We start from the raw sequence: 71,465 nt of genomic DNA, 5'->3' as shown, positions 1-71,465 counted from the left end.
AAAAATATTTCAACATTCTGCATTTAGTTTTCATTTAGTGCAAGTAGTAACTGGTTTAGTGAATTTAAGAACTGTTGTGCTTTTCACAGTGTTAGTGAAGATTCGAGCATTGAAAAGACAATGTGAAGACAAATTTTCTTGTATGTTTTTAACGTTGATAAAGGAGGGAGGGGAAGAAAAAGAGGTTGATAAAGATGGTTGTATGCCAAATCTGAGTTTTTTCTTTTTTTTGAGACAGAGTCTCGCTCTGTCACCCATGCTGGAGTGCAGTAGTGCAATCTCAGCTCACTGCAACCTCTCCCTCCTGGGTTCAATGCATTCTCCTGCCTCAGCCTCCCGAGTAGCTGGGACTACACGTGCCCGCCACCACGCCCAGCTAATTTTTGTATTTTTTAGTAGAGATGGGGTTTCACCATGTTGGTCAGGCTGGTCTCGAACTCCTGACCTTGTGATCTGCCCGCCTTGGCATCCCAAAGTGCTGGGATTACAGGCATGAGCCACCATGCCCGGCCACTGATATTTTATTTAGATGAAACATACTGGTTTATTTTGGAAGCCAACGACCTCACGGATTTACATCTTAAGAGAGGAATCATAAACTGTAGGGCTTAAAGCTGCCAAAGATTGACTGTATGCCAGATGCAAAGGATACTGGAGCTTTAACTCTATTAAGTCTATTAGAATTGTTATTGCTTTTATTGATGCTTTCCTTACAGAATTGTACAGGTTTTAGGGTATAGCCATAATCTTATTTTCCCAGAAGGCCTCTTAGATTCAGTGCATACTATTACAGAATATGAGGCTTTTCCTCAGTGTATATTAGCTGAAATATCTGTACTAAGGTGTTTTGAAGCAACTGTCCAGTTATCTCCTGTATGCATTCTTGGCTCAGAACTATTGACTTTTCACAGTTCCTTAATCACTATTTAATACATTTTAGGATTCTGTAATCCTGTGAACTACCCTCATTGTAGGTTTCTCATAGTCTAAGTAAAATTAGTACTCTAAAAGTTATCTGTTTTATAATATTGCTTATATCTTTACAGCAGACTGGAAATTAATAGGGTGTGTGTGGATGTGTGTTGGAGGGTAGTGGATTTTGGGCGAAGGGGCTTTCATTCTGCTACAGCTCTGCTGATTTGGAGGTGTAATGGGATGTTTTTGGCTAAGGAAATGTTACGTATGCTGTAGTGTGGGCTTTATGAAAGTAGGCCCAGAGATAGTAGCAGCTGAAGTTCCTAGATCACTTCTCTGACTTTTGTACCTCAGTTTTGGTTTGGAAAGCCTGAAAACTTTTGATAGGAACACTTGGCCATGTTATAGTTGTTAAGTTGGGTGGACACACAGGTTTTACCTGGAATAATACTATTTCCCAGCCAGTTGTTCAGACCATTTGAAGAGCCATTGCAAGGAAATGGCTGAGAAGTTGGTATCTTCCTTTGTCATGATTGCATTATTTACCTATAAATTCTCTATAATTTCAGTATTGTTACACTAGAGGCTGATCAACACTAACTCACCTGACTTTGTATAGCTTTTAGGCTCTTCAAAATAGTACATGGTATATCTAAACTATAAAAGTGAGGTGAGAATTTGCATATATGTAAATATGAAAGTTACTACTAAAGGTTTCATTAGACACATAGTACACATAGCTCTGCTGTGGTTTAAAACTGACTTTTTCGTTTAAGGCAATCTGGACTGTATTAGTGAGAAATAAATTGTTTTTCTTGGTTTTATTCTCTAAAGGATCCAGCATTCGGAGGCAAACATGAAGCTCCATCCTCTCCAATTTCAGGGCAACCATGTGGAGATGATCAAAATGCTTCACCTTCAAAACTTTAAAGGAAGAATTAATACAGAGTATGGATCGTGTAGATTGAGAAATTTCAAAAGTAAAACAGCAGATCCTTAAACTGAAAAAGAAACAAGTAAAAGTCTTCGTCTAATATATTCTAAGAATGTATGTTTTTCTCCCTACAGAAGATATTTTTGAGTTTTCCATATTTTGAAACTTTACATAAAAGGAATCATGCCTTATATATTCTGACTTGCTGTTTTTTGCTACTATTGTGGTTTTCTTACATTCATTCATTTTCCTTGCTGCACTGTCTGATTATATGATTGTAGAGAGTGAAATTTGTTTGTCCATTCTATTTTTGATTTTTTTTTATAATCCGTACAATGGTGCTGGTTTTTGGTTCACATGTAGAGATTTTCCAGGTCATGTGCCCAGGAATGGCAGTGCTTGGCCCAAGATTATGCACAGTGAACTATTTAATAGATGATACCAAATTTGCTAAGAAGTAACACCATTTTACATTCCCACTGGCAGCTTATGTGGGTACTGGTTTGTGCACATTCTTGCCTTTACTTGATACCATTTTTTCAGTTGGATATGAGATAGTCTTCTGTGGTTTGGAAGGAGGCTGAGCTTATTTTCATTTGTCCATGGGTTATTTGGGTTCCTTATGTGCATGTTCAAGTCTTTTGTCTATAGTCTCCTATTTCATCATTGAAACTTTTAGGATTTCCTGAAGTCCCTTGTCAGATATGTGTATAGAAGATTTGCCTAGTTTGTGGCCTGTCACTTCACTTTTAGCCCAGTATCCACTCTAAGTGTACACGAAGTGCATTTTTTTTTTTCCGGATTTGGAGTCTCACTCTTTCACCCAGGCTGGAGTACAGTGGTGTGATCTTGGCTCACTGCAACCTCTGCCTCCCAGGTTCAAGCGATTCTCCTGCAACAGCCTCCCAAGTAGCTGGGACTGTAGGCGCTTTAAGTGCTTTTAATGTATTCATAAAGTTGTACAGCTATCACCACTTTCTAACTCTAGAATACTTTTATCATTTCAAAAAGAAACTCCATACTTACTAGCAGTTACTCCCCATTTCCCCCTTTCCCCAGCCCCTGGCAACCACTAGTCTATTCTCTGTCTCTATGGACTAGCATATGCCAAATATCAGAAAAAACAGAATCATATGTGACCTTTTGTGTTTGGCTTCATTTCTTTAGCATGTTGTTCTGATTCATCCATGTTGTATCTTGTGTCAGCACTTCATTGCTTTATATGCCTGAATCCCATTGCATGAGTGTACTATGTTTTGCTTATCCATTTATTTAGTTGATGGATATTTGAGTTGTTTTCATTTTTTGACTATGATTAATAATGTACTGTGATGAGATTCATGTACTTGTTTTTGTGTGGACGTATTTTTACAATTTTCTTTATATATCTAGGTGTGGGCATATGGTAAATCTATGTTTAAATTTTTGAAAAACTTCAAAACTGTTTTCCAAAGTCTCTGTACCATTTTATATTCTTACCAGCAGCGTATGGAGGTTCCATTTTTTTCCTACCTCCTTGCCAACATCTGTTATTTTCCTTTTTTAAAAAAATATAGCCATCCTTTTTGATGTGAAGTGGTATCTAGTTGTAGTTTTCATTTGCATATCCTTAATGACTAATGATGCTGAGCATCTTTTCATGTGCTGATTGGCTATTTGTACATCTTTTTATTGAAATATTCAGTTAGATTGTTTGCTCATTTAATTGGGTTGTCTTTTTGTTATTCTAAGAATTCTTTATATATTCTGGACATTAGTTCCTCATCAAATGTATGACTTAATAGATATTTTCTCTCATTCTGTGGGTTCTTTTCACTTTCCTGATAGTATCCTTTGATGTTCAAAAGTTTTGAATTTTGTTAAAGTCCAGTTGTTTTTTCCTTTTGTCCCTCTTGCATTTGGTGTTTTATCTAAGACCCACTGCCTAATTCATGGTCACAGATTTATAACTATGTTTTCTTCCACAAATTTTATAGTTTTACCCCTTATATTTGGGTCTTTGATCCTGACAGTGTTTTTCTGGTGAACAGAATTTGTTTAGGTTTTATATGAAAACCCACTGGGGCTATTAAGGTAGTTTTACTATATTATCTTTAGAAGTTTTATGGTTTTGCTTCTCATCTTATTCTTAATCCACTGGAAACTACATGTTGTATAGTCAGTGCTCATTTATATTGACTCACATATTTGTCTTCTTACGTGCTCACCATTTCTGCTCGCAACTCAAGTCTTCCATCTAGGGGAACACCCTTCTACTGAAGAACATCTCTTAGAATTTCCTTTAGTGAAGGTCTCTTAGTTAGCAAACTCAGTATTTGTTTGGTTTTTATGACTTAAATATTGTCTTATATTTGGCCTGTTTATTAAAACATATATTAATTTCGTATGTGATTATTTTTTCTTGGTACATTGTCTTCTTGCTTCTCTTGGTCTAAATCCACATTCTTTCATGGATAATGTGAATTTTCTCTCTGGTTGTTTTCAAGATATTCTTTTCTTCAGAGTTCCATTATTTTTATGATGATACATTTAGGTGGTTTTTTTTTTTTCCTTTTAAATCTGTCCAACTTGAGCTTCTTGAATATGAAGGGTGGAGTTTTTCATGACTTTGGGAAAATTCCAAGCCATTATCTTTTTTACAAAACCTTTCTAACGGTTTATTGTTCTACTGCTGAAATCCTGTTAGAAGATATCTTATCACTCATGTCTTTCATGTCTCTTGTTTCTTTTTTTTTACTTCTTTGGGCTTCATTCTGAGCAATTTCTTCAGCCTGTCTTCCAGTTTACATTTTCCTTTTCAATTATATGTAATCTGCTGTCAAATCTGTCTTCAATTTCAACAAGTATGTTTTTATTTCTGGAATTTGTTTGGCTCCTTCTCAAATCTGCCTGGTCGTTTTTAAAATGTTTTTTTGCTTTCATTGAGTTGTATTAAATTTTTATTATATGCCCAACAATTCTAATTAAGTCTTTATTGGTTTGATTTTGCTGAGTCTCTTTTCTTTTGTCTTTATTTTCTTTACTTGTACAATGGTAATAATCTAGTAATAACACCAACTAAATCACATGATTGTTGTATGAATTGAGATAATGAATATATTGCATAATATGTGGTACGTAGTAAATGTACATGCAATCCATCATAATAATTAGAAATAATGAAATATAATGTATGATTATTATGAAATGTACCAGAGCCACAAATTTTATTGAGTGATGTAAAAGACAGCTAGAGAATACAAAGAAATATGCCATAGCTGGATGGAAACAGTAATAATAATGTTGTGTGTTCATCTTGGACTAAATCATGTCTCATACAATTTCAATAAAATTCCAATTAAATTTATTTTTAAAACATGACAAATACATTGTAAAGTTAATGTAAAAGAACAAACAGGGCCAGGGTCAGTGGCTCAACCCATAATCCCAGCACTTTGGGAGGCTGAGGCGGGCATATCATGAGGTCAGGAGATTGAGACCATCCTGGCTAACATGGTGAAACCCCATCTCTACTATAATACAAAAAATTAGCCCGGCGTGGTTGCAGGTGCCTGTAGTCCCAGCTACTCAGGAGTCTGAAGCAGGAGAATGGCGTGAACCCAGGAGGAGGAGCTTGTGGTGAGTGGAGATCACGCCACTGCACTCCAGCTTGGGTGACAGAGCGAGATTCCATCTCAAAAATAAAATAAAATAAAATATAAAAAGAGAAAGAATTTGTGTCTTGTTTCCTCATTAATGTTGGTTGAAAGCATGTTTGCATTTGTCTTTTACTTGTGTTTTATTAACATCGATTGGCATATTAACAGTCCCTCTGAGCTTACCTTCTCTTAAAAAAATGTAAGAAAAAGGGCCTGAGGGAAGGACTATGAGGCAGAGGGGCTGGTGTGAGCACATGCTGGGCAGGAGGAAAGAGGTAATGACCAGGACCAGGGAAATCCCCAAACCCAGCAAGTCAGGGAGCCAAATGAAAGCCTTTCATCCTGTATTGGCCACCTAACCCCATCGACACTCCAAGTGAACATTCTTTTTAGAGATACTCATTGTCCTATTTTTTTTCTGTAATCTTGTAAAGGAACCTGATTTCTCCCATTAGCCTTTCACAGGACAAAAATTTCACATTAGAATGCTATTCTTTAGAAGGCATCTTCTTAGATTAGGCTGCAAGGCGATTGAGGCAGTTACTGTCAGTCACTTATACCCCACAGGGATATTAATTCACCAGAGCTTTGGTGGGGGAGTAGAGGAACTCATTACAAGCAGGTCTGGATGCTGCACAGAGTGTAAAGGGGACAGAAGTTCCAGGACACCTAGGCCTGAAGATAGCGCCAATGCTGGCAGGTACCGTTATTATCCCCATTTTACAGAGGAGGAAACAGACACAGGCAGGTAATGTGATCAAGACCATGTTGCCCCGCAGTACAGGAGCCAGGATCTAAACCCAGGCAGCCTGCCTTGCCATCAGATCTCTCACCCATAACCTCATGCTCCCGTTAAACAGGATTGCCCTGTGGCTAGGGGCAGAGCCTCTGGGTTCACATTCCAGCTTCTCTAACATTTCCAGCTGTGTGACCTTGGGCAAGTTACTTGTCTGTGCTCAGTGTCCTCTGCATAGTGGGTATAGCAATACCTGCCGCATGGTGTCCCTTAAGTGAGTTAATAGCTGTAACATGCTTATAATGGTGCCATGCGCATCGTCACCATCCAGTACATATGAGCCATCATGCCTGAATCCCAGATGGACACATATCGTTGAAGGGTCTAAAATCTAGGATCCTGAAATGCCTGGCAGTGGGATCCTGAAATCCTCTGGCAGCATTCTAACGTCTTTTGACTGCAGAATTGTACCCTGCTTCCCAGGGCTAGAAGGTGTCGGATAGCCTGCTCACCCAGTTCAGCCCCAAAGTAGGCAAAGAAAGTTTTGTCAAAGGCTTGTCTGGGGCCCAGCCCCTGTAACCTCCTCCATCCCTCCTTTGCATGCTCCCTCACCCAGATTCACACATGCACTCCAGGTCTTCTGGGCCCCGAGGGAAGGAGAGAGGGTGGGGAGTGGGTTCACTGGTCCACCGAAGCATGCTGCCTCCAGCCCTGCTGAACTGGTGGGTCCAGGGAATGGGCCTGGAGCTGAAGGGGTCTTGCTCTCCCTTTAACTTTAAGCCTTCATTTGCAGTGACCTAAGAGCTTCACTTCTTCCTGTGAGCCTGTCTGTATGTTTATGCTGGATGGTACGGGCCCCTTTGGGCAGGGGTGCACAGGCCAGGGTGTGGCTGGCAGCCATGGCAGGTGAGGAGACCTTGGCAGATGAGAAGACCTTCTGCTTCAGCTTCAATATATGGGTCCTTTCCTGGCTCTCAGTACATTCCTCCTGAGCCATGATGGGCCCCAGTTCAATGAAACCTTCTGCAGCAGCATCATGGTGTCCAGGGGTTTAATCTGTAGCATGTGCCAGTGCTACCCCAAGGTATATGGTGGTGGGGCTGAGTGGAGCCAGAAGGGCTGGATCTTATTCCTTTCTTCTGTGTATGAGCCCCATCCTTCAGTCATCTTCTTGTTCTTTTCATTTTGACTCCCTGTTTTATTTTGTCTTCTCTTCTGAACATCCATCCATTCATTTATCCATTCATCCATCTATTCATCCCTCCATTCATCCCAGCATTAATCTATCAATCCTTGCATTCATCCATTTATTTATCCAACCACCCATCCATCTATCTGTCCATCATTTAGCATAAGGATTGATCAGAAGCCTCCTGGTTCTGGAGCCACGGACCAGACACCATGGGGAGACTTGATGAAAAACAACATATGATTTGTGTGCTTGAAACAAAAGTTAATAAGTGCTTACCACCTGCCTGGCAGTCCTGCATTCAGGGTGCAGTTCTCCCCTCATCCTGAGCTTTTTGGTACCTTCTGTAGTTTCATTTTGTAGTAGAGAATGCTGAGCCTCACAAAGTGTGGTCACTCAGCTGCATAGTGGAGTTTGGATTGGAGCTCAGATGTGTGTGACTTAGACATCACCCTCTGCCTTGAGTCCTCCACTCCAGGGTCCCAGAGCTGCTGAGCATTCTGGGGTTGGTCAGCTCTAACCTTGGTGGCATGCATTCAGCAACTCTCCATATTTTGGAGTCTTAATGTATTCTTAGCCTTAGTGATGGCAAGGACCCAGCTTTGGGAGACCTGGGTTCTAGTTCCAGTTCTGTCCCAAACTTTCTGTATGATCTTTGTCTTTCTGAGTCCAGTATTTGCATTTGCATAATAGGACACAAGCACCAATTTTCATAGCCTCATAGGGGTATTACAGAGGTCAGAGAAGAGAAGAGACATATGAATATTTGTAGACTATAGAGTGTTTTGTTTAGGTGAAAGGCTGTCAGATCCTGACAACACTCTGGAATGAAGATGTCAGAAGTTGTAAGCCTTCAATGCCCAGAGAGGTGGAGTGACTCTTCCAAGGTCACATAGCTAGCCAGAGACAGACCTAGGGGAAAAAAGAAGAGAAACATGGATTCTAACTTGGGCTCTGTCTCTAACTGCCTGGGAGACTGCTCAAGCCCCTTCCGTCTCTGGGCCTCAGTTTCCTTGTTTTTACAATATGTGAGACAGGATGAGGGGATGGATGGCGAGGATATCTGGGGGCCCTGCTAGAACTCACCTCTAGGGCCCAGGCTTGGGAATTCCCAGAACCCCCATATTGTCCTGTACGTCTGAGTGGCTGTGCTCAAGGGCTCAGGGAGGGGGGACTCTTGCGGCCCTGGACTCCCTAGCCCTTCCCCTTCTGTGGGCCCACCCTAGGCTGTCAGCGTGTTAGGTGCTGGAATGGTCTGAGCTGGTTTGTAGTCATTTCTGAGGCAGTTTATGGTCGCCTCACCTCTGTCCGTGCCATGTCCTGAGCAGAGGCCCCGGGGAGAAGAAGTCCCGGGGGCCAGAGCCACCCGTGTCACCACTAGTCATGGTAGTCCTCTTCCCCATGAGGAGGGTGCACCCTGAGAGATGGCATTGGGTGGAATGGAGCATCTGTCCTGACCTCCCCGTTAAGCAGAGGTGGCTCTGGGGCTCTGGGCAGGGATACTGGAGTGGCAGTGGGAAGCGAAGTGGGGGAGGAAATATTGCTGGGTACTAATGAGTCACAGTTGATAGACTCATGTCTTCATGTGCTGTGGAGGCAGTGTGGTGAGGTGCAGATGGCATATGTTTTGGTGATCTACAGGCTTACATTCAAATAGCTGTTACCTCATGTTCCACGTCTGTGACCTTGGCAGGGGGAGCTCCTCAACCCCGTACTTTGCACAGCTGAGTGGGAGAAACCAGAGGGGTCTTGTGTTGTCAGGGACCTGGCATCATGCCTGGCTCAGAGCACTTTCAAAATCTTCATTCTCAAGACTGGCATTTGTAGCTCTGGGGGATACACACAGAGGTCTCTGTTCGTACGGGCAGGTACATGTGGATAGGTGTGGGTCTGTTTGTGTGTATGGGAGTGCATGTTTCAGGGACACAGGCTATCAAAACCAGCACAAGTTGACACTAATAAGGGAAGGGAGGAAAGCGCATGGTAAACCAGGAAGACACACTAGAGATGAGGCTTCCTGCACCCCTCTTGGTGCCTGTGCCATTGTAGCCTTCAGTGCTCATGCTTATCATACCCTCCGGGTCCTCCCCTGGATCTCAGTGCCTGGCCTGTGGAAAGCTTCAGTAAATGGGGAAACATAAATATAAGGCAATATAACTAGCTAATTAGGGTAATTAAGTGAGGAGTAGCCATTTCCAACATATATTAAGCTGTCCCTGATTTTTAGGGACTGGAGGTCTAGTGAGGGAGACAATTTGCAGCATGATGGGGAGGAAGTAGGATTCACAGAGAAGGTGAACTGGGCTTTGTAGGTGAAGTAGAAATTCAGCAGGCAGAGAAGATGTAGGAAGACGCTCCAGGCAGAAGAGCAAAGGGATCAAAGCCATGTGGTGAAAGAACAAGGCAAGTGGGTCAGCAATGCTACTAGAGGGGGAGGGGAACAAGTCAAGGTAGAAATGGAGGGGCCTCAGCTCCTCAGTGCATGGGGTGTTATGCTAAGGAATTTGGATCTTACCCTTTAGTCAATGGGACAAGGGAGGGACATGACCAGGTTTGCAGTTTGAGAAAATTATCAGGATGGTATCTGGAAAGAGGAAGTTCTGGGGCAATGAGACCAATGGGAGGCTTCTCTGTTCAGGTGAGAGATGGTGATCATCTGGATTAGGGAGAATTTGAACCCAAGGCTGTAGAAACTGAGAAGACAGTTCCAGTTTACCATATGTGGAGTACCTGCTGTGGCTGGCAGGGCACCAGCACTTCTACTCAGGTTATTTCATTAAAATTCTAAAGTAGACCTGGTCAGCTCTGGAAGCCACCTGGGCCTCAGGCATGAGAGAGGAGAAGGAATTGGGGCAAATCTAGTGGGTGGGTGCAGTTGGAGATGCTGAGCCTATTTGCAAAGATGGGACAGGAAAGTGGGGAGCAGAGAAAGGATTGGCAGGGAGAGTGAGGCCTTTCCCTGCCTGGCTGCAGCCTTTACCCATAAGCCTCCCGTTCCTCATTCCTGCCAGATCTGCTGGACCAAGGACCAGGACCCTGGTTGGTGTTGAATGTTCTGTCTCCTCTGTGGGCTTCCCTCCCTCTGCTTCTTCCTTCTGAGGATTGCTCAATGTTCTGCCTAAACACGAATCTGACTGCATACTCTCCTGCTGATAAATCTTCAAGGATGCCTCTGATTCTGGGCAAAGCCTGAGCTTCTTAGTTTTGTGTTCTGGGGGTCTCCATTGTTTGATATCCCCTCCTCAGTTTCCACTCTGCCTGTTCCTCCTCATCAAAGTATCTGTATTTTAATATGCTACCTCCTCTCCTTTTCCTCCAAGATTTTCATAATTGTGCTTGTGATGATGATGATGATGGTGATGATGGTGATGGTGAAGGTGGTGATAATGACAGTGATATTTATGTTGAGGATGATGGTGAGAATAGTGATGGTGATAATGTTGGTAATGGTGAGGAAGGTGATGTTGAAGGTGGTGACCATGATAGTGATAGTTATGCTGAGGATGATGATGATGATGATGATGATGATGATGGTGAGAATGGTGAAGGTGAGCATGGTGATGGTGATGATAAGGATGGTGATGGTAAGGTGATAAGGATGGTGATGGTAAGGTGATAATGATGGTGATGGTGAGGATGATGATGGTGAAGGTGGTGATAATGATAGTGATAGTTATGCGAGGATGATGGTGATAACGGTGAGAATGGTGAAGGTGAGCATGGTGATGGTGATGGTAATGGTGGTGATGAAGTGATAATGATGGTGATGGTAAGGATGGTGATGATGAGGTGATAATGATGGTGATGGTCAGGATGGTGATGGTGAAAATAGTGGTGGTGATAATGATGATGATGGTGATGGTGAGGATGGTGATGGTGAAGGTCGTGATGATACTGTGATAGTTATGGTGAGGATGCTGCTGCTGATGCTGGTGAGAATGGTGAGGGTGAGACTGGTGATGATAATGAGGATGGTGATGGTGCACCCCTTGATTTGGCAATTCGACATCTAAGAATTGTTCATTTATTCTCCGATTTTTTCTGGTTTTTTGGGTTAAGACTTCCCTATGTTGCCCAGGCTGGCCACGAACTACTGGCCACGAGTGATCCTCCCACTTTGGCCTCCTGAGTAGCTGTGATTACAGGCATGAACCACGGTGCCTAGATTTACCCTAGGAATTTATCCTGAGGAAATAATCAGACAAGTGTGCCAAGTGGTATTTAGAGAAGGGTATTTATTGTTGCACTGATGATAGTAGGTAAGATGTGGGAAGAATGTAAATGACCAGCAATAAGAGATTGGCTAAATAATTGTGCTACAGCTAGACAAGGGGCTGGCTTATGGCCATTCAGAACACAGACTTTCCTGATTGAGTCAAATCTCCCGTCACTGCTCTCACACACCACACATCTCCGTCCTTTTCAGCACAAATTACAATCGTAATTTTACATTTCTTTGTGAACCTCTTTGATGATTTTCTGTATCTCTCATTAGATGCTAAGCTCCATGGAGGCAAGGAGTATGCTGTGTTCATTATTGTGTCCTGCATGCCAAGTTAAGTTCCTGGAACACAGTACACTCTCAAGAATTTCTTGTTAAATGAATGACTGAATCTATATTTCTTAGTATGGAAAGATGTTTCAAATATGCAATTAAGAGAAAGAGCAGATTATAAAGCAGCATGCATGCTGTAGTACACACTGCAAATTCCCTCCTTTCTTGATCTTCTTTGGGGGACCACATGCGCACTCTCAGCCAATGAATTATGATTGATCCAAAGTCAATCATGACAATGCTATTCTCTACTGCTAGGGATGGTCATAAGATCAGGTTCTGGCCAATCGAAACACAGATTTCCAGACCTAAAGAGGAATCCTCTGGGGGTCACCTCTGAAGTTCTTGCTTTTCTAATAAGAATACAGAAGTGACTGCTTTTTCTGGTCTTGTAAACTCATGTAGTGGTTGGAGCTGCAGTAGCCGTCTTACAGCCATGAGCTAAATTCCAATAGACTCACAAAGATGCTGGGCCTTACATTGTTGAACCAGTGAACCATAGCCAGGAACCATAGATACTCTAACTATGTAAGAAAAATGAACCTGTCTTTGTTTAAGTGACTGAACTTTCAGATTAATGCACTCCCAACAGATACAAAGCATGATCCCATCTGTACCTCTATGTGCAAATATGAATAGAAAAATAATTAAAGTGATTATCTCTGTGTAGTAGGATTCTCCTTCATATTTTTTATTTTATAAAGTTTTCCCAAAGGGCATGTAAATAATAATCAGACAAATATTTCTGTACATTCAGAAAATAATCAATGGTACTAAATTTATTTTTAAAAAATAAAAAAAAAATATTGGGGCCCCAGAAGGTAGTTCACTACCATATGGTAAGTTAATTAGCCATGACCGAGATGAACACTTGTGGGTATCCTGGAGGACAGGTTCTGCAGCAGTGAGAGGTCCCCTCCAGAAGAGTATGTGGTTCCAAACTCCTGAGGGAGGTGGGGCAGACCCCAAGGAAGTAGATGAGAACCTGAGTGAGGCTCTGTGGGGAGAGACGATGTTCCTCAGCCCTCACAAGGACATGTCAGTTTCAAACGAAATTAAGCCCCAGCCTTGGCTGGGCAGCCTGCCAGGCAGGTTCTCAGCAGCATGGGGTGATAACAGGAGGAGGGGAAGCCTGGCAAGCTGGGGCAACTCTGGGGTCTTCAGCTGTGGCTATCTCTGGCAGCAACTGTGTTGGCTGTAAACACAGATTTCCAGGAAGCAGAGCGTTGCCATCTCTCCCATCACAAACCTGGACCATTAGGGATGTTTCCATAGCAGCATCCATGCCAGTGAGGCATCTGGACATGATCTGTGATCCCTTCTCCCACTTTTCCTTTTCTCTTAGAATGGGACAGAGCAGCCTGGAGCAGCTAGTGTCCTGTAGTGACTCCAGTTTGCTGCTCTCTTCCTCATCTTCTTCCTCCTGTCCTCTGTCTCCTCTGCATCCTTCACCTTCTACATCAGGAAGCTCAAGTCAGTGGGCTGAGCCTGGGCTTCTCATCTAAATCATGGAGTGCCAGTCAATGCCTCCCTTCCTCTTCCCAGGGAGCAACTTCAATCTTCCCTGCCTGCAGTGGGGAGCTAGACCCTGCTCCTTATTCCCTGTGGGACCATCTGCAGCCTGTTTCCTCACCCCTGTAATGGGACTGCAGTCCTCCCTGCCCACCTGGCAGTGCCAATTCCAGGCCGGGAGCCCTCCTGGGAAAATCACCAGTGTGGGTGATACGGTGGGTGTTTGTGTGTGTGGAGGGGTGGGGCTGCCACCTGGCCATTTACAGACCCCATCCTTCCTCTCTCCCCGTGCTTGTCGCATGTCAGGAATCCCTCTCCTTTGTGCCATGAAACATAAGGCATTTTCAGATCCATCATCTCACTGAGCCTTGCATCTCCTTGGTGAAGTTGGAGTTATTGTCACCATTTTACTGATGAGTAAAATGAGGCTCAGAAAGGGGAAAGTCGTTGTCAGGGTTCCGCTGTGGACTTATAGCGGAGCTGGGATTACGATGCATGTTCTGGATTCCTGGCGGGGTCCTGGCCCATCTGCAGCTAAGGCCTGTCTTTCTGCTCCCATGAGGTCCCTTTTCCATTCCTTTCCTCCCCATGACAGCCACTGTCACCACCACTCAGGGTGTGTGCTCACTGTCACACCACACCTCGCTGACCCCTGCGTCTGGGCTGGAACCCACCATGTCCATCAGACAGATTTTCCTCAATGGTTGTTGGGCTCCAAATCCACTCTCCCCAGACTGACACAAATTGCACTACAGGGGGCCAGAACTGTAGGCATTTCTGATCTAGAGAGAGAGAGATGGTCCCATAGAAATGTCAACATCACTTGGTGAAGAGGAGAGTGGAAACACAGGAGAAAGTTCAGGGAGTGATGTCAGGAGGAGGTGGCCCTTGAGTTGGGTTTTGAGGGATGTGTAAGAGTTACCAGGCAAGGAATGCTGGGAAGGACATTCCAGGAGGAAAGAGCAGCATTCTCCAAGGCTCAGACAGGTCTGGTGGCTACAAGGTAGAGCTGGGTGATCTGGACCCCTTGAGACACTGCTCCCTTTTCAGGAGGAAATCTGCAGTTCCCATACCTTGGGATGTCTCAGAGTCCCCCAGAGATCTTGGGAAATTCCTGGGTCCAGTTCCCAGGCATTCTAGTCCAGGCAGAGGAATCCGCACTTCTCACAGGCAGGGGCTGTGACCTCACCCCACAGTTCTGATGCAGTTGCTCCCTGGATTACTCTTGGAGAAATACAAGCAGGACTGAGAGGCTTTGACCCAAGCACTGTGCAGGGGGTGGGATGGGGATAGATGTGGAATGGGCCAGAGGAATAGTGGTTGGAGCTATACCCTCCTGGACAACCTTGTCAAAATTGTGGCTCTCCCATCCCCCTTTCCCACTGACACATTCTATCCTCTTTCACTTTTCCTTTATTTTATTTCATTTTATTTTATTTTTTGTAGATTCAGGGTCTCACTATGTTATCCAGACTGGTCTCAAATTCCTGACCTCAACCATCCTCACATCTCGGCCTCCCAAAGCATTAGGATTACAGGCATGAAGCACCATGCTCTCATCACCAACTCACATGCTGAACATTTGACTAGTTTATTTATTACCTGTTTCACTCTACTAGCATGAGGGCTACATGAGGAGAGGGACTTTGTCTATATCATTCACTGCTGTAGCCAAGTGTCTACAATGTGTAAGGTCATGGAAGCTTTTTCTGTTTTGGTTTGTAATTTTAATTTTGGGAAGCAGAAGATATCTGAGTGGACACAGTGGCTGACAGGAAAAGGGAGAACAGTCTTGGTGTGCACAAGAGTGACAGGGAGACCTAGACAGAGAGATGTCAGAGGACAGTTCCTGGAAGAGGCTGATGGAAAGGTGGGGCAACTGGGGAGGGTCTCTCTGGACATGAATTCCTTTGAAGCTGGTAGGGAGGGAGGAAGTGCATGGGTGGAGAGGAATGTCTGAAGAAGACCTCCTTGGCTTCCATATTCTTCATGAAGTGACAGGTGAGGGGCTTCCTGGGAAGAGAGGGCAGGAGGGGAGCAAATGTAGGCTGGTGATGGTGGGCCTGCAGCAGTGCCCCAGGATGAAGGGGTGAATGCATTACTGAGGCTGGACCCTGGTCGTGACCCTTGCCTTGGCCTCAAGACTCATTAAAAACCAGCCTCCTCCAGTGAGCTTAGATCATGCCACTGCCCTCCAGCCTGGAGACAGAGTGAGACTCCGTCTCAAAAACAAAAACAAAAAAAGAGCCTCCAGTCCCAATGTGCCCAGCTGGACCATGCGCTTCTTCCTGGATGTGCCACCAACACAATTGGAACACAAATCCTGAGTCACTGCCTCTAGAAAGCCTGCCTGGATTCAGTGCCCATCAGACTGGGCTCCTGCAGCACCTGGTCTGCCACTACTATGTGACTTGCCTCTGCCTGCCTCTTATCACAGGTGCCTGTGTTTTTACCTGCCTCAGTGAGGGCTGTTGAGGACCGGGCCAGGCTGATCCATCTTAGCGGCTACAGCAGGTGCCAGCAATGGCTGGGCTGTGTCAGGGCTGGGCAATAGGCAGCCCAGGTTCTCACGCAGGGCACTGGGTGCCCTTTGTGGGCTCAACTGGGCATGACCACTGCTTCTGAGTGGCCAGAAGAGTCCTGGGAGAGGCCTGGTTATCTTGGGCTGACCCTCGCTCCCCAGTTCCTTCCTCCCTCCCTCCCTTGCTGAAACCCTTTTGCATGTCCTCAAAATCCTGCTCCAGCACCAGCAGCCCCCTGGTTTTCAGCAGCCTCAGGGAACTCTTCCTTTTCTTCCTTGCTGTGAGTAAGAGACCCGATCCCCTGAAGACACTGCTGCCTTGCTGTCCTCTGCTCCAACCCTTCCCTGAGCCTGAGCAGGATAGGTCCTCGTTGCTTCTCATTGCCTCCCTCTTTCAGCTCATCATCCTTCTCTCCCATAAAAATACATTCATATGCCACAAAATGATGTTTCCGTCAACCCAGACCGCATGTGCAGTAGTGGACCCATGAAACTATAATGGAGCCGAAAGACACCTACTCCCTAGCCCAGTGACATAACAATTGTAACATTATGGCACAGTTACTTTAAAAATATATTTATTAAAAAAGATTTATAATTCTGTAGAAAAAGAAATATATATCTCATAGTGTAGCCTAAGTGTCCAGTGCTTATAAAATCTGCAGTAGTTCACAGTCATGCCCTACGACTTCACCTTCACTCACCATTCACTGACTCACCCAGAGAAGCTTCCAGCCCTGCACGTTCCATTCATGGTAAGTGTCCTAGACCAGTGCACCATGTCTAGGTACCATACTATATTTTTATATAGTGCAATACTATGTTTTTACTGTACTTTTCATGATATGTTTGGATGCACAAGTACTGACCATTGTGCTACAACTGCCAACAGTATTCACCGCAGTAACCTGTGCCCAGGTGTGCAGCCTGAGTGCAGTAGGCTGTGCCATAGAGCCTAGGTGTACAGTAGGTAAAATATTGAGGTGTGTGTAAGCACACTCTGTGACGTTCACCCAAAGAAAAATTACCCAAGGACACGGTGACACACGAAGGGAATCAGTATTGAAGCTCTTGCCCTCAGATTGCACCCAGGACAACATCCCTATGCAATGAAGACTTATCTCCCAGTTCATGGGCACTTTCTCCTACAGAGGTGATGCCAACATGCACATAGAGAGTCCTCTTCATGCTCTGGCTCTTGGTCCCTCCACCCCTAGAGACCTTGTCTCCACCCTCCCTGAGTCACCCACTCCTACCTTTATATTCTTGTCCTTGTCACTGCAGAAACTGTAGCTACTCCAGACCCTCAATTTCAAACACCCTTTTTTTGACCACCACTTTCCTTTTTCCCGCTGCCTCCCAACTCCAACACACTTCAATGACTCCAAATTTTCACTTTTGTGTCTCACTCACTTTCTTGCAAATTTCCGCTCCTCCCAGCTGAGACTATATGGTACAGCCTGTCATCCACCCTCTCTAACACTCTCCACTCTCTTGCCCTACAATTGATTGTACTCCCAGGGCAAAACTGCACTCTGCTGAAAACCAGCCACCCGCTCCCTCTGCTCCTGCACTCAGGTGGCTGAGTACAGCAGAGAGAAACACACATGCATTTTGCTCTCATTTAATCATTAAGCCCAAACCTCCAGGGGGCCCTGGATGATGTCCTACAAACTCACTCATTTCCTGAGTCCATAAGTCTGCCAGACTTCTCTATTTGTTATCTTAATAAAAATATATATAATCTAAGCATGTTATGAATACCAACTGATTTAATTATCATAAAACTCTATGAATCTGTTCTATAATAATCACCATTTCACAGCTGAGGAGATGCTGGCACAGGAAGAGATGAAGTGACTTGCCCTGGAGCCCAGGCACCCAGCTCTGGAAATGCTGCCCTGTCCCCAAGCAACAGTATCGTGCCTTCTCCTTCCTCCTTAAACCTCTAAAACCTTCCCCAGCCTTCCTTACACCTGCTGCCTTGCTTCCTATTTCAATTTGAAAATAGATGCAATAAAGAGAGAACCTTCCCTGGATCCCACCCCCACATCTCCCCAGCTGCTTGCCTCTGTGCTTCCTTCTCCACCTCCACTTGATTGTAGCTGGAGTGTCTGCACTCATGTTAGGGGAGACTTTTCTCCATCATATCCACAGCTCAACCCTCAGGGTCTTTCCTGAGTATCCGCTTTGCACACTGCCCGATTCCGCAATGCAGCTCTCCCACCCATCTCACACCCTGCATGCTTACTTATTCATCATCTGTTCTGCTCTACTACATGAGGGCTACACAGGGGCAGGGATTCTGGGTAACTTATTCACTGCAGATTCCAGCATCTGGAGCAATACCTGGCCCCTAGAAGGCGTTGGTATTCAATGAAGTCAGTCATTTTATATGTCAGGCTCTGGCCTGCTGCTGGGGACACTAGGGTGATTCAGACAGGTCCCTGCTTATACCAAGTTTACAGTCCCATAGGGGAGACAAACACATTACCTGACACATTTGCAGGCAGCCATTTATATTTTTCATCTTACAAAGCAGTCCTTATTGTACTTGAGAGGAAATGCACTCAAGCTGTGAGCTGTAGCCCCATCTCCCCTACTTCAGGACAGAAAGCCCCCGGCTCCAGCCCTTACATTCCTGGGCCTCCAGGGCTCCTTGGACTTTAGGAAACAGCTTGTAAGGGAGTCCAAGTCCACTTTGACTCAGAGCTCTGGGATGTCAACAAGGTGCTTCCCCTCTCTGGTCCTCAATGTCTTTGTCTATTCCAAGAGATAATGGTGCCAGCTCAGCAAGCTCCACAGGGCTGGGGCAAATGGAACAGGGATGGTGACAATGCTTTGTGGACAGAGGAAGAATTCTGAGTGGCTACCGGAAAGGCACCATGTTTATTTGACAATTTCAAACATGGCAGAACTGCAGAACACAGACATCAAGACTCCCCTGTAATTCCATTTGGAGTCTAAAGCTTAGATGTTGTTTTGTTTAAGCAGTGGCAAACATTATGTATAGATATAGATGTGGGATCATAAAATGTGTCTAAATGTTATTGATGTGGGATGACTTTGCCTATCAATATACAAGCATTTATTTTGTTTTAATAGCTGTGAAATATCCCACTGTGTGAAGAGACTAAAATCTGTCCTTCTATTGTGGATATTTGGATTGATGAACCATTGGACCAAAACAGAGAGGGCAATCAAATCATTTGACAGCCTGGCAGATCAAAGTGAGAGGTTTATTACAGAAGACAGTAATGCTAAAAGGGGAAGAGAGCTAAGTGAATCCACCTGCTGCAATCAGAGCCCAGAATCCCACCACCCTAAGAGGCATGAGACAACGTGGCTAAAAGGGCAGAGACCCCCAGGGCTCCCAGCAGTGCCAGATGCAAACTTGTCATCCCACCGTGTGTGGGCTTCCTATGCCCTGGACAGTCTTTCCTGAGGCAGAGGCTGTTTTAAGAGCTTAGAGCACCCATTCTACAGCAGATTTTCTTATGAATGAGGTCCCTGTTCTGTGCTCCTCACCTATGCTGGGTCCTTTTCTCAACTTGACTTTGAGTAGTGTGTGGATATAGGCTCCAGGTAAACACGAGGCCCCAGGTGACATCAGGGCTCAAGTGGACACACAGGCTCCATGTGTATATCAGGCCCCAGGTATATACCATTTTCCTGGTATGTATTAGTAACCAAGGGGACAATGGAGTCCAGGTGTACATCAAGCTCACAAGTGGACACCCAGGCCCCATATGGACACCAGCCTACAGGTGAGCATCTGGCTGCAGGAGGATACCCAGGCCTTAGGTAGATATCAGGCCCTATAAGGACACCAGGCCTCATGTGGACATCAGGGCCTAATTGGGGACTCAGGATCTAGGAAGACACCTAGGCCTCAAGTAGCATCAGGGCCAAGGTGGATACTAGACTCCAGGTGGACATCAGGCCCTAGTTGGACACTAGGCCCTAGGTGGACACCTGGGACCCTGGTGACCATCAGGCCCCAGATTAACTCTAGGCCTTAGGTGAACATCTGATCCCAGTTGGATATCAGGCCCCAGGAGAACATCAGTCCCCAGGTGGATATCAGCTTCCAAGTTGACATCAGGCCACAAGTGGACACTGGATTTGAGGTGTACATCAGGCCTCAGATGGACACCCAGGCCCCAGGTGTACATCAGGCTCAGGTGGAAATCAAGGCACAGGTAACACCATGCCCTAGGTGGTTACGTAGGCTTCAGGTAGACATCAGACCCCAGGAGGACACCTGGGTCTCAGGTGGTCATCATGCCCTAGGTGGAAACTCGGGTCTCAGGTGGTCATCAGGCCCTAGGTGGAAACTCAGGTCCCAGGTGCACATCACGTTCCAAGTGGACACCCAGGCCCCATGGTGATACCCAGGTTCCAGGTGGGCACTGGGCCCCAGATGAACACCAGGCTCCGGATGGATACCAGAACCTGGGTGGACACCCAGCTCTGAGGTGGATATCAGGCTCCAGGTGGACATCAAGTCTCGGATAGATATCTAGTCCCCAGGTGGACATAAGGCCCCAGTTCGACACCATACCCTGGGTGGATACCTAGGTCTCGGGTGGATGCATCTCCAGCTGAACATCAGGCTCCAGGTGGACACCCAGGCCCTAGGTGAACACTAGGTCTTAGGTGGACATTAGGCCCCAAGTGGACAACCAGGCCCCAGGTGGACACCCAGCCTTAACATGGACATCAGGCCCTAGGTAGACGGGCAGGTTCAAGGTGCATATGAGGCTCCCGATAAACATCAGTCCCCAGGGAAACCCTTGTCCCCAGGTGAACACCAGCACCCAGGAAGACATCCACCTCCACCTGCACATCATTCCCCAGGTGTATACCTAGGCCCTATGGGAGCACCAGGCCCCAAGTGAGTACACGGATCCCTGGTGGCTATTAGGCACCAGGTTGACACCCAGGGCTTAAGTGGACATGAGGCCCCAGATGAATGCTAGTCCCCAGGTGGATAAATAGGCCCCAGGCATACATCAGGTCTGAGGTCTATACTCAATCTTCAGGTGGACACCAGGCCCCATGCAGACACCAGACCCCAGATGGATACCAGGCCCTATGCAGACACCAGTCTGCAGGTGGACAGCAGGCCGCAAGAAGACATTATGCCCTGGGTTGACACCTAGGCTTCAGGGGAACACTAGGCCACAAGTGGTTCCCTATGCCCCCGGTGGACATCAAGCCTTAGTGGAATTCCTAGTCGCCAACTGAACATCAGGCCGCAGGTGGATGCCCAGGCTCTAGGTGAATAGCAGGTCTCACATGGACATTCGGCCCCAGGTGAACATCAAGCCCCAAGTGAGTACCTAGGTTCCTGGTGAACATCAGGACCCAGGTGGCACTCAGACCCTACACTCAGGCCATAGGAAATCAGAACATATGTGGACACTCAGGGCCCAGGTGGCTATCAGGCCCCAGGTTTATATCACTTTCCTGGTAGACATCAGTATCCAGGTAGATACTGGACTTCAGGTATACATCAGGTTCCTAGTGGACACCCAGGCCCCAGGTGGACGCAGCCTACAAGTGGACATCAGACCACAGGAGGACACCCAGGACCCAGATAGATATCAGTCTCCAGAAGAACACCCAGGCCTCAGGTGGACATCAGGTCCCAGGTTAATTCCAGACCCCATATGGAACTCGGGCCCCACCTGGACACAAGTCCCTAGGTAGATACATAGGCTCTGTAGGCCCTGGGGAACATCAGGCCTTAGGTGAAGTTCTAGACTACAGGTGGACATCTTGCTCCAATTGGACATCTGGTCCCAAGTGGATATCAGTCTCCAGGTGGACACAGAGTCCCAAGTTGGACATCAGGCACCAGGAGGACTTTAGTCCTCTGGTGAACACCAGCTCCCAGGTTGACATCAGGCTACAAGTTGACACCTAGGGCCCAGATGGACACGTGGCCCCATATGAACACTAGTCCCCAGTCAGCTAGGGCCTGGGTCCACCTGGAGCCTGATGCTTAGCTAGAGACTGGATATCCACCTGAGGCCTAGGTATCTACCCAGGGACTGGTGTCAAAGTGGGGCCTGATATCCACCTGGGGACTAGGTATCCACCTGGGGCTTGATATCCACCTCGAGCCAGATGACCTTCTGGAGTCTGATGTCCACCACAGGCCTGGGTGTCCATCTGGGGCCTGGTGTTGATTTGGATTCCAGTGTCTACCTGGAACCTGGGGTCATGTTGTCCACTTGGAGCCTGGAGTTTTCACCTGGGGCCTGGTAGACATCTGGCCCCAGTAAACATCAGCCTGGGGCCTGGTTGTCCACTTAGAGCCTGGAGTTTTCACCTAGGGCCTGAAGATCACCTGGGACCCAGGTGTCCACCTGGGACACCAGACTCCAGGTTTACGCCGAGGCTCCTGGGTGCAACAGGCCCCAAAAGAACTCTAGGCCATATTAAACATCAAGTCTCAGGTGGATGCCCAGGCCCCATGTGTACACCAGGCCCCAGGTAGACAGTGGACGCCAGCTGATCATCAGCCCCAAGGTTGACACCCACACTACAGGTGGGTATCAGGCCCCAGGTGAAAACCTATGCTTCAGGTGTGCATCAGTCCCCAGGTGAACATAAGGCCACAGATAGACATCAGGCCTCAGGTGCACATCTGGGTCCAGGTAAACATCAGGCCTTAGGTGGATACCCAATCCCCAGGTGGACATCAGAGACCAGGTTGACACAAAACAATCCCAGTGGGTATCATGTCCCAGTGGACATTCAGGCTCCAGGTAAACACATCAGCCCCACCGTAACCATAGCCACCATAACGAGAAATGGTAGGTCTAAGTACCATCATGCTCCTTGCTCACAAAAGGATGCTTAGCTATTTTATTCAAAATACAACTCCATTCATCACTCTAAGCAGCGATGTGTAGACAGAAAAAGAAAAATAAACCAGGCCTCAAGGAATCCATCCAAAATGAGGTAGATATTATAAGGGACAGAAATCCCCAAATGAAATGTTATAGTTGACATAGAATAGTCTTTAAAACCCATTAGTTTTCTCGCACATTTGATACAGAGCATTATTTCCAGAGACTGAACCTAGAAAGAATTGCTTAAGACTAGAAGTCTTGTTCCAGCCTAGATTCCACACTGTTGAACATCTATACTTAGTACACCACATTATACATAGCACTGACATGACCTGTGTGCATTTAATTTTCTAATACTTGTTCATCTCTGGCATACTTTATATATATATATATAACATATATTATGTACATACATACAAGTACACACACACACAAAGTATATAAGGGTAGGATAGTATAATTGTGCAGTAACGTTTCTTGTGAAAGTGGTGGAAAGTGGATTGCGTTGGCGACATGCTGGAATGTGCTTCCATTGGCAGAAGTAAGGCTTTCAAAACTAGTCGTTTACATTTTTCTTTAGCAACTGGGAATATTAATAATTGAAGATGTGTTGGTATAAAAATAATCATAATAATCACAATGAAGTGGTGTTAATAATTGTATCACAAGATATAATAAACATTATAGATATTATAAGATGTCAAAAAAAGAAGATGTCATAAAATCTTTGAGATGATTGACACGTTAAATGCGGCCTCCTGTGCCGCCCTGGGGCGCCACTCTCGTTGGGTTCTTGGCGGTGCTCACCCTACTCCACCTGCTCAGCCCAGGCTCCTGCGCCCCCGGAGTCACGCCATGGGAGCGAGGACTTTGCCTCGGCCCTAGACAAGGACAATGAGGAGGGGGTGCACGTGGAGTCCCCGCGGAGAGGCTGGACGCCGGGCAGGAGCCTTTGCGGGGGTGCACAGCCTCCTCTGGAATCCCTGGTCGCTGCCCGGTGCCTGCTGCGCCCTGCGAGCTCCGCGGCGGTGGAGCCAGGCCTGCGCTGCCGGCTCTCGGCCCCGCCTGCGGAGCCTCTGCCCTTTGTCTTGCCCCTGGGGCCCGGGCCTCAGCTGGCCCGGGGTTCCTGATGTTAGCTGATGATGGGCTGGCCTCTGGGACTGGGTCGTGGGCCTCGTGCAGTGGCCGCCGCGTCACCAGCGCCAGGCCTCCCCGCGGTGCTGCTGGCGATGCGGGATGCCCGGGCTCTGGGTCTGCTGGGCCCCCTGGCGCTGCGAACTCCGTCACCTTCCATCGCGGCCACCATGCTGCCCGCTGGTCAGCCCTGGTCTGCAGACTTCCTGGGACCCCTCCGCCCCAGGGAGGCAACACTCACAGCCGCTTGCGACACCGGGGCCGCCTGAACCTCCGCCAGGGCTGCGCCGCCCAAGTGGCTCCAGCCAGCCAGCCCTGGCCCACGAACGAGACTTTCCGCTCCCCGAGAAGATCGCCCTCGGCAGGCATACACGGCCATGGAGGATGCAGCGGATACCTTTCAAAGTTTGTGGACACTCTTCTGCCACAACAAAAGTTTCACCATCAGCTGCGATGCCGACTGGGGCGCAGAGACCCCTCCGGGAGGTGGACCAGGCAGTGCCTTTGCTGGGCATCCGCAGTGCTGACCACCCCAAGTGCAGATCCCCACTTCGTGTTCCTCCTCCTCCATGTTCCGCATCCAAAGTTCTCTCACCATTTCTAAGCAGGAGAAATCAAAAGAAACTGAAATCAGAAAGAGAGAGAGAGAGGGAGAAAAAGCCACGAGCAAAAAAAGAGCAAAACCTTTTGGAAAGCGTAAAACGCCCCAAAGCCAAAAACTAATTCTTATCTCTTTTAAAGCTTCTGCACTTCTCCAATGATGAATGATTTATTTTTTTTTAACCACTGGCAATTCGTAATTATTAACTTCTCTGGCATTAATGAATAGAAGTTGAATCACATGTGGTAGTATAATTTGTATTATATGAAGCTTTCCATATTTTAAAAAATAATTGTCTAGTTTTTCTCCATGGATTAACAATTAATGGAAAATTTTCAACATTACTGTGTTAATGTCTCCTGAGATAATTAGATGTGAGCAATTTTTATAAATAGAATTTCCTGGGTGGAATTTCTCATCTTCAGGAGCTCCATAAATAACCATATCCCAAGAGAACTGTGAATTTGGGAACCGAAAGAACTGAGTCCCAACTTGTCCAGCCTGGAAACTTTTGGGTGATCACTCTTGCAGGTGACTTCACTGCCTTCTGTTGAAGGGCCAGTGAGAGCCTGGGGGTTTCAACTTGCAAGAGCCTTACCATTTTAGGGTTAGCATTAACAATGAGGAAAAGGCATATTTTTTGATATTCTCCGTATGTAATAAAATAGTTACCAAAACAAAGCAAAGTGTGAGTGGTGACTATTGAGAGGACCCTTTCTATCTTTGCTGGATTCCCAGAGATTTCTGGGTTTCTTTTGGAGTCAATAGTATTTCCGTGTTAATTCTGAGCTCTTAAAACCCACAATATGAGTTGCAGCCAGTGACTAGAGTTGCAGCCAGTGACTAGAGTTGCAGCCATTGACCAGTGTTGCAGCTTGTTAAACTGATCACTGGTGGTAGAGCCTTTTCATTCTGCTCACTTCTTAAAAGGTCAGCTTGGTCAGGGATTAGTGCTACCCTGCCAGAAATAAGCAGTTAGGAATTAAGTAAAGGAGTCAGCTAAAAGCGTAATTACGAAGTAGTGAGGTCACAGCTAGATGGTTGTTGATCTCATTTTCTCTCTGCTGCTGATTTCAAGGCTTTATACTGTGTTTTGATGTAACATAGAATGTATACTATGAAGGACAAACAGTCTGTTAGCTTCTTGGAGCTATACTCCGTTACTGGAGCAGGGGACAACAATTTGAAGGACATTATTACTTAGACAGTTTAATCTGCCTTTGGCTAGGATAAACTTCAAGTTCCAAGGGGTGGGTTCAGTTGTTATGCAAACTTAGATTGTTGCGGTAAAATTTCCAAAAAAAAGGATAGGACTCTTTAGATGAAATAAGAATTTAACTGTATTTGAACCCCGTTGAAGGCCAGACAAGTTTAGGCAAAATCCCATGACTGATGAGTCCCTTTAAATTCCAACATATAATCGATGTTGGTAAATATGATACGTGCACTGGAAAAGGATGTGTATTCAGTAGTCGTTGAGTGTCCCGTTCTGTATATGTCAGTTTATGTCAAGTTTGTTCATCGTGTTCATCAAATCTCCCTTTCTCTTATGGATTTTTTTCTGTTGGTTCCATCGGTAATTGAAAGGTATGTTAAAATCTATATTGTAGATTAGTCCATGTTTCTTTTAGTTATATCAGTTTCTGTAGTAAATAATTTGAAGGGATATTTTATATTTAGACATATTTAAAATTGGCATACTTTTCTGGTGACTGACATCATAAAATCTTTTTTATCTTAGCAATATTTCTTGGCTTAAGTCTAAACTGTCAATAATAACATAGCAACGTGAGCTTTGTGCTGATTAGTGTTTGCAGGCATGTTTTCCATTGTTTTACTTCCAAATGTCTAGATTCTTGTATTCAGATAAATTAATTAAAACATAAAAATTAAATATAATATAAAACACTAAAAAGTGAATATTCTAAAAATCCAGCCAGAGATGTTTCACTTTTAATTGAAGTGTTTAGGACCACGGCTCTCACACTGTGTGCTAAGGTGCTCTAAGATGCTGTGTTTAACTGACAGGGGCACCAGCAGATAGCGTGTGAGTATGTGTATGTGTGTGTGTGTGTCTGAGATGGGGGTCTCACTCTGTCCCCCAGGCTGGAGTGGAGTGGTAAGGTCTAGGCTCACTGCAGCCTCTGCCTCCCTGAGTAACTGGGACAACAGGCAAGCACACCACCATGCCTGGCTAAATTTTATAATTTTAGTAGAGACGGGCTTTTGCCATGTTGCCCAGGCTGTATATTTTTGAGGGAAACAAAGCAACATTTGCTGGAGACCTTAGGAACTACTAGCCTGAGGCAGTTCATAGTTCAAAAGTAGTTAGAAGTGCATTTCTTTACCTTTAAGGTGGGTGTTGTTAATTACTGCGATGAAAGGAAGTATTGTGCTAAAGTCAGTGAGGAATAGGAATAAGGTCCAGTGGTTGAGATCCAGTCCGATTTTAAGATTTGAAAAGTTGTGCTGTGTGCCCAACAGGCACATGCATCCCATTAGTAAGTAAATTGTGCTTTTTTAAGAAAGAAACAAAAATACTGTTTCTACTTCCATTGCGTGTTATTTTTTATATGTACTTGCAAATCCATCACCAAAATAAAAATAATGGACATATCCAGCACTCATAAAAGTTTCCCCTTGTCCTTTTATAATCCCAAACTTTCTGTATCTTCCTACCTTACCACTCTCCCTGACAATCACCAATCTCTCACTATAAAAGAGTTTGCCTTGTCTAGACATTTATATAAATGAAGTGTAGTATGGACCCTTTTTTGGAGGGGTCTGGCATCTTTCACACAACATAATTATTTTGAGATTCAGCTATATTGTAGGCAACAATAGGTCATTAATTTTATTACTGAGTAGTATTCTATTGTGCAGATCGGTCACAACTTATATATCCATTTGCCTGTTGATGGGTTTTTGCATTGCTTCCAGTTTGGGACTTACACAAGTACATTTGCAATGAACATTCATGTACATAAGTTCTTATAACTTTGAGTAAATATTAGGAGTGTAATAGCTAATAGGTTTAGGTTTAGATTTAATAGACCGTCAAAATGTTTGCCAAAATGGTTGTACCATTTTATATTTTTATCAGCAGTATGTAAGAATTCCACACTCTTGCCAACACTTTGTATGGGTCTTCTTTTAAAATTTTAGACATTTTCATGTGTGTACAACAGTATTTTATTGTGGTTCCATAATGCCTAATAATATGTAGTATCTCTTTATGTACTTACATGCCATCTGTATATATTTGGTAAATGTATGTTCACATTTTTTTTTGCTTCTTCCCTTTTTGTTTTTTTCTTTGCTTATTTTCTCATTATTAAATTTTAATAATTTCTTTATATACTCTGGATTCAAATCCCTTATTAGATATGAGACTTGCCAGTATTTTCCCCTTGAGATTTCTTTTTTGTTTTCATAACACTATCTTTCAAATAGCAGATGCTTTTAATATTGATGGGGTCCAATTTATTAATTGTTCTTGTGCATTTGGTTTTTGGGGCTTCATCTAAGACATTTTTGATTAATTGAATATTACAAAGATTTTTTTTCTGTATTTTCATCTAAAAATTCATAGCTTTTAATACTTTATTTTATATTTAAGTCAATGGTCCTATAAGTGACAGAGCTTTAGCCCAAGTCGCTGTCATGCATAGCTGGACCCAGGGGCTTATATAAAATCGTCAAGAAATGTTCTCCTTCTTTCTCTCGACACTTTTCCTTTTGTTTTAGCCTCATTTTTTCCTTCTGAAGATGACTCTCTTCTCTCTCTGTAGCAAGAGATAGTACGACGAATAAGCCACTTTACTTTGTCCTCGCAGACCACAGTGGTAGAAAAAGCAAGAGTCCTTCCTGATGATTCCAAAAAAAAAAAAGTACTGAAACTGTTGCTATGATCCAAGGGTAGAGTCTTTTGCCAGAGCTGGGCATCATGATCACCTCTAGGACTGGGGCTGGTAGGTTGGGTCAGGCCCAGTTGGTGCTCATTGAAATGGTCCTCAAAGAAAATGGGGGCTCTCAAGAGGAGAGTTGCTGAACACCCCACCAAAAAATAGCCACTGTGTACATACCTACAATTCCTTGCCATTTTATAAGCAACTGGTTGGGTGGAAAATGACTAGAAATTCAGTTGTCATTAACTTTCCTTTATAATGTCAGTAGAATGAGCCATACATTTCACATGTTGTGGGTTATGTCCATGATAGTCATTTCTGTATATTAAGTATCAATTTGAAGTATCATCTGAAGAAATACACTATTTTGTGACATTATCCTTAAATTAATAATTTTAGGATAAAGAATTATAGGATGAAAGAAAAGTCTAGGATAGAAATAAAAGAATAGAGAAAATGGGAGCATGGATATACTGCAGAAAATGGCCAAACAGGAAAAGTACTTGTGAGAGGTATTGAAGTACATAATTGATATCACATAGACCTCCAGGAAATTACAACTACTGGCTTAAGAACAAACTATCTGAATAGTCTTTGCTATTACTGAGTCTTTTCTGCTTGCAAAAGAAGTAAGAATGGTAAGGAATTGGGACATTGTTCAGATACGCCTGAATGCATTTATTCATTTACCTGTTGATGGGGTTTGGGGGTATTAATGAAGGATGTTAATAAATAATAATGGGCATGTTAGGTAATCATAATTGATTTGTCCATTGGGTCTGAAGAAAATTTTGCCTAACTTCTTTTTTGTCAAGGGATTCATTTTTAATGTCATGTTGGATTCTATGGCTTACTGAATGTGTAATTGCCTATTTATGGATTCTGAAGAATTTTATAAAATATATTTGCCAAACATTTTGAAAGCTTAGAACTTCTCCTAGGCAGAAGTTCTTTAGTGCTTTAGTGCTGCCCTGACAAATATGGTAGCCACAGCCATGTGAATATTGAGCACTTGAAATGTGGCTAGGCTGGTCTGAGATGTGCTGTCAGGGTAAAACACACACCAGATTTTGAAAACTTAGTAGGAAATAAAACTAAACATATCTAATTAATAACTTTTATATTGGTTAGACATTGAAATAATATTTTGTATATATTTTACATATAAATATACATTCATGTGTATGTGTAATTAACATCTTCATATGAAATACTTCTCAATTACAATTGGAAGAATGATGACTTTGTGGTGAAGAAATCTGGCACAAACTTGATCATGTGCCTCCTGCTGTGATGTCCTAGGAAGACCACAGCAGTATTTCTGTGGTTTTCTTGTGAAAGATACATGACCTAAGTCCGGATGTGGAAACACATCAGATGGAAAAAGGTGAACACATCCTTCATAAATGCTTATGCTCTTTAAAACTCTTAAGGTTATGAAAAATAGGGCAAAACAGAGGAACTGTTTGAAGGAGCTTAAGAGACATGACAATTAATGCAATGGGAACTCCTGGATTGGATCCTGGATTACAAAGTTCAAAAAAAATGTATTTAGGGCACAACTGAGAAAATTTGGATGAGATTATAGCAGCTGTTGTTTGGACAGTAGTGTTGGGTGGATGCTGATATCCTGATATGGATGATTATGTTCTGGTTAGGAGAACTTTTCCCAGATTCCTCATCGTTTGCCCAGTGAGTTCGTGGACAATGTGGCAATGGTAGCAGGAGAAGATGCTACATGTTTCCAATAACATGAACTTCCCTGCAGCAGTGCTGCCTACTGCCCAGATGAGTGCCCTGACTGCTGACAATGAGCAATGCTGAGACCCTGGAAAGAGGAACTGCCTTGCCTAGACCAGACAGATTTCTGGTAATGTTGTAATAATATTTTCTCCTTTCCTTCATGGAAGTGGTAAAGGATTGCCGTCACTGGAATAGATGCATATCGGAATATGAACTCCGCTTCATATGCTTCTCATAGCATCAAATTATTTACATTTTCTGAGTTCTTATTGTCTGCTATCATACAATTACTACTGATGATGTAGCTTATTTTACAAAAAAAGAAGTGATGTGGGCTTCAGCCCATATTTATTGGTCTTGTGACATCCCACATCACCCAGAGGAACATGACCTCACAAGAATCAGTTACTTCACCAACTGTGAGACCCTGAGGGGCTGGGTTTCTATCCTACGAGATGTGTTAGATGCCCTGACCCAAGAGCCCTCCTACCCAGAATGCATGGTTCCATGTAGCAAGGATCATTGTGATGGTGGTGATGATGATGGTGAAGATGGTGATGGTGAAGGTGGAGGTGGTGATAATGAAGTGATAGTTATGTTGAGGATGATGAAGGTGATGATGATGGTGAGAATGGTAAAGGTGAACATGGTGATGGTGAGAATGGTGATGGTGGTGATTGTGATGGTGATGATAAGGATGGTGATGGCGAAGGTGGTGATGATAACAGCGATAGTTATGGTGAGGATAATGGTGATGATGATGAGGATGATGATGGTGAGAATGGTGATAGTGATGATGATAGTGATGGTAATGTTAATAATGATGATTATTATGAGGATGGGGAGGGTGACAATAATTATTATGGTGAGGATGGTGATGGTGAAGGTGGTGATAATGATAGTGATAGTTATGGTGAAGATGCTGGTGTTGATGATGGTGAGAATGGTGAGGGTAAGAATGGTGATGGCGATGATGATAGTGTTGGTGATTGTAAGGATGGTGATGGCGATCATGGTGATGATGATAATGGTGCTGACTGGGCTATGAGGTAATGGAGGCAAAAAAGTGGCAGTTTCTAGGAAGTATAGAGCCAGCTGGGAACTGCAAGGCAATCTTAGTGGGGGTGGAAGATGTCGGGCCTCTGCCTCATTTCTAGACATCTGGGGAAAGCTCACCCCTCACAGTAGTTCCAGGAACCCCTCCATCCAGCATTTCCTTCTCGCAATCAGCATGGAGCTTTTGGGGTGCAGAGAAGTGTCTTCTATTCACTGCACTCTGTGGGAAGGGAAATGGGGGAGTGGTATTTATGAACCCAGTATAATACAGTAGGGTCTCATCTAATATATTTTGGGAGAATTTTCAGCTGAAGAGAGCAAGCCTCAGAGAAGTCAGGTAACTTTATCTTCAATAGCATCCAGTTGTGATTTATTGAGCAGTTACTATGTGCCAGGCAACATGCTGGGTGGTTCCTTATATGTTATCTCATTAAATCCTACAGCAACACAAGAAGACAGGCACAACTACCCCATTATAAAAATTGTGGTAAAATAAACTAAAAGTTGCTGTCTAACTATGTTTAAGTTTACATTTCAGTGGCACTAAATACATTCACAATGTTGTGCAACCAATTTCCAGAATGCTTTTCATCTTGTAAAACTACAATTCTGTAACTCATTTAAAAACAACTCCCCAATCACCACCCTCCCCAGGACCTGGTAGCTACCATTTTCCTGTCTGTCTGTATGGATTTGACTACTCTAGGTGCCTTGGAAAAGTGGAATAATACAGCATTTGTCTTTTTGGTCTGGCTTATTTTGCTCAGCCTAATGTCCTCAAGGTTCATTCTTGATGCAGCAGGCATCAGAGTCTCCTTCCTTTTCAAGGCTGAACACTATTCCACTGTATGCATAGACAGCATTTTGTTGATCCGTCCATCCATCCATGGACACTTGGGTTGCTTCCACCTTTTGGTTATTGTGGATGATGCTGCTCTGAACATGGTTGTGCAAGTATCTCTTCCATGCTAGCCCCATTATACAGAAGAGCATAGAGAGATTCTGGGAGGAGGGATGACCTGCCCGGGGCCTTTGGTGAGGTTCGGGTGGAGGATCTCCCCGACCTCAAAGGCAGAGTTCCTCTCCTCACCCCACTGCCTTTCTCAGGACCTGCCTCCTGCCCCACCACACAGTGCCCACTCCCTGGTACTAGACTTGCTAAGGCCTCTTGATCCCTGAAAATTCAGGGACAGGAACTGGTGGGCACAATTACAGTCACTCACTTCTCTGTCCCCTACTGCAGATTCTGTGCCAAACAATACATGATAATGACCTGCTTTCCACTCTTTCACCAGATGTGGATGAGGCGCCTGCTGCATGCCAGGCATGTGTGGTCACAGGACAGAGACCCCTGGGAAATGAGAAGATGTGAACTCCTCAAGGCCAGGGGCAGCCCTTTCACTTGCTGCTACCCTCTGAGGGATGGAGGGGAACCCTGAAGCATTGGAGAAGTGCATGAGTGACCTAGCTCAGATGATGATATCATAGTAACCCTGTTTATTCTCACCTACCATGTGCCAGGCATTGTGCGAAGTACTTTGCACACATTACCTGCTGTAAAGCTCAGAGACAACTGTAGGAGTGAATCTGTTATACCTCCCACTTTACAGGGGAGGAAACTGATGCCCAGAGAGGTGAACCAGTCTTCCCCAGGCCTTGCAGCTAGTCTCTGGCATGCAAATCCAGGCGGTCTAACTCAGAGATCCCCTCATCCTCTTGGTTTTTTCCCCTGCAGCCCTCTGGCCTGTCCCCAGAGCCCTGTACCCTGGGCCACCCCTAAGATGACCTGGACATGGGCTTCAGCAAAGGCAGCAACCCCGGCACATCTCCATTTGACAGGGAGGAACCTCAGGCGCACCACAGGAGCCCTGGGCTTCAGGTGGTGTAGGTGCTGGCTGAACCACAATGCACCCATGTTGGAGGATGCACCCTAGGATGGGCAGCAGCAGGAGGTCACCCTGCCCAACAACTGGTAGTGGTACCTGAGAACAAAGGAGGAGAAGGAGGCTTTGGAAACAGGTGTGGAGAAGCCCAAGGAGGAAGAAGAAGACTTGGACTATGGGCTGCTGGATGGCCTCAAGGACCCCCTCCCAGAAAAGGAACTTTGAGACTTATACCAAGGGCTGAGATGAAAGTGCTCCCTATTTTCTATCCTGGAACTGCTGCAGACCTCGGTGTGACATCACAGGGCCTCGTTTCCCTATTTGTAAAATGGGATTATATGGGGGTTCCAATGAGATACTGGACCAAGAGCATTTTGAGAATTGTAAAAAATGTACAGTGAGGGAATAATTATTATCAATGGACCATTGCTCTTCCAATAGTTAGTATTCTTTAGCCAATATTTGAAGGTAAAATATGATTTGTTGAGGAGGTTTGCAGCAGCTGAGACCCTCAAGAACCTTTTCTGTCTCCGTTCAAAGCTGGCCTCTGACAGGGACCTTCTTGGTGCCACCCCTGGGCCTCTCATCCTTTGTGCAGGCTTCTCAGGGTTCTTATTTCTGTTGTGTCTTGTGGTTCCCTAGTGGATGGTGTGCTCCATCTTCACTCAGAGCTAACTGCATCTCCTCCAGGCCCATGTCCCTCATGCAGCACCCACTGCTCCCTCACCAGGATTCAAACCCTTCTGTGACTGACCTCTGCTGACCTCCCTCATTCTTTCTGCTCCTCCAGTTCCATGCCTGTGCCCCTCAATCCCGTGGCTCACACTCTCACCCAAGCTGTTCTCCATCGGGATTTCCTTGGCTCCCTTTCCTGCTCAGCAAATTTGTGTTCATCCTTCCAAGCCCTGCACAGATGTCCTCCTTTCAAAGCTCTCCCTGAGGTCACAGAGTCCAGGAACAAGGTAGTCCTTGCTCCACTGCTGCCTCTGGGTTTTGTGCCTTTATCACTTTGGTGTGACTGCCTGCCTCTTGCTGAAGGGAGGCATTTTGGCTTTACTCACCTCAGTATCTCCTGGGTCCAGCTGGGTGTCTGGCCTGGCCCAGAATCGGTGCTCATCGAGGGTGTATAGAACTCACAAGGACCAAGTAATGTCTTGCAAATAATACCACCCTCCCACACTTCTCCAATGTTTACTTTCTAAGCTCCTTTATTCTTTGACATTCAAATTTCTAAATGGCCTGTATGTATTTACAAAGCCTGGGAAAATGCCTTCAGAGGACAAACACACCCCACCGGCAGAATGTATTTGCATTGACTAGGATTATGGAAGAAATTCAGCTTTCTGGAAAATGAATCATTGGGCATTGGCTGAGTATCTGCTCTGTGCTGGATATTAAGCTGTGATCTCTAGAAAGAGACATGAACTACTGACACAGTCCTTGACCCTGAAGAGCTCAGAATCCAGTGAGCTTGATTTCTTGTAAGTTAGAGACAGAGTTCAGAGCAGAAGCTCAGGCAGAAGGAGAGAAGTAAAATGGACATACCAGAGGCAGTGACAGCCACACAGCTGTCTGGGGACACTGAGTGCAGCAACAAATAGCTTGCGCTGCCTTGGCAGCCCACGAAGGTATCACGGTTTGCTATTGCAGCATCTCACTGATGCTTTTGTTATGCTGATCTCTGCAAAGACCCTCTGTGCCCCAGCCCAGGATGGTGGCAGCCATGCTGTGGAGAAAAGGGCAGTGACCAGGACCACAGGCTCAGTGCTTGTAACCTGGACCACCTGCGAATGGGAGCCCTTCACATGTTCTCTGCCTCTGTGTTCAGGTTGGGGGACCTGGCCAAGGAAGGGAGATGACCCCCATGCTGAGTCAAAAGGACACACTCCCGGGAACAGACTATCTCTTCTTTCTGGGTAATTTCTGCCTCTGCAGTGAATGGTGAAACCAGACACATCCTCTCTGTTGGTATGACACAAAGACAGGCGTTCCTGCTCATGGGCTGAATCTTCAGATGAGGGGAGGTGTAGCACACTCCTGTGATCTGCTGACTAAGGCAGGGACACATGACACCCCATCAGAATGACTGCCAGACCAATGGCTAAAATAAAATCATTTCCAATATTCAAAGGAGTTACCTTCATTCATCTACAAATATTTTTCCTTTACTTTTCTTTCTTTCTTTTTTTTTTTTTTTTTTTTTTTGAGATGAGGTCTTGCTCTGTTGCCTAGGCTGGAGTGCAGTGGCATGATCTTGGCTCACCGCAACCTCCACCTCCTGGGTTCAAGGGATTCTCCTGCAGCAGCCTCCCGAGTAGCTGGGACTACAGGCGCCCACCACCACATCTGTCTATTTTTTGTATTTTTCATAGAGACAAGGTTTCACTATATTAGCAAGGCTGGTCTTGAGCTCCTGGCTTTGTGATCTGAAAGCCTTGGCCTCCTAAAGTGCTGGGATTACAGGTGTGAACCACCACGACTGGCCCAAGTTTTTTTCTATAAAACGACCTATTGCACTCAGGGTAGGGTAAATGATGCATCATGTCTGCTGGCAACATGGGCCCTATCTGGAAAACGAGTGCCCACCACAATGGCACAGTGCTGTGCAGTGCCTGTGTCGTGCTGAATCTCAGGAGCAGCCCCCATCCTGTGAACCACAACCACAGGGAACTTAGAAAAGAGCAGAGACCTCTGGTGGCCAGGCCTGCCAGTAAGCAGATGCTAACCCTGTCCTGGGGGTCTGCAGGGAGGTCAGGCAAGTGGAGAGGTGGCGAGACACATTTGTGGTCTCCCCCACTCCCGCCCTTGCTATGCAATGGGGGCGACCACACACCCGCTCTGCCTGGGAGGGTCCTGGTGTGCCCACTGCCTCGCTGAGTTATGAGGGATGCTGCGTTTCACATCTCACCGGTATTGCATTTGAAGGACAAATTATGTCTTCCCTTCTCCACCCTGCGGAACTCCGTTTCCTCATGTGCAAGTGGGGGATGATATGCTTACATGGTTATGCAGTAGTTGTATCGATGGGATCCATCTGTCAATACCCTGCATCCAGCGACCACCTGGAGCACACTTGCAGTTCGCAAGCTGGGCTTCCTGCTGCAGGCAGGGGAGCAAGCACTGCCTGGAGCCAGGGAGCTTCTCTGAAGGAGGTTTTGGAAAAGACTTGTTCCAGAATTTGGGCTTGTATTGGAAGCTTGCGGGAGGGTTGAAAGAAGCCTTTGCTCCAGATTGGATGCTGTCAGAGGCAGGGTGGATTCTATCACCTGGCATCTTCCCCAATCTTACCTAGAAGGAAGGAAGACAAGACCAAAGCTAACGCTGCAATTGACAAGGAGGTAGTGGTCCTGACATAGCCACAGGAGAGGGGGTGTGAGGTCACTTTGGTCCATGTTTTGCATGAGCTGAGCCATGATAGCTACCAAGTGACCTTGCTTTGTCTTGACCCATCATGGTCACAGAGCGACCTTGTCTGATGCTGACAACCTGGGCAGTTCAACAGGAGAACACCAAAGCCTTGCCAGCCATGGTTGCCATCCTCCTGAGGCTTCACTGCTCCTCCTCTGGGGCCGACTGCTGACCATGGATGGTGTCGAGTGGGAGGGGAATATGCTGTGGGGTTTTTTTTGCAGAGCAAGGGCAGAGGACTCTGATGCCTTCAGCTCTGGCCATCCTGAGTGCTGTGATCTGCTTCCCCTGCTTCCTACACCACCCACAATCCCACCATGCTGTTGCAGTCAGTGCCAACTCATAGTCCCTTCTAAGGGCCCCAGTGTCTCTGGGTCACCCCCTCTCCCCTGGGAGGGAAGCAAGGTTCTCATGAAGGTCCCAGGTGGAGGTGCTAAAAGAGTGTGGAGGTGCCTTCTTGAGTGTCAAAGTCTGGGATTCCAGCTTTCAGCCTCAGGCTCCAGGTGTGTGTGCCGAAGTGGAATTTTCTGCTCTCATTCGCTCTCCTGTCTGGTCAGAGGAACTTGGGGAGTTTCCTCTCTAGGGGAGGGAAAGGCCCTGGAGAGGTGGCCTTGCCCTGAACTGGGAAGAGGTGGGCACGGGAAAGCAGGGGACTGGGCTCTGCCTACCGCTTGCTGACAGCTTGGGCACAGCACTGCCCTCCCTGGGCTCCTGTCTCTCTTCTCTGTATGATTAGGTGGAGGTGGATGGGATTCTGCTTCTACTCCCGGTCCTTGGGCACCATGACAGGTACTCACACACTTATGACCCCATCTGGTCCTTGGAACAGCACTAGGGGATGGATCTGTTAACCTCACGTTGCAAATATTTGTTCTAAATCCCACACTCTGAAGTCAGAAAGACCTGGGTTTGCCCTCAGCCACTGACGCTTGCTTGCTATGTGACCTTGGACAAGTCACTGCCCTTCTCTGAGCCTCAACACCCACATTTACACAGGGGAAGAATAATACCTCCCTCTTGGGCTGCTGTGAAGCAGAGCTAATGGGTACATTGCCTCAGGCACATTGCAGGTGCTCAGAGTGTTGGTCTTTCCTTCCCTTTCTAGGTCTCCATTTCCTCATCTACACAGTGGGGAGCAAGTCTGTCCTGATTATAAATAAGACAATAGGTGAATGCACTCAGGAAGCCTGGGGACAGGGATGCATAGAGAAGCTTCTTGCAAAGGTGAAGAATGCGTGCCCTGAGCCCCGCACTGAGTGGCAGGTGAGAGGACAGCAAGCCCAGCGACTGAGGCCTACAAAATGCCCCCTGCAGAGAGGGAGGAGGAGCAGTGTTCTAAGGTGGGTGGTTGGCAGCATCCCCAGTGCTTGCAGGAGGAGCAGGACTGCTTGTGCTTGCTCAGGTGGGTGGTAGGTTAGGTTCTTAGGCATCTGCTGGGTATCAGATGCTGCACAAGCATCATCTCCGTGAATTTAATCTTTCCATCATCCCTGAGAGGTGGGCATTACAGGGGCATAGTGGGATTGAAACACAAGTCCTCTGAGCCTGTGCCTTTTCTACAAGGCAACTTGGTTCACATGTAATAATAGGACCCAAAAATACACCTGCTATGCTGTGCTCACCAAATTTCATAACATCCTTGTGACCTGCGAGGTTGGTGTACTGTCTTCATTTTATGGATGAGAAAACTGAGGCTCAGAGAGGCTGAATAGTTTGCTCATCCTTCCAAAGAACTAAAGGGAAGAGGGGTGCTATAGCTGTGGGGCCTTCTATTCCTGGCAGGAAGTGTGCAGTACCCCAGGCCATTCTGACCCTACTGCAGGCAGGAGAAAAGGCACATCAACAAATCCAGCAGCAAGCTTCCACTGAGGGCCTCCCTGGCCTTTGCTTGCGCTAGTGCTGAGGGAGAAACAGCCTTGTTCCTTCACATAACATGGCTTCCTGATGCCCCCAGGATAAAGGTCAGAGTCCTCAGGTCTGTGTTTGAGACTCTTCATGGTCTGGTCCCACCTGCATTTCCAGCCAAATTCTCCACTACGGCCCCCAGTGCAGCAGCCCTGGCCATCTGTCCCATCCCACCATCCTGCCTTGGCTCAAGCTGTTCCCTCTGTCCCATGCTATTCACACATAGAACAAGGAGAAGCTTGATAGAGGCTAGCCTGAATTTTCCATTTGAGAGCATTTACAGCTTCTGGAAACAGACATTTCACCCAAAATTCCAGATTCCCTGCTACTCTGAAAATACATACATACATACATACATACATACATACATACATACATAAATCTGCTCTTACTCTGCACTATTCTGTTTTTTGAGACAGAGTTTCACTCTTGTTGCCAGGCTGGAGTGCAGTGGTGTGATCTCCATTCACCACAACCTCTGTTACCTGGGTTCAAGCGAGTCTCCTGCCTCAGCCTCCTGAGTAGCTGGGATTTACAGGCATGAACCACCATAGCCAGCTAATTTTCATGAACTTTTTTTTAGTAGAGATGGAGTTTCACGATGTTGGTCAGGCTGGTCTCCAACTCCTAACCTCAGGTAATCCACCAGCCTCGGCCTCCCAAAGTGCTGGGGTTACAGGTGTCAGTCACCTCACTTGTCCAGTCTGCACTATTCCTTAGTGCAGACTAACAATGTCTTGAGCCAAACAATGTCTTTCTCATTTGGACGTGACCTTCAGGGTCTAATTTTTGTATTTTTAGTATAGATCAGGTTTTTTTTGACAGAGTTTCACTCTTGTCACCAAGGACCCATGGTGCAATGGCATGATCTCAGCTCAATGCAACCTCCGCCTCCTGGGTTCAAGGGATTCTTCTGCCTCAGCCTCCCGAGTAGCTGGGATTACCGGCACCTGCCACCACACCCGGCTAATTTTTTGTATTTTTATTAGAAACAGGGTTTTGCCATGTTGGGCAGACTGGTCTCGAACTCCTGAACTTAGGTGATCCACCCTCCTCAGCCTCCCAAAGTGTGGAATTACAGGCATAAGCCATATCCTGGCCTCACCTGGCTAATTCTTTTTATATTTGAAGAGACAGTGTTTCACCGTGTTGGCCAGGATGGTCTTGATCTCCTGACTTTGTGATCCGCTGGCCTCAGCCTCCCAAAGAACTGGGATTAGAGGTGTGAGCCACTGCACCCAGCCTCAATGTAGCTTATTATCAAAGTATTTACATAGAAAAATTAATCAAACAGCACAAGCATTTCAATACTTAGGTTAAGATGAAATCTGTGCCCGGAAGAGTGCCAGACACACATGAAATGTTTTGTGCATGAAGCAACCACAACTTAAAATGATTTTGTTATTCATTTTTGTATGTTATTTTGGGAATGTGATTAATCACCTATGTAAAGGACGTTGGGAAGAATTTCCAGATACTCTGATATGCATGACATCTTAATCATACAATATAAAGCAAGGCTATCTTAGAAAATTAGGTATCACTGCCAAGGACCTTTACAATTGAAGATAAATTAAAATTTCTATTAAATTTGTAACAGTCAGATGGGTTGGCATGCAAGATGTGTCATTTTTTTCTCAGCATTTTTTCTTTTCCTTGATTCAATAAAACAAACTTAAATGCCAGCTATCTGCAGAACCCTCACTAGACTATGTTTAATGATATGTGAAACACAGCCTGCACACTCACAGATCCTTGCCACGTCCCGTTCCCATCCTCTCAAAACCTGTGTTACCCTGTGGCTAGATTTCTCAAGAAAATGAAAGAGAGAGACGAACGAGAACCATCTTCTTTCAGGTCACTCCGCACTGCTCCTGCGGGTAGACAATGACCTCTCCGGTGAGGCTTTTATCCTTGACTGTGGGGTGGAGGCCTTAATCCTAGAAAAGAGGCCTCTCAGGGTGGGGAGGTGATTTAAATTCTTACTAGAGAGATGCAGCTCCCCACTTCATCTGGACCTTCACAAACCTAAACTGGAGCCACCTGAAAAATGACTTACAACCGGCCACACAAGCCAGGCAGAGAGGCGAGGACAGGCTGACCACAAGAAAGGCGGACGTAGAAGATACCGACCTCTGGCGCACAGGGCACATGTGTCCCAACACACACACACACACACACACACACACACACACACACACACAGACGGACACAGAGCAAATGAGTGAGAAAGGGGAGAGAGAGAAACAAGAGAGACACATACGCACACACACAAACGCACAAAGACATACAGCAGCGGCATGGTAACACCTACCCCCAGGCAGCCCCTGAATTTTCTGGGTTCTGCTCTCCATGACTACAACCCACTGGTGAGAGAGCAGCCCACGGACACATAAGCAAACCTCTCCTTTTTTGAAGAGACTCACTGGCACACCGTCCGTGCAGGCCTGAGGCTGGGATCTCGCGCTGCTTCCCCGGCCCTCCGCCCGCAGTTTCTTCCTCCTGGACGACCCTCCATGAATCCCGGCCTCCAGAGACCATCCTGTTGATGCCCTGGCCAGGACTGGTCTTAGCCCCGACTCTGACTAATCCCTCTAGTCCTAGGTACTCGGGAGGTGGAGGCAAGAGAATCGCTTGAACCCGGGCGACAGAGTTTGCAGTCAGCTGAGATCCCGCCACTGCACTCGACTGAGTGACAGAGTGAGACTCCGACTATAAAAAAAAAAAAAAGAAAGAAAAGAAAAATGATCCCGGAGCGGCGGCTGCGGGACTGGGGCGGCGGTGGGTGAAGTGAAGTTTGGGATACGGGTCTCGTCGACCCTCCCCGAATCCAGGCCTGAGGCTGGGATCTCGCGCTGCCGCCCTGGCGATACGCCTGAGGTTTCTTCCTTCTGAGGTTTTTTCCTGATGGTCGACCCTCCGAGAATCCCAGGCTCCGGAGACCATCCTGTTAATGCCGTGGCCAGGACTGCTCTCAGACCCGACTCTGACGCACTACCACACCGGAGCTCCTACTTCGCAAAGTCTCAGGGACCCATCCCCGGGCAAAGGTGGCAATCACTACGACCAAAGCGGAGGCTCAGACCTTGCGCTTGCGCACTGGCGAGGCCGAATCTCCGCTTGCTCCGGAGAGTCAGGCTGCTGATCCTTTAAAAAATGGCGGCGACGCGCGGCTGAGGGTACCGGGGCAGCGGTGGCGGCGGCAGCGCAGTCCGAGGCCGCGGGTGGGAAGAGGACTACCAGAGGGTCCTGCGGGAGACCCAAGGGTTGGACCCATAGAGGTCCTGTCATCAGGACCTTCTTGATCGGTCTTCTTCTTCGGTTCCCTGTGGAGGAGGAGTTTCAGGGTGCGGCTGGGCTCTCTGGACTCCTCTTCAGATCTGACTATGGATCACACGGGGTGATCAGGAATGGGGTTACAATGCAGTGAGGCGGGAAGGGTCTCGCTGGGGCACAGAAAGATCCTAAGGGCTGCAAGGCGTACTGTCAGCTGAAAATGCACTAACCTATGAGCCCACTGCCTCCCTCCTTCCTAGGTGGAGCAGTGGCCTGACTTCATCTCCAAGGTCCGGGACTCTGGCATCCCGACACCGCTTTCCACGGCATGTGCAAGGACAGACAGAAGCGAGTCCAAGATGGAGCTAATGTGACAACACGTGGCACTAATGTTCCCCAAGAACAGATGGAGTCAGTGTGTGTCTTTGATTGCCGTATGGGGCGACGCTGAGATGGATAGTGATGTCCAGGTGTGCGCAGGTGGGTCACTGGGACCTCCCACACAAAGCCAAGGAAAAGCCAAGCACACCAGAAAAGCTGTGAGACAGGGCCTGTGCCTGAGTCCAAGCCACATTCAGGGATGACTGCCAGAGGGGCCAAGAGGTTTCGACAAAATACACCACACCGACATCCTGCCACCGGTAGGTACCCCTGACGCCACCTCCCCTGCACCCAGCAAAACCCAGTCCCTTTGGCTCCTTGACATCCGTGGCAGCCAAAAGATTCGGTGCCTGAAGGCACTTTCCCCAGGAGCAGAGGAACCGGATGGCCCTCAGGAATGAGAGAGGAAGGGCAAGTGGGATGTAACACTAACTTTCCTTGAAGGCAAATGTCAGCCATGGTGGGGCTGCTTCCCGCTCTTCCTGGACTGACCATGAAGCAATTACTTGGGACATGCAGACCAAGGGAGCTTCCCTGTCCAAGACAGGTACGAAAGCCCAGAACTCCAGGATCATCACACCCTATCATCCAGAAATCGGTTTGGAGAGGGAAGCAATCATAAAAGGGACCCCAACGAAATTTCTCCCTAATGGACTGGGAAGTGTTCTTTGTTGAAGACATTGAGCCAGACTAAGAAGCCTCTAAGCTTCACAGGAGCTGGGCAGACAGAGCAAGAGGGAGGACAGAGCAGAGGCCAATGTCACAACACAATGCCACTATCACTAGCATCCAGGAAAAAGTGCTAAATGGGTGACTTGGTGAGGAAGGCCAGTGTTTGAGTGACAGACATGCTTGCCCCATCTTGTTGCCATCTTCCTTCTCCATCCCAGTGTATAGCTTTGGGTAGATTTCTCAATGAGGGCAAAGGGCGAGAGGAGTGAGAACCGTCTTCTTGAAGGTCTGTGGGCACACTCCTGCGGGTGGACAATGAGCACCTGTGAGGCCTTTGTCCTTGGCGGGGATGCCGTCATCTTGGTCCTAGCAAGGAGCCAGCACAGGATGGGAAGGGTATTAAAACTCCTGCAAGACAGGCCGGAGGCACGAAGCCCCTTCACCGAAGCACAGCCATGGAGAACTCCTGCTATGCCAAAATTCAGGGACTGGATATTAAGACAACAGTGGAAATCACTGTGAAGAGACAGTCAGCTAGAGCCTTGCGGAGGCACATTGGCTGGGCCGACTAAAGCTCTGGTGCTGGAAGTCTGGCTGCTGATCCTTTAAACAATGGCAACACTGCGGTAGCAGAGGGGCTCCTGTTGAAGCCTCCGCAGCGACTGGATCCAGGGTCCAGTTTGGGACAGCCTGGGAGAGGGAGCCGCGGGTGTCCTGTCCCAGGGCCAAACCCCCAGGGGTCCTGTCCTCCGGACCTCCTTATGGCGACTTCCACTGAGGGAGGGGGAGCTTCAGGACGCCTGCTGTGTTCTCGGGATTCCCATTCAGATCCGATTTTGGCCCCCTGCAAGTGAGATAAGATGGGCTCACCATATCTGGTGAGGCAGACAGAGCATGGTTGCAGCACAGAATGATCCCATGGGTCTTAAGGAATGATGTCAGCTCAAAATTCACTGATCCAACAGCTCTCTGCCTCCCTCCTCCTTTGAAAGAGCACTGGCCTACCCGGCTTCTAAAAGCCCTGGGGCTCCGGAAGTCGACAGAAATTTGCAGGACACATGCAAACAGGAAAAGGGACAAATCCCAGGTGGAGACCATGGGATGACACGTGGCACTGGACCATCCCACAAGAGATGGCATGAATGTGTATAACCAGAGGAATGTTGGGCAACACCAAAACAAACGGTGGTGTCTAGACATGTGCCCAGTGGAAGGGGGGAAAAAGTGACATATCCATCACAGGAATGGAAAATTAAAGAATACCCGGGAACGAGGAGGGGGCCTGTGACTGACTGGAGCCACATTTTTAAATTAATGCCAGAGGAGCAAAGAGGTTTCTGCAAAACTCACCCCACCGCCAAAGCTCCATCACCCAGGTAGCCCTCACAAAACGTCCCCTGCAACAAGATCCAGCACCAGCTCCAGACCCAGCCCCAGCCCCAGGCCCAGCCCCACAACCAGCCAAGTCCCCAAGGATCCCTGACATTCGTTACGGCCAAAAGATCTAGGGAGTCAGTCCACCCAGTAGCAGAGGAGAGGATGTCCCTCAAGAATGAGACAGGAAGTGCAGAGGAAATGCGACACGATCCGTGCAAGAAGACAAGGTCATTCACGGACGACTAGCGCTCATTCTTGGCAATCCAGCCACCCATGAGGGAAACATGGAAAAAAGCAAGCTTTCCTGTCTGACACACTTATGGAAGCGAAGAGCTCCATGGTCATGAGACGTGCCGAATGAAGCAGAAAGACGTTTGGAGAGAGAAACAATCATGACAGAGATCTCCAGGAAGTGTCTCCCTGAAACACTGGGAAGTCAAGGACTGGGAAGTCCCTGACAGACAGGGAAGACATTTGGCCAGAGAGAAAGGCATCTAGGCCAGGGGAGGCAGAGGAAGAGGGAGGACAGCTGAGAAGGAGCAAGAGGAAGGAAACAACAGAGGGAAGACAGAGCAAGAGGGAGGACAGAGCAGAGGCCAGAGCCGAGGCAGGATGCAGCACCATGCAACCGCCGCGGGCATAAGGGGAGGGGTTCCAAAACGGTGGCTTGTCCAGAGAGGCCAACGTTCCAGTGACAGGGATTGTTGCCATCTCCCATTCCCGGCTTCTTCTTCTACACGGTATGGTGGTGTGGCTTCATTTCTCAGAGACGAGCCTTGAAAAGGTACAACCATCTTCTCTGATGTGGTTCTGCTCCCCTACTGCAGGACAAAGAGCTCTTGTGGGGCTCTTTTCCTTGGTTGCTGTGTGGTCATCTTGATCTTAGAAAAGAGGCAGCTCATGATGGGGATGAGATTTCAATTGCTCCGGGACCGATGCATCTCCTCACGTGGGCCAGGCCTTCACACACCCAAAGCGGATCCGCGGCAGAGAAAACGATTGACAGCCGGCCTCAGGACCCAGGCAGAGACGCAGAAAGAGGCTCAGCAAAGACAGGCCGACATGCCAGAAATCGCCATGTGCTGCACAGGGCACATTCTGCCAAAGACACACACGCAGAAGGGCACACACACACTAACCGACAGAGAGAGGGAAAGAAAGACACAGAGACTGAGAGACAGAGAGAGAAGAGAGAATGGGAGACACACACACACGCGCGCACACATACACGCACACACACGAACAAACAAACAGAGTCATACAGCAGAGGCATTGAAACACACCACCCCAGGAAAACCCTGAGGCTGCGGGCTTCTGCTCTCGACGAGAACGACCCTGGGGTGAGAGAACAGCCCAGGGGCACGCAGGCCGACCTGTCCTCGAGATGACGGCGGCACGACTTTTGGGGAGACTCACCCCAACAGCGTCCGGGCAGGCCTGAGGCTGGGATGCCGTGCTGCTTCCCCCGGACTCCGCCTGGGGTTTCCTCATCCTGGTCGGCCCTTTGCGACTCCTGGCATCCGGAGACGTTCCCGTCGACCCCGTGGAGAGGTCAGGCCGGAGCCTCAGAGCCCCGCCACCCAAGCACTGCCACGGAGGGCTCCTGCTCTGCCAAGCCTCAGGGACCGGTTTCTAAGACAACCGTGGGAAGCACTGTGACGGCAGAAGCCGCTCGCGCATGCGCATTGGCTGGACCGACTAGCGCTCCGCTCCTGGCAGTCAGGCTGCGTCCCCTTTAAATAATGCCCCTGCTGCAGCCGCGGCGGCGTGTGGATACGGGGTCCAGCTTGGGACGCCGTGGGAGAGGGGGCCGCCGGTGCCCTGTCGCAGGGCCAAACCCCCAGGAGTCCCACCCTCAGGATCTCCTTGAGCCGACTTCCACGGAGGGAAGGGGAGCTTCAGGACGCCTGCTGTGTTCTGGGGACTCCCGTTCAGATCCGATTTTGGCCCCCTCCCAGTGAGATACGATGGGCTCACCACATCTGGTGAGGCAGGCAGGGCCTCGCTGCCGCGCAGAATGATCCCATAGGTCTCAAGGCGTAGCGTCAGCTGAAACTTCACTGATCCATCAGCCCTCTGCCTCCCTCCTCCTTCGAAAGAGCAGTGGCCTGCTCCGCTTCTAAAAGCCCTGGGGCTCCGGAAAGCCGACGGCGCTTTACAGGACACGTGCAGGCAGGAACAGGGGCGAATCCGAGGTGGAGACCATGTGACCACGCGTGGCACTGGCGTATCCCACAGTAGATGGTGTGAATGTGTGTCACCGGAGGCATACCGGGAGACGGCGAAAAAAACGGTGGTGTCCAGGCATGTGCCAGTGGAAGGGGGGAACAAGTGACCTTTCGGTCAATGCCAAGGGAAATCAAAGAACACCTGGGACTCCGTGGGTGGGGGGCCTGTGCCTGACCCAAGCCAGGTTTTCCAATGCCTATCAGAGGAGCAAAGAATCTTCTGCAGAATTCGCCCCGCCCCCAACCCTCCTCCTCCCTGGTAGCCCTGACGCAACTTCCCCTGCACCCAGCCCCAGCCCCAGCCCCAGCCCCAGCCCCAGACACAGACCCAGCCCCAGCCCAGTCCCTCTGGTTCCCTGACATTCGTTTCGGCCACAAGATCAAGGGAGTCAGTCCACCCAGGAGCAGAGGAGAGGATGTCCCTCAAGAATGAGACAGGAAGTGCAGAGGAAATGCGACACCACCTGTCCTAGAAGACAAGGCCAGTCACGGTCGCCTAGCGCTCGTTCTTGGCAATCCACCCACCCATGAGGGGAAACATGGAGAACAAGGAAGCTTCCCGGTCTGAGACACGTATGGAAGCCAAGAAATCCAGGGTCATGAGACCTGCCCAATGAAGCAGAAAGACGTTTGGAGAGAGATACCATCATGACACGGATCTGCAGGAAGTGTGTCCCTGACGGACTGGGAAGTCATCTTTGTTGAAGACATTTGGCCAGAGCGAGAGGCATCCAGGCCCCTGAGAAACAGGTGAGGCAGAGCAAGAGGGAGGATAGAGCAGAGGCCAGAGCCCCGGCAGGATACAGCGCCGTGCCACCACCACGGGCAGAAGGGGAGGGCTTCCAAAAGGGTGGCTTGTCCAGAGAGGCCAGCATTCCAGGGACAGGGATTGTTGCCATCTCCCATTCCCGGCTTCTTCTTCTACACGGTATCGTGGTGTGGCTTCATTCCTCAGAGAAGAGCCGTGAAAAGATACAACCATCTTCTCTGATGTGGTTCTGCTCCCCTACTGCAGGACAAAGAGCTCCTGTGGGGCTCTTTTCCTTGGTTGCTGTGTGGTCATCTTGATCTTAGAAAAGAGGCAGCTCATGATGGGCATGAGATTTCAATTGCTCCGGGACCGATGCAACTCCTCACGTGGGCCAGGCCTTCACACACCCAAAGCGGATCCGCGGCGGCGAAAACGATTGACAACCGGCCTCATGACCCAGGCAGAGACGCAGAAAGAGGCTCAGCAAAGACAGGCCGACATGCCAGAAATCGCTTTGTGGTGCACAGGGCACATTCGTCCAAAGACACACACGCACAAGGGCACACACACACTAACCGACAGAGAGAGGGAAAGAAAGACACAGAGACTGAGAGACAGAGAGAGAAGAGAGAATGGGACACACACACACACACACACACACACACACACACACACACACACACACACACAGAGTCATCCAGCAAAGGCATTGAAACACACCCCTCCAGGCAACCCCTGAGGCTGCGGGGTTCTGCTCTCGACGAGAACGACCCTCGGGTGAGAGAACAGCCCAGGGGCACGCAGGCCGACCTGTCCTCGAGATGACGGCGGCACGACTTTTGGGGAGACTCACCCCAACAGCGTCCGGGCAGGCCTGAGGCTGTGATGCCGTGCTGCTTCCCCCGGACTCCGCCTGGGGTTTCCACATCCTGGTCGGCCCTTTGCGACTCCTGGTATCCGGAGACGTTCCCGTGGACCCCGTAGAGATGTCAGGCCGGAGCCTCAGAGCCCCGCCACCCAAGCACTGCCGCGGAGGGCTCCTGCTTTGCCGAGCCTCAGGGACCGGTTTCTAAGACAACCGTGGGAAGCACTGTGACGGCAGGAGCCGCTCGCGCCTCGCGCATGCGCATTGGCTGGATCGAATCGCGCTCCGCTCCTGCCAGTCAGGCTGCGTCCCCTTTAAATAATGAACCCTCTGCAGGGCTGCAGCGAGGCTCCCGCTGCAGCCGCGGCGGCGTGTGGATACGGGGTCCAGCTTGGGACGCCGTGGGAGAGGGGGCCGCCGGTTCCCTGTCCCAGGGCCAAACCCCCAGCAGTCCCGCCCTCAGGATCCCCTTGAGCCGACTTCCACCGAGGGAAGGGGAGCTTCAGGACGCCTGCTGTGTTCTGGGGACTCCCGTTCAGATCCGATTTTTTCCCCTTCCCAGTGAGATAGGATGGGCTCATCACATCTGGTGAGGCAGGCAGGGCCCCGCTGCAGCACAGAATGATCCCATAGGTCTCAAGGCGCAGCGTCAGCTGAAATTTCACTGATCCATCAGCCCTCTGCCTGCCTCCCTCCTTCGAAAGAGCAATGGCCTGCCCCGCTTCTATAAGCCCTGGGGCTCCGGAAAGCCGACCGCGCTTTACAGGACACGCGCGGGCAGGAACAGGGGCGAATCCGAGGTGGAGACCATGTGACCACGCGTGGTACTGGCGTATCCCACAGCACATGGTGTGAATGTGTGTCACCGGGGGCATATCGGGAGACGGCGAAACAAACGGTGGTGTCCAGGTATGTGCCAGTGGAAGGGGGGAACAAGTGACCATTCGGTCAGTGCCAAGGGAAATCAAAAAACACCTGGGATTCGGTGGGTGGGGGCCCTGTGCCTGACCCAAGACAGGTTTTCAAATGCCTATCAGAGGAGCAAAGAAGTTTCTGCAGAATTCGCCCCACCCGCAACCCTCCTCCTCCCTGGTAGCCCTGACACAACTTCCCCTGCACCCAGCCCCAGCCCCAGCCCCAGCCCCAGCCCCAGCCCCAGCCCCAGCCCAGTCCCTCTGGTTCCCTGACATTCGTTTCGGCCACAAGATCAAGGGAGTCAGTCCGAACAGGAGCAGAGGAGAGGATGTCCCTCACCAATGAGACAGAAAGTGCAGAGGAAATGCGACACCACCTATCCTAGAAGACAACGCCAGTCACGGTCGCCTAGCGCTCATTCTAGGCAATCCACCCACCCATGAGGAGAAACCTGGAGAACAAGGAAGCTTCCGTGTCTGAGACACGTATGGAAGCCAAGGAATCGAGGGTCATGAGACCTGCCCAATGAAGCAGAAAGACGCTTGTAGAGAGATACAATCATGACACGGATCTGCAGGAAGTGTGTCCCTGACGCACTGGGAAGTCATCTTTGCACAAGGGCACACACACACTAACCGACAGAGAGAGGGAAAGAAAGACACAGAGACTGAGAGACAGAGAGAGAAGAGAGAATGGGAGACACACACACACACACACACACACAGAGTCATACAGCAGAGGCATTGAAACACACCCCTCCAGGCAACCTCTGAGGCTGCGGGGTTCTGCTGTCGACGAGAACGACCCTCGGGTGAGAGAACAGCCCAGGGGCACGCAGGCCGACCTGTCCTCGAGATGACGGCGGCACGACTTTTGGGGAGACTCACCCAAACAGCGTCCGGGCAGGCCTGAGGCTGGAATGCCGTGCTGCTTCCCCCGGACTCCGCCTGGGGTTTCCTCATCCTGGTCGGCCCTTTGCGAATCCTGCCAACCGGAGACGTTCCCGTCGACCCCGTAGAGATGTCAGGCCGGAGCCTCAGAGCCCCGCCACCCAAGCACTGCCGCGGAGGGCTCCTGCTTTGCCGAGCCTCAGGGACCGGTTTCTAAGACAACCGTGGGAAGCACTGTGACGGCAGAAGCCGCTCGCGCCTCGCGCATGCGCATTGGCTGGACCGACTAGCGCTCCGCTCCTGGCAGTCAGGCTGCGTCCCCTTTAAATAATGCCCCCTCTGCGCGGCTGCAGCGAGGCTCCCGCTGCAGCCGTGGCGGCGTGTGGATACGGGGTCCAGCTTGGGACGCCGTGGCAGAGGGGGCCGCCGGTTCACTGTCCCAGGGACAAACCCCCCAGCAGTCCGCCCTCAGGATCCCCTTGAGCCGACTTCCACCGAGGGAAGGGGAGCTTCAGGACGCCTGCTGTGTTCTGGGGACTCCCGTTCAGATCCGATTTTGGCCCCCTCCCAGTGAGATAGGATGGGCTCACCACATCTGGTGAGGCAGGCAGGGCCTCGCTGCAGCACAGAATGATCCCATAGGTCTCAAGGCGCAGCGTCAACTGAACCTTCACTGATCCAACAGCCCTCTGCCTCCCTCCTCCTTCGAAAGAGCAGGGGCCTGCCCCGCTTCTAAAAGCCCTGGGGCTCCGGAAAGCCGACCGCGCTTTACAGGACACGTGCAGGCAGGAACAGGGGCGAATCCGAGGTGGAGACCATGAGACCACGCGTGGCACTGGCGTATCCCACAGCACATGGTGTGAATGTGTGTCACCGGAGGCATATCGGGAGACGGCGAAACAAACGGTGGTGTCCAGGTATGGGCCAGTGGAAGGCGGGAACAAGTGACCCTTCGGTCAATGCCAAGGGAAATCAAAGAACACCTGGGATTCGGTGGGTGGGGGTCCTGTGCCTGACCCAAGCCAGGTTTTCAAATGCCTATCAGAGGAGCAAAGAAGTTTCTGCAGAATTCGCCCCACACCCAACACTCCTCCTCCCTGGTAGCCCTGACGCAACTTCCCCTGCACCCAGCCCCAGCCCCAGCCCCAGCCCCAGCCCCAGCCCCAGCCCCAGCCCAGTCCCTCTGGTTCCCTGACATTCGTTTCGGCCACAAGATCAAGGGAGTCAGTCCACCCAGGAGCAGAGGACAGGAGGTCCCTCAAGAATGAGACAGGAAGTGCAGAGGAAATGCGACACCACCTGTCCTAGAAGACAAGGCCAGTCACGGTCGCCTAGCGCTCATTCTAGGCAATCCACCCACCCATGAGGAGAAACCTGGAGAACAAGGAAGCTTCCCGGTCTGAGACACGTATGGAAGCCAAGAAATCCAGGGTCATGAGACCTGCCCAATGAAGCAGAAAGACGTTTGGAGAGAGATACAATCATGACACGGATCTGCAGGAAGTGTGTCCCTGACGCACTGGGAAGTCATCTTTGTTGAAGACATTTGGCCAGAGCGAGAGGCATCCAGGCCCCTGAGAAACACGTGAGGCAGAGCAAGAGGAAGGATAGAGCAGAGGCCAGAGCCCCGGCAGGATACAGCGCCGTGCCACCGCCAGGGGCATAAGGGGAGGGGTTCCAAAAGGGTGGCTTGTCCAGAGAGGCCAGCATTCCAGGGACAGGGATTGTTGCCATCTCCCATTCCCGGCTTCTTCTTCTACACGGTATCGTGGTGTGGCTTCATTCCTCAGAGAAGAGCCATGAAAAGATACAACCATCTTCTCTGATGTGGTTCTGCTCCCCTACTGCAGGACAAAGAGCTCCTGTGGGGCTCTTTTCCTTGGTTGCTGTGTGGTCATCTTGATCTTAGAAAAGAGGCAGCTCATGATGGGCATGAGATTTCAATTGCTCCGGGACCGATGCATCTCCTCACGTGGGCCAGGCCTTCACACACCCAAAGCGGATCCGCGGCGGCGAAAACGATTGACAACCGGCCTCATGACCCAGGCAGAGACGCAGAAAGAGGCTCAGCAAAGACAGGCCGACATGCCAGAAATCGCTTTGTGGTGCACAGGGCACATTCGTCCAAAGACACACACGCACAAGGGCACACACACACTAACCGACAGAGAAAGGGAAAGAAAGACACAGAGACTGAGAGACAGAGAGAGAAGAGAGAATGGGACATACACACACACACACACACACACACACACACACAGAGTCATCCAGCAAAGGCATTGAAACACACCCCTCCAGGCAACCCCTGAGGCTGCGGGGTTCTGCTCTCGACGAGAACGACCCTCGGGTGAGAGAACAGCCCAGGGGCACGCAGGCCGACCTGTCCTCGAGATGACGGCGGCACGACTTTTGGGGAGACTCACCCCAACAGCGTCCGGGCAGGCCTGAGGCTGTGATGCCGTGCTGCTTCCCCCGGACTCCGCCTGGGGTTTCCACATCCTGTTCGGCCCTTTGCGACTCCTGGTATCCGGAGACGTTCCCGTGGACCCCGTAGAGATGTCAGGCCGGAGCCTCAGAGCCCCGCCACCCAAGCACTGCCGCGGAGGGCTCCTGCTTTGCCGAGCCTCAGGGACCGGTTTCTAAGACAACCGTGGGAAGCACTGTGACGGCAGGAGCCGCTCGCGCCTCGCGCATGCGCATTGGCTGGATCGAATCGCGCTCCGCTCCTGCCAGTCAGGCTGCGTCCCCTTTAAATAATGAACCCTCTGCAGGGCTGCAGCGAGGCTCCCGCTGCAGCCGCAGCGGCGTGTGGATACGGGGTCCAGCTTGGGACGCCGTGGGAGAGGGGGCCGCCGGTTCCCTGTCCCAGGGCCAAACCCCCAGGAGTCCCGCCCTCAGGATCCCTTTGAGCCGACTTCCACCGAGGGAAGGGGAGCTTCAGGACGCCTGCTGTGTTCTGGGGACTCCCGTTCAGATCCGATTTTGTCCCCCTCCCAGTGAGATAGGATGGGCTCACCACATCTGGTGAGGCAGGCAGCGCCTCGCTGCAGCACAGAATGATCCCATAGGTCTCAAGGCGCAGCGTCAGCTGAACCTTCACTGATCCATCAGCGCTCTGCCTCCCTCCTCCTTCGAAAGAGCAGGGGCCTGCCCCGCTTCTAAACGCCCTGGGGCCCCGTAAAGCCGACCGCGCTTTACAGGACACGTGCGGGCATGAACAGGGGCGAATCCGAGGTGGAGACCATGTGACCACGCGTGGCACTGGCATATCCCACAGCACATGGTGTGAATGTGTGTCACCGGGGGCATATCGGGAGACGGCGAAACAAACGGTGGTGTCCAGGTATGTGCCAGTGGAAGGAGGGAACAAGTGACCTTTCGGCCAATGCCAAGGGAAATCAAAGAACACATGGGATTCGGTGGGTGGGGGGCCTGTGCCTGACCCAAGCCAAGTTTTCAAATGCCTATCAGAGGAGCAAAGTAGTTTCTGCAGAATTCGCCCCACCCGCAACCCTCCTCCTCCCTGGTAGCCCTGTCGCAACTTCCCCTGCACCCAGCCCCAGCCGCAGCCCCAGCCCCAACCCCAGCCCCAGCCCCAGCCCCAGCCCAAGCCCAGTCCCTCTGGTTCCCTGACATTCGTTTCGGCCAAAAGATCAAGGGAGTCAGTCCACACTGGAGCAGGGCAGAGGATGTCCCTCAAGAATGAGACAGGAAGTGCAGAGGAAATGCGACACCACCTATCCTAGAAGACAAGGCCAGTCACGGTCGCCTAGCCCTCATTCTAGGCAATGCAGCCACCCATGAGGAGAAACCTGGAGAACAAGGAAGTTTCCCTGTCTGAGACACGTATGGAAGCAAAGAAATCCAGGGTCATGAGACCTGCCCAATGAAGCAGAAAGACGCTTGGAGAGAGATACAATCATGACACGGATCTGCAGGAAGTGTGTCCCTGACGCACTGGGAAGTCATCTTTGCACAAGGGCACACACACACTAACCGACAGAGAGAGGGAAAGAAAGACACAGAGACTGAGAGACAGAGAGAGAAGAGAGAATGGGAGACACACACACACACACATACACACACACACACACACACAGAGTCATACAGCAGAGGCATTGAAACACAACCCTCCAGGCAACCCCTGAGGCTGCGGGGTTCTGCTCTCGACGAGAACGACCCTCGGGTGAGAGAACAGCCCAGGGGCACGCAGGCCGACCTGTCCTCGAGATGACGGCGGCACGACTTTTGGGGAGACTCACCCCAACAGCGTCCGAGCAGGCCTGAGGCTGGGATGCCGTGCTGCTTCCCCCGGACTCCGCCTGGGGTTTCCTCATCCTGGTCGGCCCTTTGCGACTCCTGGCATCCGGAGAGGTTCCCGTCGACCCCGTAGAGATGTGAGGCCGGAAGCTCAGAGCCCCGCCACCCAAGCACTGCCACGGAGGGCTCCTGCTTTGCCGAGCCTCAGGGACCAGTTTCTAAGACAACCGTGGGAAGCACTGTGACGGCAGAAGCCGCTCGCGCCTCGCGCATGCGCATTGGCTGGACCGACTCGCGCTCCGCTCCTGGCAGTCAGGCTGCGTCCCCTTTAAATAATGCCCCCTCTGCGCGGCTGCAGCGAGGCTCCCGCTGCAGCCGCAGCGGAGTGTGGATACGGGGTGCAGCTTGGGACGCCGTGGGAGAGGGGGCCGCCGGTTCCCTCTCCGAGGGCCAAACCCCCAGCAGTCCCGCCCTCAGGATCTGCTTGAGCCGACTTCCAACGAGGGAAGGGGAGCTTCAGGACGCCTGCTGTGTTCTGGGGACTCCCGTTCAGATCCGATTTTGGCCCCCTCCCAGTGAGATAGGATGGGCTCACCACATCTGGTGAGGCAGGCAGGGCCTCGCTGCAACACAGAATGATCCCATAGGTCTCAAGGCGCAGCGTCAGCTGAACCTTCAGTGATCCATCAGCGCTCTGCCTCCCTCCTCCTTCGAAAGAGCAGGGGCCTGCCCCGCTTCTAAAAGCCCTGGGGCTCCGGAAGGCCGACAGCGCTTTACAGGACACGTGCGGGCAGGAACAGGGGCGAATCCGAGGTGGAGACTATGTGACCACGCGTGGCACTGGCGTATCCCACAGCACATGGTGAGAATGTGTGTCACCGGGGGCATATCGGGAGACGGCGAAGCAAACGGTGGTGTCCAGGTATGTGCCAGTGGAAGGGGGGAACAAGTAACCTTTCGGTCAATGCCAAGGGAAATCAAAGAACACCTGGGATTCGGTGGGTGGGGGGCCTGTGCCTGACCCAAGCCAAGTTTTCAAATGCCTATCAGAGGAGCAAAGAAGTTTCTGCAGAATTCGCCCCACCAGCAACCCTCCTCCTCCCTGGTAGCCCTGACGCAACTTCCCCTGCACCCAGCCCCAGCCCCAGCCCCATCCCCAGCCCCAGCCCCAGCCCAGTCCCTCTGGTTCCCTGACATTCGTTTCGGCCACAAGATCAAGGGAGTCAGTCCACACTGGAGCAGGGGAGAGGATGTCCCTGAAGAATGATATAGGAAGTGCAGAGGAAATGCGACACTACCTATCCTAGAAGACAAGGCCAGTCACGGTCGCCTAGCCCTCATTCTAGGCAATCCAGCCACCCATGAGGAGAAACCTGGAGAACAAGGAAGCTTCCCTGTCTGAGACACGTATGGAAGCCAAGAAATCCAGGGTCATGAGACCTGCCCAATGAAGCAGAAAGACGCTTGGAGAGAGACACAATCATGACACGGATCTGCAGGAAGTGTGTCCCTGACGCACTGGGAAGTCATCTTTGCACACACACACACACACACACACACAGAGTCATACAGCAGAGGCATTGAAACACACCCCTCCAGGCAACCCCTGAGGCTGCGGGGTTCTGCTCACGACGAGAACGACCCTCGGGTGAGAGAACAGCCCAGGGGCACGCAGGCCGACCTGTCCTCGAGATGATGGCGGCACGACTTTTGAGGAGACTCACCCCAACAGCGTCCGGGCAGGCCTGAGGCTGGGATGCCGTGCTGCTTCCCCCGGACTCCGCCTGGGGTTTCCTCATCCTGGTCGGCCCTTTGCGACTCCTGGCATCCGGAGACGTTCCCGTCGACCCCGTAGAGATGTCAGGCCGGAGCCTCAGAGCCCCGCCACCCAAGCACTGCCACGGAGGGCTCCTGCTTTGCCGAGCCTCAGGGACCGGTTTCTAAGACAACCGTGGGAAGCACTGTGACGGCAGAAGCCGCTCGCGCCTCGCGCATGCGCATTGGCTTTACCGACTCGCGCTCCCCTCCTGGCAGTCAGGCTGCGTCCCCTTTAAATAATGCTCCCGCTGCAGCCTCAGCGGTGTGAATACGGGGTGCAGCTTGGGACGCCGTGGGAGAGGGGGCCGCCGGTTCCCTGTCCCAGGGCCAAAGCACCAGCAGTCCCGCCCTCTGGATGTCCTTGAGCCGACTTCCACCGAGGGAAGGAGAGCTTCAGGACGCCTGCTGTGTTCTGGGGACTCCCGTTCAGATCCGATTTTGGCCCCCTCCCAGTGAGATAGGATGGGCTCACCATATCTGGTGAGGCAGGCAGGGCCTCGCTGCAGCGCAGAATGATCCCATAGGTCTCAAGGCGCAGCGTCAGCTGAACCTTCACTGATCCATCAGCGCTCTGCCTCCCTCCTCCTTCGAAAGAGCAGGGGCTTGCCGCGCTTCTAAAAGCCCTGGGTCCCCGGAAAGCCGACCATGCTTTACAGGACACGTGCGGGCAGGAACAGGGGCGAATCCGAGGTGGAGACCATGTGACCACGCGTGGCACTGGCGTATCCCACACCACATGGTGTGAATGTGTGTCACCGGGGGCATATCGGGAGACGGCGAAACAAACGGTGGTGTCCAGGTATGTGCCAGTGGAAGGGGGGAACAAGTGACCTTTCTGTCAATGCCAAGGGAAATCAAAGAACACCTGGGATTCGGTGGGTGGGGGGCCTGTGCCTGACCCAAGACAGGTTTTCAAATGCCTATCAGAGGAGCAAAGAAGTTTCTGCAGAATTCGCCCCACTCGCAACCCTCCTCCTCCCCGGTAGCCCTGACGCAATTTCCCCTGCACCCAGCCGCAGCGCCAGCCCCAGCCCCAGCCCCAGCCCCAGCCCCAGCCCCAGCCCCAGCCCCAGCCCCAGCCCCAGCCCAGTCCCTCTGGTTCCCTGACATTCGTTTCGGCCACAAGATCAAGGTAGTCAGTCCACACTGGAGCAGGGGAGAGGATGTCCCTCAAGAATGAGACAGAAAGTGCAGAAGAAATGCGACACCACCTATCCTAGAAGACAAGGCCAGTCACGGTCGCCTAGCGCTCATTCTAGGCAATCCAGCCACCCATGAGGAGAAACCTGGAGAACAAGGAAGCTTCCCTGTCTGAGACACGTATGGAAGCCAAGAAATGCAGGGTCATGAGACCTGCCCAATGAAGCAGAAAGACGCTTGGAGAGAGATACAATCATGACACGGATCTGCAGGAAGTGTGTCCCTGACGCACTGGGAAGTCATCTTTGCACACACACACACACACACACACGCAGAGTCATACAGCAGAGGCATTGAAACACACCCCTCCAGGCAACCTCTGAGGCTGCGGGGTTCTGCTGTCGACGAGAACGACCCTCGGGTGAGAGAACAGCCCAGGGGCACGCAGGCCGACCTGTCCTCGAGATGACGGCGGCACGACATTTGGGGAGACTCACCCCAACAGCGTCCGGGCAGGCCTGAGGCTGGAATGCCGTGCTGCTTCCCCCGGACTCCGCCCGGGGTTTGCTCATCCTGGTCGGCCCTTTGCGAATCCTGCCAACCGGAGACGTTCCCGTCGAACCCGTAGAGATGTCAGGCCGGAGCCTCAGAGCCCCGCCACCCAAGCACTGCCGCGAAGGGCTCCTGCTTTGCCGAGCCTCAGGGACCGGTTTCTAAGACAACCGTGGGAAGCACTGTGACGGCAGAAGCCGCTCGCGCCTCGCGCATGCGCATTGGCTGGATCGAATCGCGCTCCGCTCCTGGCAGTCAGGCTGCGTCCCCTTTAAATAATGAACCCTCTGCAGCGAGGCTCCCGCTGCAGCCGCGGCGGCGTGTGGATACGGGGTCCAGCTTGGGACGCCGTGGGAGAGGGGGCCGCCGGTTCCCTGTCCCAGGGCCAAACCCCCAGCAATCCCGCCCTCAGGATCCCCTTGAGCCGACTTCCACCGAGGGAAGGGGAGCTTCAGGACGCCTGCTGTGTTCTGGCGACTCCCGTTCAGATCCGATTTTGGCCCCCTCCCAGTGAGATAGGATGGGCTCATCACATCTGGTGAGGCAGGCAGGGCCTCGCTGCAGCACAGAATGATCCCATAGGTCTCAAGGCGCAGCGTCAGCTGAAACTTCACTGATCCATCAGCCCTCTGCCTCCCTCCTCCTTCGAAAGAGCAGTGGCCTGCCCCGCTTCTATAAGCCCTGGGCCTCCGGAAAGCCGACCGCGCTTTACAGGACACGTGCGGGCAGGAACGGGGGGAATCCGAGGTGGAGACCATGTGACCACGCGTGGCACTGGCGTATCCCACAGCACATGGTGTGAATGTGTGTCACCGGGGGCATATCGGGAGATAGCGAAAGAAACGGTGGTGTGCAGGTATGTGCCAGTGGAAGGGGGGAACAAGTGACCTTTCGGTGAATGCCAAGGGAAATCAAAGAACACCTGGGATTCCGTGGGTGGGGGCCCAGTGCCTGACCCAAGCCAGGTTTTCAAATGCCTATCAGAGGAGCAAAGAAGTTTCTGCAGAATTCGACCCACCCGCAACCCTCCTCCTCCCTGGTAGCCCTGACACAACTTCCCCTGCACCCAGCCCCAGCCTCAGCCCCAGCCCCAGCCCCAGCCCAGTCCCTCTGGTTCCCTGACATTCGTTTCGGCCACAAGATCAAGGGAGTCAGTCCACACAGGAGCAGAGGAGAGGATGTCCCTCAACAATGAGACAGGAAGTGCAGAGGAAATGCGACACCACCTATCCTAGAAGACAAGGCCAGTCACGGTCGCCCAGCGCTCATTCTAGGCAATCCACCCACCCATGAGGAGAAACCTGGAGAACAAGGAAGCTTCCCTGTCTGAGACACGTATGGAAGCCAAGAAATCCAGGGTCATGAGACCTGCCCAATGAAGCAGAAAGACGCTTGGAGAGAGATACAATCATGACACGGATCTGCAGGAAGTGTGTCCCTGACGCACTGGGAAGTCATCTTTGCACAAGGGCACACACACACTAACCGACAGAGAGAGGGAAAGAAAGACACAGAGACTGAGAGACAGAGAGAGAAGAGAGAATGGGAGACACACACACAAACACACACACACACACACACGCAGAGTCATACAGCAGAGGCATTGAAACACACCCCTCCAGGCAACCTCTGAGGCTGCGGGGTTCTGCTGTCGACGAGAACGACCCTCGGGTGAGAGAACAGCCCAGGGGCACGCAGGCCGACCTGTCCTCGAGATGACGGCGGCACGACATTTGGGGAGACTCACCCCAACAGCGTCCGGGCAGGCCTGAGGCTGGAATGCCGTGCTGCTTCCCCCGGACTCCGCCTGGGGTTTGCTCATCCTGGTCGGCCCTTTGCGAATCCTGCCAACCGGAGACGTTCCCGTCGACCCTGTAGAGATGTCAGGCCGGAGCCTCAGAGCCCCGCCACCCAAGCACTGCCGCGGAGGGCTCCTGCTTTGCCGAGCCTCAGGGACCGGTTTCTAAGACAACCGTGGGAAGCACTGTGACGGCAGAAGCCGCTCGCGCCTCGCGCATGCGCATTGGCTTTACCTACTCGCGCTCCCCTCCTGGCAGTCAGGCTGCGTCCCCTTTAAATAATGCTCCCGCTGCAGCCTCAGCGGTGTGAATACGGGGTGCAGCTTGGGACGCCGTGGGAGAGGGGGCCGCCGGTTCCCTGTCCCAGGGCCAAAGCACCAGCAGTCCCGCCCTCTGGATGTCCTTGAGCCGACTTCCACCGAGGGAAGGAGAGCTTCAGGACGCCTGCTGTGTTCTGGGGACTCCCGTTCAGATCCGATTTTGGCCCCCTCCCAGTGAGATAGGATGGGCTCACCATATCTGGTGAGGCAGGCAGGGCCTCGCTGCAGCGCAGAATGATCCCATAGGTCTCAAGGCGCAGCGTCAGCTGAACCTTCACTGATCCATCAGCGCTCTGCCTCCCTCCTCCTTCGAAAGAGCAGGGGCTTGCCGCGCTTCTAAAAGCCCTGGGTCCCCGGAAAGCCGACCATGCTTTACAGGACACGTGCGGGCAGGAACAGGGGCGAATCCGAGGTGGAGACCATGTGACCACGCGTGGCACTGGCGTATCCCACACCACATGGTGTGAATGTGTGTCACCGGGGGCATATCGGGAGACGGCGAAACAAACGGTGGTGTCCAGGTATGTGCCAGTGGAAGGGGGGAACAAGTGACCTTTCTGTCAATGCCAAGGGAAATCAAAGAACACCTGGGATTCGGTGGGTGGGGGGCCTGTGCCTGACCCAAGACAGGTTTTCAAATGCCTATCAGAGGAGCAAAGAAGTTTCTGCAGAATTCGCCCCACTCGCAACCCTCCTCCTCCCCGGTAGCCCTGACGCAATTTCCCCTGCACCCAGCCGCAGCGCCAGCCCCAGCCCCAGCCCCAGCCCCAGCCCCAGCCCCAGCCCCAGCCCCAGCCCAGTCCCTCTGGTTCCCTGACATTCGTTTCGGCCACAAGATCAAGGTAGTCAGTCCACACTGGAGCAGGGGAGAGGATGTCCCTCAAGAATGAGACAGAAAGTGCAGAAGAAATGCGACACCACCTATCCTAGAAGACAAGGCCAGTCACGGTCGCCTAGCGCTCATTCTAGGCAATCCAGCCACCCATGAGGAGAAACCTGGAGAACAAGGAAGCTTCCCTGTCTGAGACACGTATGGAAGCCAAGAAATGCAGGGTCATGAGACCTGCCCAATGAAGCAGAAAGACGCTTGGAGAGAGATACAATCATGACACGGATCTGCAGGAAGTGTGTCCCTGACGCACTGGGAAGTCATCTTTGCACACACACACACACACACACACGCAGAGTCATACAGCAGAGGCATTGAAACACACCCCTCCAGGCAACCTCTGAGGCTGCGGGGTTCTGCTGTCGACGAGAACGACCCTCGGGTGAGAGAACAGCCCAGGGGCACGCAGGCCGACCTGTCCTCGAGATGACGGCGGCACGACATTTGGGGAGACTCACCCCAACAGCGTCCGGGCAGGCCTGAGGCTGGAATGCCGTGCTGCTTCCCCCGGACTCCGCCCGGGGTTTGCTCATCCTGGTCGGCCCTTTGCGAATCCTGCCAACCGGAGACGTTCCCGTCGAACCCGTAGAGATGTCAGGCCGGAGCCTCAGAGCCCCGCCACCCAAGCACTGCCGCGAAGGGCTCCTGCTTTGCCGAGCCTCAGGGACCGGTTTCTAAGACAACCGTGGGAAGCACTGTGACGGCAGAAGCCGCTCGCGCCTCGCGCATGCGCATTGGCTGGATCGAATCGCGCTCCGCTCCTGGCAGTCAGGCTGCGTCCCCTTTAAATAATGAACCCTCTGCAGCGAGGCTCCCGCTGCAGCCGCGGCGGCGTGTGGATACGGGGTCCAGCTTGGGACGCCGTGGGAGAGGGGGCCGCCGGTTCCCTGTCCCAGGGCCAAACCCCCAGCAATCCCGCCCTCAGGATCCCCTTGAGCCGACTTCCACCGAGGGAAGGGGAGCTTCAGGACGCCTGCTGTGTTCTGGCGACTCCCGTTCAGATCCGATTTTGGCCCCCTCCCAGTGAGATAGGATGGGCTCATCACATCTGGTGAGGCAGGCAGGGCCTCGCTGCAGCACAGAATGATCCCATAGGTCTCAAGGCGCAGCGTCAGCTGAAACTTCACTGATCCATCAGCCCTCTGCCTCCCTCCTCCTTCGAAAGAGCAGTGGCCTGCCCCGCTTCTATAAGCCCTGGGCCTCCGGAAAGCCGACCGCGCTTTACAGGACACGTGCGGGCAGGAACGGGGGGAATCCGAGGTGGAGACCATGTGACCACGCGTGGCACTGGCGTATCCCACAGCACATGGTGTGAATGTGTGTCACCGGGGGCATATCGGGAGATAGCGAAACAAACGGTGGTGTGCAGGTATGTGCCAGTGGAAGGGGGGAACAAGTGACCTTTCGGTGAATGCCAAGGGAAATCAAAGAACACCTGGGATTCCGTGGGTGGGGGCCCAGTGCCTGACCCAAGCCAGGTTTTCAAATGCCTATCAGAGGAGCAAAGAAGTTTCTGCAGAATTCGACCCACCCGCAACCCTCCTCCTCCCTGGTAGCCCTGACACAACTTCCCCTGCACCCAGCCCCAGCCTCAGCCCCAGCCCCAGCCCCAGCCCAGTCCCTCTGGTTCCCTGACATTCGTTTCGGCCACAAGATCAAGGGAGTCAGTCCACACAGGAGCAGAGGAGAGGATGTCCCTCAACAATGAGACAGGAAGTGCAGAGGAAATGCGACACCACCTATCCTAGAAGACAAGGCCAGTCACGGTCGCCCAGCGCTCATTCTAGGCAATCCACCCACCCATGAGGAGAAACCTGGAGAACAAGGAAGCTTCCCTGTCTGAGACACGTATGGAAGCCAAGAAATCCAGGGTCATGAGACCTGCCCAATGAAGCAGAAAGACGCTTGGAGAGAGATACAATCATGACACGGATCTGCAGGAAGTGTGTCCCTGACGCACTGGGAAGTCATCTTTGCACAAGGGCACACACACACTAACCGACAGAGAGAGGGAAAGAAAGACACAGAGACTGAGAGACAGAGAGAGAAGAGAGAATGGGAGACACACACACAAACACACACACACACACACACGCAGAGTCATACAGCAGAGGCATTGAAACACACCCCTCCAGGCAACCTCTGAGGCTGCGGGGTTCTGCTGTCGACGAGAACGACCCTCGGGTGAGAGAACAGCCCAGGGGCACGCAGGCCGACCTGTCCTCGAGATGACGGCGGCACGACATTTGGGGAGACTCACCCCAACAGCGTCCGGGCAGGCCTGAGGCTGGAATGCCGTGCTGCTTCCCCCGGACTCCGCCTGGGGTTTGCTCATCCTGGTCGGCCCTTTGCGAATCCTGCCAACCGGAGACGTTCCCGTCGACCCTGTAGAGATGTCAGGCCGGAGCCTCAGAGCCCCGCCACCCAAGCACTGCCGCGGAGGGCTCCTGCTTTGCCGAGCCTCAGGGACCGGTTTCTAAGACAACCGTGGGAAGCACTGTGACGGCAGAAGCCGCTCGCGCCTCGCGCATGCGCATTGGCTGGACCGACTCGCGCTCCGCTCCTGGCAGACAGGGTGCGTCCCCTTTAAATAATGCCCCCTCTGCGCGGCTGCAGCGAGGCTCCCTCTGCAGCCGTGGCGGCGTGTGGATACGGGGTCCAGCTTGGGACGCCGTGGGAGAGGGGGCCGCCAGTTCACTGTCCCAGGGCCAAACCCCCAGCAGTCCGCCCTCAGGATCCCCTTGAGCCGACTTCCACCGAGGGAAGGGGAGCTTCAAGACGCGTGCTGTGTTCTGGGGACTCCCGTTCAGATCCGATTTTGGCCCCCTCCCAGTGAGATAGGATGGGCTCACCACATCTGGTGAGGCAGGCAGGGCCTCGCTGCAGCACACAATGATCCCATAGGTCTCAAGGCGCAGCGTCAGGTGAACCTTCACTGATCCATCAGCCCTCGGCCTCGCTCCTCCTTCGAAAGAGCAGGGGCCTGCCCCGCTTCTAAAAGCCCTGGGGCTCCGGAAAGCCGACCGCGCTTTACAGGACACGTGCAGGCAGGAACAGGGGCGAAGCCGAGGTGGAGACCATGTGACCACGCGTGGCACTGGCGTATCCCACAGCAGATGGTGTGAATGTGTGTCACCGGAGGCATATTGGGAGACGGCGAAACAAACGGTGGTGTCCAGGTATGGGCCAGTGGAAGGCGGGAACGAGTGACCCTTCGGTCAATGCCAAGGGAAATCAAAGAACACCTGGGATTCGGTGGGTGGGGGGCCTGTGCCTGACCCAAGCCAGGTTTTCAAATGCCTATCAGAGGAGCAAAGAAGTTTCTGCAGAATTCGCCCCACACCCAACCCTCCTCCTCCCTGGTAGCCCTGACGCAACTTCCCCTGCACCCAGCCCCAGCCCCAGCCCCAGCCCCAGCCCCAGCCCCAGCCCCAGCCCAGTCCCTCTGGTTCCCTGACATTCGTTTCGGCCACAAGATCAAGGGACTCAGTCCACCCAGGAGCAGAGGACAGGAGGTCCCTCAAGAATGAGACAGGAAGTGCAGAGGAAATGCGACACCACCTGTCCTAGAAGACAAGGCCAGTCACGCTCGCCTAGCGCTCATTCTAGGCAATCCACCCACCCATGAGGAGAAACCTGGAGAACAAGGAAGCTTCCCTGTCTGAGACACGTATGGAAGCCAAGAAATCCAGGGTCATGAGACCTGCCCAATGAAGCAGAAAGACGTTTGGAGAGAGATACCATCATGACACGGATCTGCAGGAAGTGTGTCCCTGACGCACTGGGAAGTCATCTTTGTTGAAGACATTTGGCCAGAGCGAGAGGCATCCAGGCCCCTGAGAAACACGTGAGGCAGAGCAAGAGGAAGGATAGAGCAGAGGCCAGAGCCCCGGCAGGATACAGCGCCGTGCCACCGCCAGGGGCATAAGTGGAGGGGTTCCAAAACGGTGGCTTGTCCAGAGAGGCCTGCATTCCAGGGACAGGGATTGTTGCCATCTCCCATTCCCGGCTTCTTCTTCTACACGGTATCGTGGTGTGGCTTCATTCCTCAGAGAAGAACCGTGAAAAGATACAGCCATCTTCTCTGATGTGGTTCTGCTCCGCTACTGCAGGACAAAGAGCTCTGGTGGGGCTCTTTTCCTTGGTTGCTGTGTGGTCATCTCGATCTTAGAAAAGAGGCAGCTCATGATGGGGATGAGATTTCAATTGCTCCGTGACCGATACATCTCCTCACGTGGGCCAGGCCTTCACACACCCAAAGTGGATCCGCGGCGGCGAAAACGATTGACAACCGGCCTCATGACCCAGGCAGAGACGCAGAAAGAGGCTCAGCAAAGACAGGCCGACATGCCAGAAATCGCTTTGTGGTGCACAGGGCACATTCGTCCAAAGACACACAAGCACAAGGGCACACCCACACTAACCGACAGAGAGAGGGAAAGAGAGACACAGAGACTGAGAGACAGAGAGAGAAGAGAGAATGGGAGACACACACACACACACACACACACACACACACACACACACACACGCAGAGTCATACAGCAGAGGCATTGAAACACACCCCTCCAGGCAACCTCTGAGGCTGCGGGGTTCTGCTGTCGACGAGAACGACCCTCGGGTGAGAGAACAGCCCAGGGGCACGCAGGCCGACCTGTCCTCGAGATGACGGCGGCATGACTTTTGGGGAGACTCACCCCAACAGCGTCCGGGCACGCCTGAGGCTAGGATGCCGTGCTGCTTCCCCCGGACTCCGCCTGGGGTTTCCTCATCCTGATCGGCCCTTTGCGACTCCTGGCATCCGGAGACGTTCCCGTCGACCCCGTAGAGATGTCAGGCCGGAGTCTCAGAGCCCCGCCACCCAAGCACTGCCGTGAAGGGCTCCTGCTTTGCCGAGCCTCAGGGACCGGTTTCTAAGACAACCGTGGGAAGCACTGTGACGGCAGAAGCCGCTCGCGCCTCGCGCATGCGCATTGGCTGGATCGAATCGCGCTCCGCTCCTGGCAGTCAGGCTGCGTCCCCTTTAAATAATGAACCCTCTGCGCGGCTGAAGCGAGGCTCCCGCTGCAGCCGCGGCGGCGTGTGGATATGGGGTCCAGCTTGGGACGCCGTGGGAGAGGCGGCCGCCGGTTCCCTGTCCCAGGGCCAAACCCCCAGCAATCCCGCCCTCAGGATCCCCTTGAGCCGACTACCACCGAGGGAAGGGGAGCTTCAGGACGCCTGCTGTGTTCTGGCGACTCCCGTTCAGATCCGATTTTGGCCCCCTCCCAGTGAGATAGGATGGGCTCATCACATCTGGTGAGGCAGGCAGGGCCTCGCTGCAGCACAGAATGATCCCATAGGTCTCAAGGCGCAGCGTCAGCTGAAACTTCACTGATCCATCAGCCCTCTGCCTCCCTCCTCCTTCGAAAGAGCAGTGGCCTGCCCCGCTTCTATAAGCCCTGGGCCTCCGGAAAGCCGACCGCGCTTTACAGGACACGTGCGGGCAGGAACGGGGGGAATCCGAGGTGGAGACCATGTGACCACGCGTGGCACTGGCGTATCCCACAGCACATGGTGTGAATGTGTGTCACCGGGGGCATATCGGGAGATAGCGAAACAAACGGTGGTGTGCAGGTATGTGCCAGTGGAAGGGGGGAACAAGTGACCTTTCGGTGAATGCCAAGGGAAATGAAAGAACACCTGGGATTCCGTGGGTGGGGGCCCAGTGCCTGACCCAAGCCAGGTTTTCAAATGCCTATCAGAGGAGCAAAGAAGTTTCTGCAGAATTCGCCCCACCCGCAACCCTCCTCCTCCCTGGTAGCCCTGACACAACTTCCCCTGCACCCAGCCCCAGCCTCAGCCCCAGCCCCAGCCCCAGCCCAGTCCCTCTGGTTCCCTGACATTCGTTTCGGCCACAAGATCAAGGGAGTCAGTCCACACAGGAGCAGAGGAGAGGATGTCCCTCAACAATGAGACAGGAAGTGCAGAGGAAATGCGACACCACCTATCCTAGAAGACAAGGCCAGTCACGGTCGCCCAGCGCTCATTCTAGGCAATCCACCCACCCATGAGGAGAAACCTGGAGAACAAGGAAGCTTCCCTGTCTGAGACACGTATGGAAGCCAAGAAATCCAGGGTCATGAGACCTGCCCAATGAAGCAGAAAGACGCTTGGAGAGAGATACAATCATGACACGGATCTGCAGGAAGTGTGTCCCTGACGCACTGGGAAGTCATCTTTGCACAAGGGCACACACACACTAACCGACAGAGAGAGGGAAAGAAAGACACAGAGACTGAGAGACAGAGAGAGAAGAGAGAATGGGAGACACACACACACACACACACACACACACACACGCAGAGTCATACAGCAGAGGCATTGAAACACACCCCTCCAGGCAACCTCTGAGGCTGCGGGGTTCTGCTGTCGACGAGAACGACCCTCGGGTGAGAGAACAGCCCAGGGGCACGCAGGCCGACCTGTCCTCGAGATGACGGCGGCACGACATTTGGGGAGACTCACCCCAACAGCGTCCGGGCAGGCCTGAGGCTGGAATGCCGTGCTGCTTCCCCCGGACTCCCGCCTGGGGTTTGCTCATCCTGGTCGGCCCTTTGCGAATCCTGCCAACCGGAGACGTTCCCGTCGACCCTGTAGAGATGTCAGGCCGGAGCCTCAGAGCCCCGCCACCCAAGCACTGCCGCGGAGGGCTCCTGCTTTGCCGAGCCTCAGGGACCGGTTTCTAAGACAACCGTGGGAAGCACTGTGACGGCAGAAGCCGCTCGCGCCTCGCGCATGCGCATTGGCTGGACCGACTCGCGCTCCGCTCCTGGCAGACAGGGTGCGTCCCCTTTAAATAATGCCCCCTCTGCGCGGCTGCAGCGAGGCTCCCTCTGCAGCCGTGGCGGCGTGTGGATACGGGGTCCAGCTTGGGACGCCGTGGGAGAGGGGGCCGCCAGTTCACTGTCCCAGGGCCAAACCCCCAGCAGTCCGCCCTCAGGATCCCCTTGAGCCGACTTCCACCGAGGGAAGGGGAGCTTCAAGACGCGTGCTGTGTTCTGGGGACTCCCGTTCCGATCCGATTTGGGCCCCCTCCCAGTGAGATAGGATGGGCTCACCACATCTGGTGAGGCAGACAGGGCCTCGCTGCAGCACAGAATGATCCCATAGGTCTCAAGGCGCAGCGTCAGGTGAACCTTCACTGATCCATCAGCCCTCGGCCTCGCTCCTCCTTCGAAAGAGCAGGGGCCTGCCCCGCTTCTAAAAGCCCTGGGGCTCCGGAAAGCCGACCGCGCTTTAGAGGACACGTGCAGGCTGGAACAGGGGCGAAGCCGAGGTGGAGACCATGTGACCACGCGTGGCACTGGCGTATCCCACAGCAGATGGTGTGAATGTGTGTCACCGGAGGCATATTGGGAGACGGCGAAACAAACGGTGGTGTCCAGGTATGGGCCAGTGGAAGGCGGGAACAAGTGACCCTTCGGTCAATGCCAAGGGAAATCAAAGAACACCTGGGATTCGGTGGGTGGGGGGCCTGTGCCTGACCCAAGCCAGGTTTTCAAATGCTTATCAGAGGAGCAAAGAAGTTTCTGCAGAATTCGCCCCACACCCAACCCTCCTCCTCCCTGGTAGCCCTGACGCAACTTCCCCTGCACCCAGCCCCAGCCCCAGCCCCAGCCCCAGCCCCAGCCCCAGCCCCAGCCCAGTCCCTCTGGTTCCCTGACATTCGTTTCGGCCCCAAGATCAAGGGAATCAGTCCACCCAGGAGCAGAGGACAGGAGGTCCCTCAAGAATGAGACAGGAAGTGCAGAGGAAATGCGACACCACCTGTCCTAGAAGACAAGGCCAGTCACGCTCGCCTAGCGCTCATTCTAGGCAATCCACCCACCCATGAGGAGAAACTTGGAGAACAAGGAAGCTTCCCTGTCTGAGACACGTATGGAAGCCAAGAAATCCAGGGTCATGAGACCTGCCCAATGAAGCAGAAAGACGTTTGGAGAGAGATACCATCATGACACGGATCTGCAGGAAGTGTGTCCCTGACGCACTGGGAAGTCATCTTTGTTGAAGACATTTGGCCAGAGCGAGAGGCATCCAGGCCCCTGAGAAACACGTGAGGCAGAGCAAGAGGAAGGATAGAGCAGAGGCCAGAGCCCCGGCAGGATACAGCGCCGTGCCACCGCCAGGGGCATAAGTGGAGGGGTTCCAAAAGGGTGGCTTGTCCAGAGAGGCCAGCATTCCAGGGACAGGGATTGTTGCCATCTCCCATTCCCGGCTTCTTCTTCTACACGGTATCGTGGTGTGGCTTCATTCCTCAGAGAAGAACCGTGAAAAGATACAGCCATCTTCTCTGATGTGGTTCTGCTCCGCTACTGCAGGACAAAGAGCTCTGGTGGGGCTCTTTTCCTTGGTTGCTGTGTGGTCATCTCGATCTTAGAAAAGAGGCAGCTCATGATGGGGATGAGATTTCAATTGCTCCGTGACCGATACATCTCCTCACGTGGGCCACGCCTTCACACACCCAAAGTGGATCCGCGGCGGCGAAAACGATTGACAACCGGCCTCATGACCCAGGCAGAGACGCAGAAAGAGGCTCAGCAAAGACAGGCTGACATGCCAGAAATCGCTTTGTGGTGCACAGGGCACATTCGTCCAAAGACACACAAGCACAAGGGCACACCCACACTAACCGACAGAGACAGGGAAAGAGAGACACAGAGACTGAGAGACAGAGAGAGAAGAGAGAATGGGAGACACACACACACACACACACACACACACACACACACACGCAGAGTCATACAGCAGAGGCATTGAAACACACCCCTCCAGGCAACCTCTGAGGCTGCGGGGTTCTGCTGTCGACGAGAACGACCCTCGGGTGAGAGAACAGCCCAGGGGCACGCAGGCCGACCTGTCCTCGAGATGACGGCGGCACGACATTTGGGGAGACTCACCCCAACAGCGTCCGGGCAGGCCTGAGGCTGGAATGCCGTGCTGCTTCCCCCGGACTCCGCCTGGGGTTTGCTCATCCTGGTCGGCCCTTTGCGAATCCTGCCAACCGGAGACGTTCCCGTCGAACCCGTAGAGATGTCAGGCCGGAGCCTCAGAGCCCCGCCACCCAAGCACTGCCGCGAAGAGCTCCTGCTTTGCCGAGCGTCAGGGACCGGTTTCTAAGACAACCGTGGGAAGCACTGTGACAGCAGAAGCCGCTCGCGCCTCGCGCATGCGCATTGGCTGGATCGAATCGCGCTCCGCTCCTGGCAGTCAGGCTGCGTCCCCTTTAAATAATGAACCCTCTGCGCGGCTGCAGCGAGGCTCCCGCTGCAGCCGCGGCGGCGTGTGGATACGGGGTCCAGCTTGGGACGCCGTGGGAGAGGGGGCCGCCGGTTCCCTGTCCCAGGGCCAAACCCCCAGCAATCCCGCCCTCAGGATCCCCTTGAGCCGACTTCCACCGAGGGAAGGGGAGCTTCAGGACGCCTGCTGTGTTCTGGCGACTCCCGTTCAGATCCGATTTTGGCCCCCTCCCAGTGAGATAGGATGGGCTCATCACATCTGGTGAGGCAGGCAGGGCCTCGCTGCAGCACAGAATGATCCCATAGGTCTCAAGGCGCAGCGTCAGCTGAAACTTCACTGATCCATCAGCCCTCTGCCTCCCTCCTCCTTCGAAAGAGCAGTGGCCTGCCCCGCTTCTATAAGCCCTGGGCCTCCGGAAAGCCGACCGCGCTTTACAGGACACGTGCGGGCAGGAACGGGGGGAATCCGAGGTGGAGACCATGTGACCACGCGTGGCACTGGCGTATCCCACAGCACATGGTGTGAATGTGTGTCACCGGGGGCATATCGGGAGATAGCGAAACAAACGGTGGTGTGCAGGTATGTGCCAGTGGAAGGGGGGAACAAGTGACCTTTCGGTGAATGCCAAGGGAAATGAAAGAACACCTGGGATTCCGTGGGTGGGGGCCCAGTGCCTGACCCAAGCCAGGTTTTCAAATGCCTATCAGAGGAGCAAAGAAGTTTCTGCAGAATTCGCCCCACCCGCAACCCTCCTCCTCCCTGGTAGCCCTGACACAACTTCCCCTGCACCCAGCCCCAGCCTCAGCCCCAGCCCCAGCCCCAGCCCAGTCCCTCTGGTTCCCTGACATTCGTTTCGGCCACAAGATCAAGGGAGTCAGTCCACACAGGAGCAGAGGAGAGGATGTCCCTCAACAATGAGACAGGAAGTGCAGAGGAAATGCGACACCACCTATCCTAGAAGACAAGGCCAGTCACGGTCGCCCAGCGCTCATTCTAGGCAATCCACCCACCCATGAGGAGAAACCTGGAGAACAAGGAAGCTTCCCTGTCTGAGACACGTATGGAAGCCAAGAAATCCAGGGTCATGAGACCTGCCCAATGAAGCAGAAAGACGCTTGGAGAGAGATACAATCATGACACGGATCTGCAGGAAGTGTGTCCCTGACGCACTGGGAAGTCATCTTTGCACAAGGGCACACACACACTAACCGACAGAGAGAGGGAAAGAAAGACACAGAGACTGAGAGACAGAGAGAGAAGAGAGAATGGGAGACACACACACACACACACACACACACACGCAGAGTCATACAGCAGAGGCATTGAAACACACCCCTCCAGGCAACCTCTGAGGCTGCGGGGTTCTGCTGTCGACGAGAACGACCCTCGGGTGAGAGAACAGCCCAGGGGCACGCAGGCCGACCTGTCCTCGAGATGACGGCGGCACGACATTTGGGGAGACTCACCCCAACAGCGTCCGGGCAGGCCTGAGGCTGGAATGCCGTGCTGCTTCCCCCGGACTCCCGCCTGGGGTTTGCTCATCCTGGTC

General features: G+C 51.4%; 1 protein-coding gene across 6 annotated transcripts; it reads right to left on the bottom strand.

The window, feature by feature from the left end:
• Positions 1-22,953: 22,953 nt before the first annotated feature.
• Positions 22,954-56,067, bottom strand: LOC129017999 (protein FAM182A-like). Of its 6 annotated transcripts, none has more exons than XM_063656422.1 (5): positions 49,857-50,079; positions 36,192-36,479; positions 31,429-31,528; positions 24,398-24,600; positions 22,954-23,449 (listed from the first exon to the last, which is right to left on the bottom strand). In XM_063656422.1, exons 1-4 carry the CDS (start codon positions 49,929-49,931, stop codon positions 24,401-24,403), a joined length of 663 nt encoding a protein of 220 aa, XP_063512492.1. In that variant the 5' UTR covers positions 49,932-50,079; the 3' UTR covers positions 22,954-23,449; positions 24,398-24,400. The 6 variants fall into 6 exon arrangements, with proteins under 6 accessions (XP_063512492.1, XP_063512489.1, XP_063512490.1 ...); XM_063656419.1 differs by lacking the exon at positions 49,857-50,079 and adding an exon at positions 48,043-48,302; XM_063656420.1 differs by lacking the exons at positions 22,954-23,449; positions 49,857-50,079 and adding an exon at positions 55,844-56,067 and having other exon boundaries at positions 23,512-24,600.
• Between the last annotated feature and the right edge of the window lie 15,398 nt (positions 56,068-71,465).

Source organism: Pongo pygmaeus, chromosome 19 (genome assembly GCF_028885625.2).
Source record: "Pongo pygmaeus isolate AG05252 chromosome 19, NHGRI_mPonPyg2-v2.0_pri, whole genome shotgun sequence".
Lineage (NCBI taxonomy): Eukaryota > Metazoa > Chordata > Mammalia > Primates > Hominidae > Pongo > Pongo pygmaeus.
The sequence above is the reverse complement of the archived record's forward strand: the minus strand, read 5'-3'. Positions and strand labels throughout refer to the sequence as shown.

Bases quoted from the DNA above. Each gene is read 5' to 3' on its own strand.
- LOC129017999 (XM_063656418.1), bottom strand. From the start codon at position 48,117: ATGTGGAAACCCCAGGCGGAGTCCGGGGGAAGCAGCACGGCATCACAG. The intron at 31,529-36,191 runs GTAAGCATATCA...CCCTTCCCACAG, and splicing joins TACAACTACTGCATAACCAT to AGTGCAGTGAATAGAAGACA. The intron at 24,625-31,428 runs GTGAGCTTTCCC...TTCTGATTTCAG, and splicing joins TCCTGGAACTACTGTGAGGG to TTTCTTTTGATTTCTCCTGC.